The 70,808-nt window shown below is 43.4% G+C and overlaps 4 protein-coding genes across 4 annotated transcripts; 2 read left to right on the top strand and 2 right to left on the bottom strand.

Moving 5' to 3' along the window:
- Positions 1-21,084: 21,084 nt before the first annotated feature.
- Positions 21,085-29,872, bottom strand: cdk13 (cyclin dependent kinase 13). Its single transcript, XM_070985767.1, has 14 exons — positions 27,774-29,872; positions 26,671-27,237; positions 26,429-26,587; positions 26,187-26,326; positions 25,901-26,071; positions 25,604-25,793; positions 25,448-25,504; positions 25,224-25,325; positions 25,050-25,127; positions 24,343-24,459; positions 24,119-24,250; positions 23,832-24,028; positions 22,757-23,257; positions 21,085-22,614 (listed from the first exon to the last, which is right to left on the bottom strand). Exons 1-14 carry the CDS (start codon positions 28,919-28,921, stop codon positions 21,914-21,916), a joined length of 4,260 nt encoding a protein of 1,419 aa, XP_070841868.1. The 5' UTR covers positions 28,922-29,872; the 3' UTR covers positions 21,085-21,913.
- An 889-nt stretch (positions 29,873-30,761) lies between these two features.
- On the bottom strand, positions 30,762-38,184 carry ralaa (v-ral simian leukemia viral oncogene homolog Aa (ras related)). The gene is made up of 5 exons (XM_070985773.1): positions 38,003-38,184; positions 35,872-36,127; positions 35,530-35,738; positions 34,593-34,767; positions 30,762-34,490 (listed from the first exon to the last, which is right to left on the bottom strand). The coding sequence occupies exons 2-5, from the start codon at positions 35,983-35,985 to the stop codon at positions 34,368-34,370; spliced, it is 621 nt and encodes a 206-aa protein (XP_070841874.1). The 5' UTR covers positions 35,986-36,127; positions 38,003-38,184; the 3' UTR covers positions 30,762-34,367.
- med1l (mediator complex subunit 1-like) lies at positions 37,427-43,449 on the top strand. Its single transcript, XM_070985774.1, has 17 exons — positions 37,427-38,453; positions 38,688-38,779; positions 39,808-39,883; positions 39,974-40,028; positions 40,147-40,273; positions 40,346-40,374; positions 40,550-40,621; positions 40,728-40,802; positions 41,133-41,209; positions 41,280-41,342; positions 41,419-41,530; positions 41,642-41,766; positions 41,860-41,981; positions 42,102-42,300; positions 42,396-42,491; positions 42,711-42,813; positions 43,016-43,449. The coding sequence occupies exons 2-17, from the start codon at positions 38,690-38,692 to the stop codon at positions 43,371-43,373; spliced, it is 1,779 nt and encodes a 592-aa protein (XP_070841875.1). The 5' UTR covers positions 37,427-38,453; positions 38,688-38,689; the 3' UTR covers positions 43,374-43,449.
- A 1,846-nt stretch (positions 43,450-45,295) lies between these two features.
- On the top strand, positions 45,296-69,810 carry LOC139346860 (F-box/LRR-repeat protein 7-like). The gene is made up of 4 exons (XM_070986199.1): positions 45,296-45,702; positions 50,738-50,827; positions 66,549-67,166; positions 68,375-69,810. Exons 1-4 carry the CDS (start codon positions 45,666-45,668, stop codon positions 69,109-69,111), a joined length of 1,482 nt encoding a protein of 493 aa, XP_070842300.1. The 5' UTR covers positions 45,296-45,665; the 3' UTR covers positions 69,112-69,810.
- Positions 69,811-70,808: the final 998 nt, after the last annotated feature.

Raw genomic sequence — 70,808 nt, 5'->3', positions numbered from 1 at the left:
TTCAAAAGAGACCAAAACCATGCATGTACTCCAAAGAACAGCTTTTAATTCACTTTGGGGATGCCTTGGACAGGTGTTCTTGCAGGGATGGGAAGTGGTTTTAAAATGCTGTCTCCACCATACTTTTTACTTTTTAATGTTTCCAGCTGACTGATTAAAGCCACAGTCTTGTAAAAGGGCTCTTAAATATGTTTGATGGGTACATACATGATGATGATGAAAGACCTGACCCTGCTCTCTCACCCTACTTTCTCACTAACCATTTAACCCTAATCAAGAAGCAAATATTAGCCAATCAGAGGCAGAGTGGGCAGGTCTTCTTGGAATGTGGCTTGGGGGCGTAACCAAGGAAAACTGTATTTTCAGAGCTCTGGGCCTTCTGAGCAGCGGCTGTTTGTTTTCAGAATAATGGGCCGTTGGACAAATGAGCTCTCGGTCCAATGGGACATTTTTCGTGACTATCGGTGCTAATGATTGCAGCATACAGTTAACTATAGAGACACTAATAAATTCCTGGTGCAGGACACCCCCCTCAAAACTCTTAAAATATTATTTCAGCCTCGTTACAACCCAGCGGCTGCTATCAGAGACTCTGCATCCATGTTTACTGACAGTCACACCGCGTCTTGCAGCAAATGTGCAGCCCACTTTTGGACAACATGTCCAACACGAGCTTGCTGCCTCAGAGGAAACTACCTTGACGGTATCGGACTGTGAGGTTGCCTTGCTCCCAGACTTGTCAATGGCTGATGTGCTCGGCTGCCTGGCTGTCTGAGGACGCGAGTGAGACCATCCTAATGAGAGATAAGAAAGAGCGGAGGCACGCCTGAATGTTCCTGCATGTGTTCGAGTGCAGAAAGCCCACACTGAGAGGCAGAGAGCATCCATGAAATGCACTTTTTATGTACCCAGAAAAGGTATTCTGAAGTCGCATTACATTTAATGCACTTAATCATTGTATGTAAACAGGGTTTTGTTTGTAGCCCATTCAGGGTTTCTCACAGAGTGCACCCAGCCTCAAGAACCACGCTGAATGCTTTCTCTTCCTCATATAACATTTTCAAAGGGTCTTTTTCTGTTTGTTTTTCAAAGGTGCAGAGTGCATGGTTTATATCAGCTTGCAGTGCTCCTCTACTGTTTTATTAGTGCAAGCTGCCTCTCACAGCACATCACCACCCAGCGCTTCCTGCAGAAACGTGTATCATGTTACGAACAATGTGCACACTGTACTTTGTGTATTGAAAGTCCCATTTATTTTATGAACGAGTGAATGAATGAAGGCAGGTCATGTTGATAATGTTGTACATTTTCACGCGTTAAAGAAAAACAATTATATGAAATTATATTCAGATTGAAATTATACATACGTGTATTTCTGGATACTTTTGAAGGCCAGAGCAGTATTCCCCGTTTACTCTTAGTATCAGAGGTGCAGTGCTGTCCCTATACTTTCACTGTATTACTGTTCCTACAGTAGTACATATTTTCACACTCCCTCTATTAAATATTTAAACGGCTAAAGCTTCAAACAGTTGAACAGTTCAGTGGGCAATTAAAGGCCCGAATCTGTAAAAGCCACAACTTCCCCGACTGTGTCACAGAGGTTTTTCTTTGCATTCAGGAGGTGCCAAACATTTCAGTGTGTTTTTTATGGTTTTTGCACTTTGGCATAGTGTATTTACTGAACCTTAAACAAAGAAAAGAGAAAGTGAATTTCAAAAAAATAGGTCAAAGGACGCGGTTTGTTTTTATATCATATATAATCTTCTCATGCAAGCTGTGCCGCTTCCACATGTTCAAACTTTTAAAGAAAGCTGAAAAGTTTCATCTTTAAAAAAAAAAAAGATTCATATCCATTGTCACAACACTGAGCCCAGCTGCTCATGTAGGAACATTTTGGAGACACCATGTTGTAAGAGGAGCACAGTGCATTCAGCGTAATTAGGATTTTGTTTGGCAGTGTCTCCAAAGCTCGTTGCCTCTGTAGATAATCCTAACAGGCTACACAATGTGTTTGTCTGAGCTGTGGGAGAACTGTGAACTCAAGCCTGAGCCTGTAAGCTGCCACAGAAGAAAATGAATGAACACCCACATTCACAACAAAGCAGACTGTAAGAGAGAGAGGCAGGGAGAGAAAAACAGAGGCAGAAAGGTGGCTGTTCAAGTGATGACACATAGCATTGCTCCGTTCTGCAGCAGAGAAATTACCCTGGAGACTGTTTGTGTAAAAAATCTTATGTGTATCAAGTCAGCCCTGCATTTGTCCAGCAGTTGCAGTTTTGAAAAAGTTTCTCTGTGAAGAGTGCAGGAATTCTAGCTTTTGTCCTCTTTCTTCAAGTCTGGGATCTACAGAATCCTTCATTATTTTGGTTGCAGATCATTTGGAAATGGTAAACACTTGTTCTTTGTCTTGCTGAGAGTCAGATGAGAAGATCGATAGCACTCTCATGTCTGTAGGAAAAAACAAAGCTAGCACCAAGCAGCCGGTTAGCCTAGCTTAGCATAAAGGCCGGAGCCAGGTTCTGTCCAAAAGTAACAAAATCTGCCGCTGAAAGCGCATTAATTAACATGTTTATATCTTGTTGTTTAATTTGTTTGAAAATTGAAGTAGGAACATCCTGGACCACTTGCTGAGTTTAGTTTTAGTCCAGATTTAACTAATTATATGGCGTGTGTTAATTTGTGCGTTTCCAGGAGGTGGATTTTGTTCACTTTGAACAGAGCCAGGCTAGCTGTCCCCGTTTCCAGTTTTCATGCTAAGCTAAGCTAAGCTAACGATCGCCTGGCTAACTTTGTATTTAAAGGACAGATTTGAAAGTGGTTTTGATCTTTTCATCTACCTCCCAGCAAAAAAGGGAATAAGCATTTTGGTGAGAAAAAATCCATTAAAATTAGTTTTTAAGGATTGACTTTATATTGATAAACGATAAATATCGATCTCATAAAATGTCTCACCTCTGAAATTTGTTATTCATTGCCCATGTAACAGCTTTGAACTGGTCACAGGTGACTACGCTTTATATAAATCCATTGATTTTCATTAAATTGTTGATGACTTTGTGAGTCTGAGGCTCATTAAAACAACAGCGCGATGCGGATGCATAGCTTAACGCCGTCAAACTTGCATCTATGACCTCCAAGGACCAATGCATTTAACTGGGAGCTGCCTCTCATTACTTATCCTTTATCTGCTGTCTCATTATACCCTTGTTCTGTTTTTTGAATTTTTCTATTACGGTCTTTGCAATGCAAATCTTCTGCTTAAATCAGCAGCTCTGTGTATACAAAGGTAAGGAACAAAATGACTCATCCTATTAGTGTTGAGAAATCTGGGCACTTGGGGAAGCAGTCAGGGTGTAAAAAGGGAAAAGGCTCTGAAGAATATTCCCATCATCCTAAACGCTGCCTTTTTCACTAAAGCATGATTTATATGAGAGAGAAAGACTTCCTATAATCTTTGCAGTGCAGCATCAGGTCTGCAGTAAACTCATGTGTATGTGCCGATATGCCTCCCTGGATGGTGGAATGATAGCTCATGTGTCATGACTGCAGGCCTATCACTCGCTGCGTTCCCCCTGCAGTGTGAGCCAATATGTTCAGTAGACATAGATGTGGGCATTGCCTAATGGAATCCAGTCAGCATGGCTGATATCATCACCAAGTCACACTGCCAAGCCTCGATAACACCAGGCTCTCTCCCTCTTTGGAGCTATGGCAAGTGTCCTGGAGAGCCCTGCAGGATGTTACATATTAATACTTCTCGACATTTGCTGGCTGATAAGCAGTCTGGGTATAAATATTTCTTTTTATGAAACCACTTCAGTGCAGCTTCCTCATAGAAAACAATCTTTGGCTGTTGTCTCTTCGTGAAAACAAATGCTCTGTCCTCAGTAACCTGTACTTCTCAAAGATGCATCACCACCATAGACTATATAAGACAGTGGCTGTAGCCACCACAACATCACCGATTGGTTTGTGGACTAGTGATCTGGCATTTTGGCCATTTTCATTTTCAGAGCCCACAGTGACCATATTTGATTGAGACAGTGGAGCCGCCATGGATACACATTGCTGCATCTCTATGGTAGCAACTAATCAATCGCAAGGTGGCCACATCCAAAAGCATACTCTGCTTTATTGTATATTTTACTTTAAATGGCAGCATAATTTAGAAAATCAACATCAACAACAACAACATTGAGGAAGGCTTGAAACTAGCGACTGAGACCATAAACTCATTAGAAATCTGTTTATTTAGGCAAAGAATCACATGAGAAGTAGAGTAATATTCTCATAATCTTCTGACTTCTTTTAGCAACCAGTGGCCCCCTACTGGCCACTACAATGAATGCAGATTTAAGGCACATCCGCTTTGGCTTCACTTCTCAGATCCAGAAGCTATGTCCATATGTCCATATGATATTATATATGTCATATGTTGTAAATGATCACTGCACAGAAGGATAAATAAATGCATAATGGAGCGTATGGTGAGATGAGGATTCATAACATCCCTATATGGTATTATGCGACATTAAATACACACTTTGGAAAAGTGCCAAGAGTTCAATGAGAAGATCAATGCTGCTCTTACATCTGTATGGTAAACATAAAGCTGCAAGCTAATTAGCTTAGCTTAGCATAAAGTTTGGAAATGGGGAAACAGCAAACCTGTAGAGCTCACTAATTTGCTGTTTACTAGCATTATGTTCTGGATTACTTCTTGGCCAAAGCGGGGGTCAGATAACCAGCACAGCCTCCAGAAAGTTAGCAGTCCAAACAGTCTGGCTATAAAACCCCGTTGAAACTGCATATTGACATTTTTACACTTAAATTTTTGTACGGATTAAACAAACAAGCTTCAGAGGTGTTGGTAGGAGGATTTTCTTACGTTCAGACAACTAGGCTAGCTGTTTCATCCTGTTTCCAGTCTTTATGCTAAGCTAAGCTAACTGGCACCATATACATGTTTAACCTACTTTTACCAAAGCAGCACTGATTTTCTCACCTACCTCCTGGCAAGAAACTGAAAAAGTGCATTTCTTTTAATGGAGAGATAATCATCTTACACAACCATGAAGCACGCAGAACCAAGCTATGAACGTGTGTGTGTGTGTGTGTGTGTGTGTGTGTGTGTGTGTGTGTGTGTGGTGCCCGTGCATGTACCGGTGTGTCTGCACACTACAGTGCCCTGCAATCCAAATGTGAAATGCAGAGTGAAATGAATACAAACCACACGGATCGTCCTCTCCCTCCTCTCTCTGCCGAGTGAAAAATTCATGTTCTATTACCCCATCAAATATGAATTGCAGTTTATAAGATCACATTTGAAATTCCAGGTCACAGCTCATGCATTCCCAAACACTTTTGGTAACATCGTCTGGGTTTATTTCTGGAGCCTAACGTGCCGACTGATAGAGGTAGTTTACAAACGTGTTTCTTTCGCGTCGGAGGAAAGGTAGACTGTGACAAAGAAAAGCTATCGGTTCTAAGTGCTGAAATAATGAAGCCACTGTATATGAAGATATATTTAAATGTGTGCAACAGCCACCACAGCGCTACATGAGTTATGAGATTGCCTGATCACTTGTCATCGGCTGGCATAAGGGAATGAGGCATGTGTCATATCTTGTTTAAGCAGCCTGATACAGTGTGTTTTGGTGGATGCTTCACAGCTACTCCTCAGCCTCTCGTTGCAGCTCGTGTTGCTGAACGGTTCCTCCCCTCCGGCTGTTAACTGACTGGCGAAGTTTCCCGCCGGATACCATGACGGCGGCTGGCATCCGTGCTTTGCACCGCGGCAAATGGAGGTCATCCGAAGAGACAGCACCCTTACCTCTTACCTTCGCCGCTGCTGCTGCCATGGCTACAAGAGCAGGCAGGCTCTCAGCCACCCCAGCATGCAGTTCACCTCTCAGCGGGCTGGAGCTGTGCATTCGCTCCAACGTACATATGCTCATGTAGAGGAATTCAGGTGCCAAGAGACCAGCACAGCATGTGCTTGAATCTCTTACGCATCCAAGTCCGTGGGGCCTCACATTTCCGAGTCGCTGCAGCTCGATGTCGAGATCCTCCAGAAAAAGCTGCTGCAATGAAAGAGTTCTCCTCTTGGCGAGTAACCCACAGCGTGAGATGATCAAAACACATTCATTATTCATCACAAAGTAAAGATTCCATATCTCTGATGTGTGTGCATCAACAGGATATTTTTCTTGTCCTGATCCCCTCAAAAATCCATGAAGGTACTACTTTAGGATTTATCTGTTTGTGTTTTGGTGTTTTTCATCAGATTTTCTCAGGTTAAACAACCGTCTTTCAGCATAACGGTAGAGCTGTGATCACAGGATCTGAGATATGAAACTGGACCAATCTATTCTGCATTAGCTTGAGCCAGGATTACTTGATAACACACCGGTCTTTTCCCTATTACGCGACATCACCTCGGACACATTTTCATGAATGTAAATGATTTATTTCACTACTGAACTGAGCTGCACAAGGCCACAATCTTCTCTTTCTCTTTCTTCTCTTTTTGGTGCCAGTGGTGCTTGACTCAGCTGCTGTATGTCATGAAGTCGTGTAAGTCATGATTTGGCTCTGTGTCTGGTGCTGGGGCCAGTAAATACGTGTGATTGGAGGGCTGTGATGGAAGAAGGAAAAATACAGCATGGCCTCCTGCAGTTATTGAGGACAGTTACAGAGCAAGATGAGCCTGCAGTGGATATACAGCACAGATAAAAGTGGTCAGCTGGGAAATATCAGACATATTCAGGGTCTCTTCTGGCAATCGAAACGAGGATTTAGTGAAATCGGGTTGGTGGCATGTGAAAGATTGTTTCTCTAAGAACATTGATTTCAGCCTGACAGGTAACGGGCACAATGAGTTTATGTTAGGTGAAAGTAATGCAATGTAAAAATACTCTGTTTCTCTGCGCATTTCTTACTTTTAGATTAATCTCTGTGTAAGCAGCGTTTCACTGTTGTAGCTCTTTGAGGTGGTCCTGACCTTTGGAACAGTCTTCCAGTGAAAACCTGATCTCCTGGCGCTGTTTCTGCTTTGAAAACCAGTCTTGAGATGTATTTTTACAGGCTTTCACTTGACAGCTTGTCTATTTTGTTTACGTAACTCAGTAGTTTCACTTGTTCTACCTTTTGGGGGATGTGTGTGCTTGTCTTTTGCTGTGCTTGTATATTTGTGATTGTTGTTTTTCATGCTGTCTGTGGAAAGCACTTTGTGCTCCTAGCTTGTGCTATATAAATAAAAACTATTGTCATATTATTATTCATTCTGAGGGGAGCGTGAACGTCTGAACCAAATTCCTCCAAAATCCATCAAACAGCTGTTGAGACATTTCTCTCAAAACCACCAGGTGAACCTCATGGTGGCGCTAGTGCTAAAATCAGAGGATCACCAAAGTTTTTAGGAGTCGTTCTCTGGGAACCATGAATGTGTGCACACATTTTCATAGCAATCCGTCTGATAGATGTGCTGATATTTCCAGGATAGACGACTGTCTTCTCCTGAGTCACTAACAACAAAATTCTGTACGTACTGTAAATTTCTGTTGATTTTTTTCTCTAATTTTAGCTTTTTTTTCTGTGAAATGTTGGACAAATAAGTCTTTTGTGGAACTGCTAACTACTCACAGACATGCAGTGTGAAATGTGTGAAGGGGCCCTGATTGGACACAGCTTTTTCATAAGGGGTCACAAGTCAAAAGGTCAGGAACCATTTCAGTCCTGAGCAATGCATTGGATTTTACAAGTATGTCATGTGTTTTTGTTTGTTTGTTTGTTTTCGTTAATGTAAAGCCTTAATCTGAAAGATATCCAGTAAGAACACCTGCTATATGAATAGTAAAAAGTGTATTTTTGTCCTCTGACTTTTTATTTATACTTCACTACCTTTCAAAGTCAAATACAGGAAGGAAAACACGAACACAAAAGTGTAAAACTGAAAAATCATGTGCACCATTCAGGAAAAAGCCTGTTCCAGTGAGGACAGCACAAGAAGAACTGACAGTGATGCTGGAGCCAAACGGTATCGCAAAGAGTGGAGAGCATAAATAACAAACTGAATCAAATATTAAATTCATTCAAGAGGAGATAACACTGGCGATGACAGCGTAATCAATCCACATTTCGGCCTGATCTATTATGTAACAGCGCAGACAAAAGAACACAAATGAAGACAGGAGTCGATGCCTCCTCCGCTGTGAAAAAGTCATCTTCCTCTCACTCCTTTCTGTCTCCTTCTTAATGTTCGCTTCCCATTTCTGCTCCTCTTCCTCCAGATCACTCCAAGTCCATTTTCTTGTGCAGCGTCAGTATATTACAGTTTTGTGTGATAGCATGTGGTAGTTTCACATCTCAGAGTTATTTGCGGTGGTTTATATGTGCTACCACCTCAGTGGAGAGACCGCCTGCTCAATTTCTTTCCCTGTGACAGATTTCATCCTCTATGTATCCGTCTTTCTTACCAGCTTGGGCCGCATTGCTTCTGGAATAGGAAGGAAAGGTCACAGCGTTAATGCACAAAGTGACAGCAGATACATCACCTAAATCTATGGCGACTTTTGGCAATAAATTCCACACATGGACACTCAATTTTCATTGTGCCTTCCCAGTTTCCCAATCTCTCTCATCATTCCTGTCGTCTCTTTTTGGCTCCAAAGGGTTTTGCTTTCTAATTGTTTGTAATGGTTTTCAATGAGGAGATAATCAGAGAGACAGCAAGTTATTCTTTTTAATATAACAAATATTAAAAACAAAGTATAGCCTCAATTTATTTGGCATTAAATTAGTCTTAATTTGGCTGATTTAAGAACAGATGGCGACCAGTGCGCTTCGTAATGGGATTATATTTGCATTTTACTTTAACACATTTTTTCCAGTTGTGATTATAGCCATGTCACCAACGACAGTTCATACTGTTCAATTCTGTCCTTGTTTCAGCACATTTCCAGTCGGTGCACCCTCAGATTAATTTGCTTTGTATTAGACCATTTTCCAGCACTTTTATCACACAACATTTCCATCATCTAAATTATACTTTAAACATTTTGAAATAAGACTTTCTTACAGGAAGTAATTTGATTTTATGCCAGCGTGCTTTACTTTACATTTATCCTGCAGAATGCAGCTAATGGAAGCATCTTGCTTTTGATTTGCCGGTTGGCTTCACTGGGTTGAGACTGACAGTTGAGTATTTATCTTGCAGCCAAAAAAAAGGGGGTGGGGGGTGAAATCAGGGAGGCAGAAACTGGAAGTAAGATGCCATTGGCTCTTGCTGTGTTCCCAAATGTGCACATTAATTTGAAAGAGTTTTTCAAAATGTTCAAACGTATACCCTGATTCGGGCTCTCTAATGCAGCTCTGCAAAATGTGATTGATGGCACTTCTTGTTGTTTACTGTGGCATGTTGAAGTCACTGAGAGTGAATGAGCCTGAAAAGCAGCCCTGACTATTATGGCAAAACCGACTATTGGAGGTGTGGGACGGTAAACATCAGCAAAATGAAGGATGAGGGGATGAAAAACGATAGCTATTCGATGTACATAGAACAGTTTAAAGCTGCATTAATCTAAATGTTTAACAGGAGATACGATGGGCAAAATGACTTACACTTAACTGCCCAAACAGCTGGTGAACAAAGCGGAGCACTGAGCAGCTAAAGTGACCGATATTTGTGTCAGGAATCGGTGGAGACCAAAGCAGAGCAAAAAGGAAATTCAATGTTTGACTTTCATCAGGTCAAACGCAGCTCAATAAATGCTAATGTTGGTTCTGTTAGCTATTTGCTAAAATGATAGCCATATCAGCTTCATAAGGCGTCATATATCCAGCTTGTTGCACTGCCCCCAAGTGGCAGAATCAATGAATGCAGGTTTAATACACATGTATACATACGTACAAATGATGGCACTAAGCATGAACATCTGTGTTACTATATTATTGTATTATCATATAAGATGTTAAGAAATGTAATCTGTGTTACTGTGTTGCAAAAAAAAAAAAAAATCAATATGAATTAATATATACATTTTTTTTTTAAAGCCTGCGAGGCTTTCACACTTGTGTCCTTGACTTCATTAGTGGTTTGTGATACAACAACAAACTCTGTCCCCTCATAATTACTGTGAAATGTGGTGGAAAGCTCTGGAAAAACCTTGTACTTCGTTTATTTTATCTTAGCTTTCACACTCAACTATATGAACTGTATGATGAAAGATGAGATAAATTAAAAAAAATGAAAATGTTTGTATGTATGGCTTCTTCTTAGCGATCTGTTAATTGCAAGAAAATAAGACTGAATTGTCCAAGGGCGGATTTCTGAGTTAATTTTACGACAATGTTATTTTTATGATCATTAGGGTGGATTTTTCCTTTACAGACTCGGTTAAATCTGCTGTAGATTACAGGCTGCTGGAGCCATTAGTAAGGCGGCTTTTTTCACACCCTCTGTCTCTCTCTATCACTCTTTGTCCTTGTGGGTGATTAGAATGCACCCTGGTTGTCTGTCTACTTGCTCATTAATCACACAGCGAGAGACTGGGCCGAACACTAAATATACAGTTTGTCCTCATCTCAGCACTCCACACAAAGTGCTATTACAGCAGAAAACCTCACAGGGTCATAAATGACTCATAAGCAGGGCTACACGTCGGCTAGCACTTGTTATAGCAACCCTACCAGTATTTAAGGCCTAGATGATTGCCATTAAAAACAAAATGTTGGATAAGCATTTAGAGGTGCATCACCATTATATTACAGTGTTTTCAAGACATTTTCTCCCAGACCAGCAACAATTCTCACCTGGGCCGACGAACCAACTCCTAAACTTCAAGTGAACATAATATATAGAGCAAAATTTGTCCCTTGAGAAATATCTGGATGCTATCAATCTTCATCCGAGCCTGAAGCCGGGGAATGTTACAGCAACAGACGGCAAATCTCCTGGTGCTGTAAATAAGAATCAAGAGAGTATTTGAGCTGATGACGAGTTGTTTCCAAGAGACATAAACTTTAATAGATGCTTCTTTATTTTGGTGTAACATCTGATTCTGCTTTGGTGTCAAGTTTCTCCCTTAAACATCACCTCAAGACTCGAGGTACAGCTAACAGCTAAGAGCCAAGTTATGGCGTCCAACATTTGCTAGGTGCGGCTCTGTTGCTGGTAGCTTGTTAGCCTGACATGCTAACATGTGCTTCACTGGAGCATATAAACACAGATCCTTGTAATTTGTACCATTTGCAAGATGTTTAAAGCTGTTGCTTTTGTAAAATGCCAAATAATACTGTTAATACAGCCTCATGCGCATGGCTTCAGCAGTGAAATCCTGTGTTTGACAGGCCTGCTGTGGCTGTAGTTGCTAAGATTACTATTCAGGTTATGGAAACAGTCAATTCCCTGTGTGGACTGTGGTGTGGATGGAACATACAGTACATACTCATTTATTTCCTGCCTGAATGAAAACAGCTTGGTGTTTTTCTTCCTTGACTTTCATCCATAGAGAAAACTGGGTTGATACTGGCAGAGTTTCTAATCAAAGTTAAACCATGAGTACCATAAATGTACTTTGTGAACCCACGGGTGACAAAGGATGCAAATGAGGACATTTTGTTTCATGGAAAAAAAACAAAAAAACAGCTTCAGTAATAAGGGCAGACAGCGTTCACCCCTCCAGCCTCACTGGTACCAATAACTTTCGACAGCTTTAAAGATGGAGGAGGATATTTGGGATTCAGAAGAGAACATTCATCAGTCCAACAGACTGCCAACATGCACCAGAACTTCAGATAAATTGGGAATATGCCCGATATACTTAACCACTGAAATGCCAAATCGAATAAGGTCTCTAGTAGTGAAAAGAAACATAGTTTACCAAGAAATACAAAATATCCTGTGACTTTGAGGGTATAATTAAAAAGAACAAGGACACTGTAGGGACGCCTTTTTATATTCTCCTGTCTTTAATTATTCTGCTTGAAGTGGGCCTCCATAATCAAAGACCAACCCAGGGGCAGTCATTTACCTGCAACCTAAACTCATAAGCCTCTGCTGCTGCATGATTCACAAGCAAACATAATGAGGTTGGAGCAGTCACTCCAAAAAAATAACACTTTTTTTAGATTCTGTTTTCTGACTGAAAATTTACCAGCTAAGTGTGTGAATGTGGATCATTTTGCATTTTTAACATCACACGTCTCGACTTTGACAAATCCGAAGGAAATTCAATATGTCAACCAACCAACTCTTAAAGGATAAATATATCTACCATAACAGCTGCATGTGGGAGCCTTAATTAGATAACCAATCTGTCTTTAGGATTCATCCTTGTCTCACAGGGAAAGGGATGAATGCGAGACTCATTTCCACTGGGAAATCTGGGAATCGTGCCCCTAAGGAGCACATGCCAAACTCAATATACTAGTCATATGGAATACTACACTGCGTTAAAACAGCTGTATGATATCCTCTGTCTGTTAATTAAGTGTGAAAAAAATCACTCAAATGACCACAAAGTGTTAACAGAAATCCTGTGTTACAACTGGCACACGGAAGAATGCAGCCTTTCTGTCAGAAAGTCTTTCTGTCAGAAAGCCTTTCTGACAGAAAGCCTTTCTAAGATCTGGTTAATGCGGTGAAAGAGTCTATTTGAATGCAAACATTGATCTTCCCCTCAACCAAACCAATTAGTTTTTTTGCCCAAATCTAACCAAATGTTGACTCATAATATTAATAATAAAAAAGAAGAAAAAAATAACTCAGCGTTAACTTTCTCCTAAGTGACAGTCTTATGTTTAACCCATTCATCCACTGTAACATCTTCCCTATGTGGACTTTGCCAATCTTTGTCTTACGCCACATGATTTCCCAGAGGCTTTCTGGCAGACAGTCTGGAAGACAAACAGTGCTCCAGGTCAGGGTGCGGAGATTGAAAGATGTGGGTGTTTACCAGGCAGTGGGTTGCATTGTGGGAAGTGTAGGATCCATGGCTTTTGGAGCTTTACCAAATTTGGGCCTAGAAGTCCAAATATCTCCACGTCTGCCGCAATGATAGTGAAGACAGTCAAACAGTGTGCTTGATCTATACCTTCCAAAAAATTACACTACATATATACGTCATCCAAAAATGCACTTAAAATCCATGGTGAACCTCAAACAAAATAAATGAATACTTGAAGTTTGAAGCTTTTCGAGACCCTTTTTTTTTTAAATTTATGTGCATTGTCTCGATTTTAGCATGTGCTCACTGAATGATACTGCTGTGTAGTAGATTTCAGAGTTTCTTATCTTATTAACACCAAATATAAATATTGTTGCCTCATCACATAAAATGTTGCTGTTAGCTGTGATACATCAGTTTTATTTTCTTTTAAGTACCACATTGCTTTTTTCTCATGTTTCACTCGTCAAATGTATCTATGTAGAACATCAGCCATTATGTATTTAGATTCCTTGTAAAGGCATGATGGAATATTCCCTAAATGTTGCTTTTGTATTTCATTCTTTCCATAAACAACCAGTTGTTTTACGTCTTCATCCTGATGAGTTCAAGAGTGCGTTGGGTGAGTTTTCCTCTCCAGGTAAATATGGACTTGGAATGTTTTTCTCTGACAGGTTGTTTGCACGGGAAGATGTCAGCATTTCATCTGCACCATACTCACATTGAAATAACACTCAAAACTCAACATGGGAACAGTATGTTTCTGCAGGAGCCAGCGGAGAAGCAAGCTGTAGAACAAGATGTACTGTGCACTTACTGTATAAATATCTGCTACGTCTTCCAGTGCAGTGTCAAGGTTTTACAGTGCGGCAAGCAGAACTGCTGAGCACAGAGTGTGCAGCATTTGGGCAAGGCTTAATCTACAGTGCAGCAATGAATCATAAACAAGATGTCTTATTGACTTATCGACCTTTACGCACGTCAAAGTGGTTGCCTGTTTTGTATCCATCCCCCCACGCTATTTCAATTTTAGTCACAATAATTCTCTGGATTGCAACTCTCACATTTCACGCTTGATTTCATATTTCTCTCCACATTTATGGAAAAGCGGCTGTGTTTGCTTACGCAATTTACATTAATGGCTCCGGAGATTGTTTTTGCTACGGCTCGGACAGCCATAATGTGTGGGAAGTTGCGTTATAAAAACAGTTGTCCCCTTTGTCACAGATCATCTAGCTTTGTTTCACCTTGGAGATATGAGATTTTACATGGCATAAAGCAGGGGATTTACTGGCATGTACGCATACGCTTCACTCTGCAAACATTGTCTACCATAATCCTTTTAAAAACATGCAATTACAAGATGACTAATGAATACACAGACCAGCCACAGCCGCGGTTACTGCTGCCTCGTTTATTAACCCACTGATGACGACTAACAAACATATAACTAAATGATTTGGATGTGAAGAGGATGAGTGGATGACAGAAGTATAGAGAGAAATAAAAGCCACACAGAAAAGAAGTTGACAGAGAACATGATGGAAAAGAATTTCTTATCAAAACGACGACAAAAAACACAAAATAATAATAAACAGGGCAAAACAGCCTTGAAAATCCTGAACAATCGAATGACAGAATAGTCTGTCTCTTTCCTTGAGCTGACAATGAGCAGGGCCGTTCCTTTTTAATCAGAGTTTGAAATGCCACTGTTCCAACACAGATAATTAAAGCCAGAATATGTACAGCATCTTTTGGAAGATTAAACAGCACAATCATACTCTCGTAAGTGAAAAGTTAAAATGCATTGGCAATAAAATGCACCTTTGCTTAATTCAGAACACTGAAGGCTTTTGCTGCTACAGCCTTACTTTGTCTGACATGACCAGTTTCTTATGTTTGTGAGTATTAACCTTCCTTCGGTGTTGTTGTTGTTACATAAATGACATTACTGAGTCAGTTTGCTGACTTTATGAACGCTCTAAAGTTGTGCCAAATACGCTTTCATTCAGATGATGTCATGATGACTCATTAAAGACGTAGAGTCGTAGAGATGTACGACCTTGGTTCCATAAAAGTTGTGACGTTGTGTAAAATGTAAACAAAAACTGAACGAAATCATTTTCAAACAAACTGCGTTTGCTGATAACGGTACAAAGTGTTCCTGAGCTCATGTAGTAACATCCTTCATCCAATCATGTGCTCACAAAGTGGTGAACCTCGCTCCATCCTCGCTTGAGAACGACTGAGCCTTTCCAGGATGCCCCTTTCATATCCAATCATGATACTGTCACCTGTTACCAATGAGCCTGTTTACCTGTGGAATGATCAAAACAGGTGTTTTTGGAGCGTTTCACATCTTTCCCAGTCTTTAGTTGCTCCTGTCCCAACTTATTTGAAATGCATTGCTGCAGCAAATTCAGAATAAGCAGATATTTACAAAAATCACTGAAGCTGATGATGTAAAACATTAAATATAATGTCTTTGTGAAAAAGGATTATTTATTTATTTTTTACACACCATCCCAGCTTTCTTAGAATCGGGGTTTTAGGGAAATTCAATGTGCCATTATCCTGTAATTGTGGCCACAATGGCAGCTGTTTAGTACAAGTTACGTACTCTGGCTTTAAATATTCAGTGTAATGACTTATTCAAACAGAATGTGAACCTCAACACAAAGCATAAATGAACCGACCATTAATTCTGCAGCATACAGTAGTTTAGGATCGTGCTATGTGTGTTGCATTCAAATGCTAATTTTTGTTCACGCAGGGTGCCTCCTTTGTGTTGACCAAAAGCATAGATGTGTGTTTGTGTATGTATAGAAACAGAGGAGTAAAAACATGCGCATAACAGCATCTCGTAGCTCAACAAGAGCATCCTGCTTGTTAATTAACATTCTTTACACTTGTAAAGCACAAACAGCTCTCAGTGCAAACATAAAACAAGTGGGTCCGCGCTGCAGAAGCGTTCGTCTGTTTCAGCTTCGTGCAGTCAGACTTTCTGAATGACTGCTCTCTAACAACTTCAGCTCTGATGTGCCCTTCTAAAACAAGTCTGGGGGTCAGGACGTGTGGTGCAGATTGGCAGGGCCAGATTCACTTCTGTAATGACTTACTCGAGCCTGACCTTACATGTCAAAGGTAAGGTGTGAAGCGAGGCTGAGCATGACATTTATGGGTCATATCTGCTGTAAATGATTGGAGCGCCCTTTGTCTTCATGGTTAGAGTTAATGGGGATGTCAGGGAGAAGGTGAGGCCACGTCTAACAGTGCAAGAGAGGAAACACTGTGATGAACATGCGCATCTGATGAGTAATACGTGTGTGTACGTGTGTGTGTGTGTGTGTATGTAATTTGTGTATAATTTGGCTGATTCTCCTCCTCATAAAAACATTGCAAATAGGAAATCAGCAGTTTCACAGCAAGCATGGCTGCTGACAGTGATGGAGGAAGCATTCAGATCCTGCACTTGAGTAAAAGTACTTTATACAGAAAATAATACTATTCAATAGTAGATCAGGGTATTATTATCGCTCATGCATTCATAAGCAGGATGTTAGTGTTTTACTGCTTCCATTGATCATGAAGGCATCACTATTGTCTTGACTTTGACAAACAATGTTTGTTTTGTTCTAACCAAACCTCAAACTTATTAGAAATAAATGAATATAAATGTAAAATAAGTACAAGGAAAACAAGTGATTCTTCACATTAGTGCAGCTGGAACCATCGAATGTTTCTGCATAAAAAAACGGCTGATAATCACTCATCTCTAATTGCATATATATTTAAGTACAGTGGTTAATTTCTAATAAAACATCATGTATTCTAAGTGCTTTGCATGTTTTTTTAATGCAAAAAATCAATTGCTTTGTAAAGTAACTAGTAACTAAAGCCAAGAGTTGCAGTATAAAGAAGCATGAAAAGAAATTACTGAAGTGCCTCGAATTTGTGCCTGAGTGAATACTTAGATAGCACCATTGGCTATCGATAGCCACGCTGACAGTCATTGAGATCAAACACATGATCTTTCTGTAATGTGGCGGTTTCACTCACCGGAGGCCACGTCCACCACCGAGTGTGACAATAGCACAATAAAGGTCAGTGCAGCGTAACCTTTGTGTCACCCTGCCGCTGAACGCACAGACCTGATATACAGCAGCGGGGTGGAGGAGCTGCCCTTTAACACTCCATCGTGATTGATCGGCTCTGAGGGAGAATATTAGGTAAATCACTATCTCTGAAATTGCACAGTTAATGCTGAATCTTTAAAAAGAAACCGCTCATTAGGAGAGATTAACACCCTGTAATGTAGTGACGCTAATGATCGGTATTCTACCTAAGCTTAAGAAATATGCAGCAGGCGTAATTACTGACACCATGAAAGTTTTGCTGTGCATGCATGTGGAAGACTGCACAACTATTGTTTCACTGCCACTACTTTTAGATTTCACATTTTAATTAACTGCTTTGAACGAAGCCTCGGGAGGAAATCACTCAGAAAGAAAAACCAAAAATTGCAAACAAAATATTATCTAAAAATGTCAGCTGTGTGTCTTGTCTCTTCACTTCCTTAAAACACACACACACACACACACACACACACACACACACACACACACACACACACACACACACACACACACACACAAAGAAAACAAGGTCTGACCAGTGGCCATTAAACAGCCATTAGTTCAGCTGACTCACCTCTTCAAGGAGCAGTATGGCCCAAGGCGCACTAATGCACTGTGGGTCACATTATGGTTCAGTTACTGCAAAATCTCAAAGGTTAATTCAAAGTCAGCACATTAATTCTTCAATAAATCATCCTTAACTCCTAATTATTTTCCCCTCCCCATCCGACTGTCAACTGTTAGCACAGGTAGCGCCTCTTCCTCTCCTCAAGCCACCTTGGAAGCGTAATGAGTTAACAAGCTCAAGTCCAGCTAAATCTCTGATTATCCAAATGTGATAAGCTTGCGGATCATAATGAAACTGGCTGTACTCCACTTGCAACAAGAGCCAGCAGCTAAAGAAGTTAAAAGTCTTCAAGCCTCCGCCGGCTGCCTCGTCCGCTGAAGGCACCGACCAGGAGTGAATTCACTCCGTCAGCTCTGCTCGTCAGGCCTCACTGTTAATGGGCATGTGTCCATATTTACAAGCGTTGGTTCAAGGATGGAAAGTACATCTTGGTCCTAATTTTCAGTTTTGCAAGTTCTGTGAGATTTGATGGATTGAGATGCTTCTCATTTTCATCGTCTGCTTTCCAGTCCTTCAGCGCCACGCTGTGCCTCAGCTGGGAAGTGCAGATTGAAACTGCGTGTGTGTGTGTGTGTGTGTGTGTGTGTGTGTGTCTGGACCCCTTGACGTTAATCATTAAATTTCAGAGGGAAGATTTGGGTTAAGTCTCCAGCAGATGAATGGAAGTCTATGTAATGTCCTCACAAGTGATGGAAACAAAGGGTGCGTTTGTGTGTGTGTGTGTGTGTGTGTGTGTGTGTGTGTGTGTGTGTGTGTGTGTGTGTGTGTGTGTGGCATTTTGCTGACCCTCACACTTTTCAGAGGCTGAGGGTTTAGTTAATGAATGAGTGCAGACAATCTGAGGCCTTCATAAGTCCAGTAACACAAATTGGTGTGTGTGTTTGTGAGAGGCAGACTGAGAGGAAGTACCAGGACTTAGCAAACACTGTCATGCAGCAGGAAAGTGGGATCACACTGTGACCAATTATGTGATGAGACATTTTTGCATCGCCTTTTTTTTTTTTTTCCTTTATTGCCAATTTTCCTGTCAGTGTGGTTGTTGTGTGCCCCTCTCTGAAACCACATTCACCATGAAAATATTCATCCCATCTGCATTTGTTATTTTTGTCTGACATTTCTGAAGTAGCTTTTAAAGAAGCAGAAAAAAACACACCGAGCTGAAACATTGCCACTGGCCTTTTTCCCACTCCAGGTGGAGTTTCTTCATCTTAAATGTGAGGTAACCTCTTAAGCTCAAACTTACGGAAGTCTATTTGAAACACGAGCGGTTTGGGGAAATTTGGTGGAAATGTGCCTGAAATTATGCATAAATCGAATATTTCCAATTACTTGAATGCCGCAGCCATGAAAATAACATCATATGGCTTCAATTAAAGGAATAATTTGGGAAAATATGCTTATTTGCTTTCTCGCTGAAGAGAAGATTGATACCACTAGCTACAACTAGCGCTAGCAGCCGGTTAGCTTAGCTTGGTACAAAAACTGGAAAAGGAGGAACAGCTAGCCTGGCTTTGTCCAAACTTTTTACTCTTATATTTTTGTATGGATATAACAAACAAGATATAACACGTTAATTTAGCAAATTTTATCCTCTACGGACTGTTTCCCCTGTTTTTATTCTGAGCTAAGTTAGCCGGCTGCTCATCATCGTGTGAGAGTTTAAAAGCCTAATGTTGGTTGTATTCTGGGTGATTATGGGTAGACAGTGAGTGGTTTTTCAACTGGTAATGGCAAAAACAAGCATTATATTCTATTTCTGCCCTATTCTGCCAAATATGCCTAAATCTCACACACTGGACTTTCAAGTTAAACATGACCTGAAAGGCCAAATCACGTCCACGGGTAGGCTAAGTGCCATGTTTTTTTTCCTCAGTGTGACACTATTAGAAACTTTCTAATAGAAAGTAGTTTTTTTTCTTTTAAAAGCTTGATTAAAGCCCTACTTAAATATAGATTTACCAAAATGTGAAGAGTGCTGTGGTTACCTTTCCTGTCTCCTCCTCATCTTCCCTTTAAATTGTACTTGTTTCACTCGCTCGCACAAAAAAACATATGATGCCACCGGCCTCACTGAGGCTACCGTAAATTTTCAGCAATCCATCATCCACGCCATATTAATCACAGACTAGCTGCCATCCACGTTCTGAATTAGCTTTGCAGAACGGAACCCCTCTGAGATAATCACTTTTTCATCACCAGCGATGTGACGTGGGGTAAATTCAGATGTGGATACGATGGGTAAGACAAACGACAGACGTGTGTCTCTTTGTTCAGCTGCATGCAGAATTTCTTCAATGGACGACGCCTCCGCCATTGGTGCCTCCAGTATGGTTTGTGCGTCAGGTTTGTTATAAATCCACTGCCCTATGTAGTGTGTTATAGCATTTAAGGTCAGTTAAGCAGCCTTAAATGTCTGTTTAAATGGAAATCCCTGGCATTTGAATATTTAGAGTACAAGTCCTTGCCCTTGGATCCTACTGAATGTGGCATAATTAAGTGTCTTGAGGATGTGGAGCTTTTAAAAAGGGATTCAACTGAAACTGATGGGAAAGGAGTTGAATTTCCACCTTTGAAATAATGTTTTACCTGTATCTGGGTATGTGTTGGTGTAGCTTACAAGCTGTTCTTACGGATAAACTTATAAAACAGGCAGCGTTTCTTCAGCACTGGAAAATTTCATGTGAACTTGATGTGCAAAAAGGTCCACTGCCATCCAGAGACATTCATATCAAAGCTGGCATTATGAGGGAGCATTGAAGGGGACTGGTCTGTGATCTCTGAAAAACTGTTTTCCATTAAGTTCAAAGCGTGGGTTCAAGTGCTTGAAGATGGAGCCCACCGGGAGCTGTCAGCTACTGGAACATTCGCTTTCTTTCCTGACAGTCGCGCTGCTCCGTATCGCTGTTCGAGGTTGTCTTAGTTGTCTGAAACGTGACGTGCGCCGCTATCTCCTTTGCCAGGTCAGCATTGCTGAGGCTTTCAAGGGAGACACAGCAGCATCTTTTTTATCTCAAGATAAAGGTTTTCGTGCCACAAATACAACCAAAATGTCCATTTACGTTATACTGGCTTTCTCAAGGAGTTTGTCACCTTATGAATGGCGTGCATGTTGGCGGTAATCATGGCTGCTAAGGTCGGGTGGGACTGTCAAGCGAGTACATTTGCCTACAGTCGCAGCACTGAATGTCAGTGTGCATCACAGAAACCATACTCATGTGCTGGAATGACAGCACACTGCAGGCCAGCGAGAGTGTGGTGAAGCTTGACGTGACACTGCCATCCAGTGGTGTGTGAAGTCAGCACATCCACCAGTAAGAGTAAAACAAACGTAGCTGAGAACAATCCTTGCAGTAATTAAGCAGACGATGATGCGTTGTTGGCATTTCTTTAATAAACATTTGCCAAAGGAGAAGGAAGGGGGACAAAATCATTTTAGTACAAAAAAAAAGACATTGTTTCCTTTCTGAACTGAACTTCTGGGTTATGTGTTTTTGTTTTGCTCGTGGTTTTACAACACCTATTGGCAAAAAGGCATGTGGAATTTAAAGTGAAAACAGCCTTTCTGCATGATGTCCCATCAGATTTGCTGCAGTCGTCCAAGTGCTACCAGTCTCTCTGGAACTAACAGTCCTTTTCCTCAAATAGCTCCCTGTGCTGATACCTAAGCCATCAACCCATTCAACTGAGCCATCATTGTTTCAACATAATCATGGCCATAAAAAAGAGGACACTACATTACTGGTCATATTCCTAATTGTGCAGACAAAGCACATCATCCATTTCCTTTCATAGCTAAAATAGTTTCCGCCTACTTCAGTCAGTAGTGCAAAACATTAATACTACTTTGCCCTGGAGCAATTACAGAAAGGCTAAGGTAGAGGTTTAAAATTTACCCAGCCTGATAAATGTACACTCAAAAAAGGTAAAAGTTTAATTTAAAAGACAGCAGAATAGATTACAAAAAAATATGAAAATGGTATGAGCAAGAAAAGCTCCTCCGGTGTTATTCAGCTGTCCTTCTGCAACATACTCCACATTCCAGATTGAGGAGGAATACAATGCCTTACACAGATTTAAGTTATTACAAACTGAGTGTGCATCTCCAGATCCGTCTGATCTGGCCTGAGAGGCTTCAGGCTCAAAACTGAGTCTGCGAGCCTTTTTGTCCACCGTCACAAAAACTTTGCATTTCCAGTCTTTCAGAAAGGCAGGCCCCGTCCTCTGATTGTTGCTGTCGAGTTCACATGTGGGACAAAGCCGAGGGGTAGTGGTGGAGCCCCGACTTGGGAGGGGGAGCCCCAGGGTTGTCCTGGTGCTGGGATGGGTGGGGGAGGAGGTACGCCATCCTTTCTCGCCATGGCGTGGTTGTACAGGTGGATAGCACTGGGGTTAGGCTGTCCCTCCACAGGTAAGGGGCTGTGATTGTACTTAAAACGGTGGTCCTTGTCCCCAGTGAACACCATGCTGCTGGGCCCAGTGGCCCCAGCACCAGGAGGGAAGGGGTCTGGGTGGGCCGGGGCCAGAACGCCCGCAGTAGACGAGGAGCCAGCAGCCTGGCCTGGTCCACTAAACACTTCTCTCAGAGCGTGAGGTGGCAGGCCTCCACCCAACATGTGACCCATGTAGCCGTCCCCAAACCCTGCAGGAGTGAAGGGCGGAGGGGGTGGATGGCTGTAGTCTCCCCCATATCCAGACCCCTCTGCAGTGGGGAGAGGTGGGTAGTCTGGCTCCGGGGGTCTCCCTCCATCGCTTCCACCTGCAGAGGCAATTGGGGGAGCGTGGCCAGTCTTGGGTTCAGGCGGGGGCTGGCGGTAGTCCAGGTCAGCATGTGGAGGAGGCTCTGGAGGCTCAGGTGGTCTCTGGTCTGGGGGCAGGATGGACACTCCACCAACTTCAGACACTGAAAGACAGAAATTACAGCGTTGTATTAGGTATTGAATTTATCTCTTATTGTTTTATTTACACAGTTATAAACTGAAAAACATTTCTTCGCTTGCATTTCCTCAGCTGTCTCACTGAAGAGATTAACAAACGAAGGTTACCTGGCGAGACGGGGCTGGGCTCTGGAGGCTGTTTGGCCTCTGGAGGTGGAGGCTGCCCCCCTGGCGCTCCTCCTGCAGGGACGGTACTCTCTGCTCCTTCTCCACCGTCACTCGGTTCCTGCCTCTGACCCTGCTGAGCCTGGAGGAGCTGAGCCAGCAGCATCGTCATGGCTGTCTGTGTGGCCGCTGCTGCTTCTCCTTCTGGAATACCCGGCGGCGCAGACATGGGCGGCGAGGGAGGCTTGGGCATTGGGGGTGTACGGGGCACTCCTGCAGGAGCGGCGGGCTGGGGGGGCTTGGTGGGTGCAGGCTGAGGAGGAGGCTCAGCTGGGTCAGTGGGAGCTAGGGCTTTGGAGAGCTGCTGCAGTGTTTCCTGATTGACCTTCGAGCTCATGGACTGGACAAACTGGGCCGTGTTGACGGCACTCGTGGGCTGACCGAGGAAGTTCAAGAGGACCGCCAGCTGCTCCTGGGTTAACTGAGAGTTTGGACCCTTTGGGTCTGTAAAAAGACAGAAAACCAACCAGAGCATGGAGGTTTCATTCTTCAGCTTGGGAACACATTTCTGGGGTGACATATTTGCAAGTTAAGGTTAATTTCCTGGCTTCTTCTGGAGCTTTCACAGACTGGGAATGTCCAGTTAAAAACATTTTATCACGGAAAAAGGTCCTGCATGTCACAACGAGCTATAACATTCACTATCACGTGAAATGGACGTAAAAATGAAAACACGTTCGACAAGTCAAAGATGATTCATCGCGAGAACAAGGTCAAACAGAGTTCAGTGTGGTCGAGTGTGCAGTCTATGCACACGTCTTCTCATAACCTTCAGAGGATATGGGAGGAATAGATTGACTGTAAGAGTTAGAGGGTTACAGATATGCTTCAACCTGCAACATACACACAGTTAACCATTTCTCATGTACACCAGTTGTACGTATTTTGGATATTTGCATCCTACTCAAATCATGATGCGCAGTACCTCTCATACAGGTACCTACAATTCAAAGTCTGTCACCAGTGACTGACAGTCTAATAACTACACAGCACAAATACAAATAGTAGTTAAACTCACCCAGTAGTACAGAAGCTGCTGCATTCTGGGCTTTGATACCCCCAGGAGCAGGGAACCCCTGGGGAGTGTTGCTGCGACTGTCGTCAAGGCCCAGCTCTTTACGTGGCGCCTTGGGGGCCGCCAGCTCCTCTGGTATCTGCTTCTGTCGCCGACGTTTCTTACTCCACAGCTCATGACAGTCCTGCCACAGAGGGAGACTGGAGAGATGGAGAGGGTTAAACATGGCGAGGAAACATGAGGAATGTTGTAATCCTGGTGATAAGCATGTCGCATGATGCAAAACGTACTCTGGTGGGGGCATCTTGTCTGGGTCCACATCCTTGAGGAACTCGCTGCCTAACGCTTGTTCAGCTGTGCAGCGTTTGCTGGGGTCCAAGTTTAACATGTGGTCAAACAGGTCCAGGGCAGACGGAGGGATGCTGAACAGCAGAAACACAAGATTTCAGTATAATGCATGGCTCGGGAGGCCAATCCTTAAATATTCAATTAGAAATCATACATATTAACTTACAAAGCAAACTCCTCTCTTAGCCGTCTCCTGTACTGTTTCTTTGGTTTCATGGTGTTGAAGAAGGGAAGTTTTATGACATCTGGCCAGACAGCAGGGCACGGGCTGCCACATATTCGGCTAAAAGACAGAAATTTATTTGTTTAGGCAGAGCGCAGCAATGTATGGACATATCAATCAATGGCGGTGAACTCTATGAACCACAATGGCTTCTGACAACACCCAGAGAACAGGCCTAACTCGTTTCGTTAAAGGCCGTCACATCTGCCTTCACTAGAGCCTATTTTCTCTCCTCCCTCTCCCACCAAAACTGTAAGCGATTAAATAAAGTGAGGAAACGAGAGTAAATGACAGCGTGAGAAGATGCAGTTGTGTTTTTTTTCCATCTTATTCCACAGCACAGAAAGATTCAGAGTTTTTCACAGCAGAGGCGGACTGCCTCCACAGAATTAATCACCACCTTCGCATTTCCTCTAACAAAGGCAGCCATGACAGAAGAAGTGAGGCCTGTTAATCAAAACACATCTTATAGCTGCGTAGCCTATAGTCAACAGAGACGACTGAACGCTTTCTCTTCCTGTTTCAGAGAGCGGAAACCCATTCTTGGTATATGTTTCTGGCTGACACGGGTGCACCACTGTGTGGGAATCAGTCAGGTTCAGGACTAAATCTAAATTTTCAACATTTTTGAAAGTTTTGCCAAAGCTTACCTGATAAGCTCTAACTGGGCAAGCTCCTGATTAGCTTGAAAAATTGGTTTCTTTGTGAACAGTTCTCCAAGAATGCATCTGTGACGGACAAACCAAGAAACAATTCATCATAACATTGACGAAAAAAAATATTAACTGGATTGATAATCAAGTAAACCTCAGGCGTGCTCTTACCCACAGCTCCACACATCAATAGCTGGCGTGTACCTCTCTTCTCCCAGAAGTAACTCTGGGGGACGGTACCACAGTGTAATCACTTTATTGGTGTACGGACGACTGAAGGTGAGAACAGAAGAGAAGAGGGCATGTTGTGTCTTATTATCACACACAAAACAGTGAGTGTAATTATGAAAATTAACGGGTGTGGTTTATATCTGCAAAGAACATCGGCAGCTCACCTCTCTTCAGAGTTATACAGCCGAGCAAGACCAAAGTCTGCGAGCTTTATTTGACCTCTGATTAGGAGGGAAACAACAGATTACATGAAGTTGGGGGAAAAAGGGTGCGACTACATAAACATAAAAACTGTTCATCCTGTGATAGTGAGGACTCACTTGTTATTGAGCAGAATATTCGAGCACTTGATGTCTCTGTGCAGAAAGTTCTTCTTGTGGCAGTAATCGAGGCCCTCCAGCAACTGTCGCATGAAAGACTTGATGTGGCTCTCGTTGAAATGGACCAGGCCAGACTCGAGCAAACCCATCAGGTCATGGTCCATGTATTCGAATACAAGATAGAAAGCACCTGAGATGAAAGAATGAAGGTTTAGTCACCGTAAAAGATCGCTGATTAAATAAATCAATGTTGTGTGGCGGGATCATGGAGCCAGTGCAACCAAAAACGTAACGTACCTTTATCGTTCTTGAAATCTAGAGCGTCTTCCTTGTCTGTGACGATCTCCTTCATGTTTATGATGCTCTTGTGGTTCAATTGTCGCAAAATCTTAATCTCTCTGATGGCTGTGATTGGGAAGCCCTCCTTTTCGTTGTCCAGTCGAACCTTCTTCAGTGCCACCATTTCAGCTGTGAGACACAAGAAGAGTGTTAAAACAGGAGATTATCACCACCACCTCTCTTATTTCACCTGTAAAGAACACTGTTGATGAGGGTTTATGAATAAACACTTCGAAATACTCACCAGTGTCTTTGTCTTTAGCCTTGTACACCTGACCATAGGTGCCTTCTCCCGTGATTCCAATGATCTCAAACTTGTCCACGCAGCGTTTGCCCCAATCTATCTCAGTTTCCTTAATCTCACCGTATCTTGGGCCACAGATTCTAGGAATAAAAAGAAATTATTTCAATGGAAGCAAAGTGAATATACAGCAAACTAAGGCAGAAGAAAAGACAACGTGGCCCTCTAAATACATGGTAACATACTTAGGTCTTCGGCGAAGCGTTTGTGACTTTTTATCTTCAGGCGGGCTGTGCGGGGAGGATGTGCCACCAAGAAGTTCAGGGGGCAGAGGCAGGTCGGTAAGAAGCTGACGTGCCTTTCTCTCTGACTTCTTCTTCCCTGAGAGCGAGCTGTCCTTCAAGCTGTGTAGGAAAATGTAGGAAATAAGCAGAAGTGTAACGGTGCATAAAAATTATGCTCAATCAGCACAGGAACACACCCATACCTTTCTCCTTTCTCCGTGTGCTCAATAAGTGTTTGGGGCAATGGTAGGGATGACGGAGCTGAGTTGAGTGGACCAGCGGCTCGCTCCTTGTCTTTGCTCTGTCCGGATGCTGGTGCTTTCCTTTTATCCCGATGCACAGAGTCATCTTTCCCCTTTCCCTCTCTGTCCCTGCTGGTCTGGTGGTCAGTGGTCCTCTTGGATGACTTGTCGGAGGGGGACTGAGGCTGGCTTGATGTGGGGGTTCTAGGGCCTTTCTCCGGTTGTGGAGGGGAGGGAGGGCGACCCTTTCTGGATGAGTGATTGGACTTGGGGCTGGGCTGGTGAGCAGATGAGGAACCCTTGGTTGGAGTAGATGTGTTGCTGGAGTTCTTGGCCTTGGCAGCTGCTTCTGCAGCTTTAGCCTTTTTCTGCTTACTGAGTTCAGCAGCAAGACTGGTTTTGAAGGTGAGCGTGCTCGGTGAGAGGCTAGAGGGGCGACTGCGGGAGCGAGAGTGGCGGTGACGGCTGCGAGAACGTGAATGCCTTGAGGATGAATACGGACTTCTGCTACGTGACCTAGCAGATCGCCTGGAAGGAAAGCAACGTGGAGACCTTCTTAGATAATGCTTTTACATTATATTACAAACTTTGTGTACAGTTGTATTGACTTGCATGAGATAAAAAAAACTAGAGGATGTGTAAATTTGAGGAAAGCCGCGCCATGAACAGAAACGTAAAAGCAAAGAAAGCGAGTTGTGAAAGTGTTTCTACAAATTACACAATGTCACATGCTGGACCTTTGGGAAAGAAAGGCAGCAAATATTGAAAGAAAACGTGAGGCCTTCATAAATACAACCGTTAAAACTTTGCCCTCTTGGTTGCACAATTATTTCAAAGTGTGAAAACTTAAAACCAATGTTACAGACAATCAATGCCCAACTTTTTTGTTTATTGAATTTGGTAATAAATATTTTATCAAGATAAAAATTTCCAACATAAACCTACACTATCAGACATGAAGCAGCTTGCCTATTATAAACCATCTTATTAATCCACCACACAACTACCATACAGCCGACAATTGAAACACACATCATCCTGGTGGTAGCTTTAGAAGAACTCACCTGACATCTGGACTTGGGCTCAGAGACTTTCTGTATGGACTCCGTGATCTCCTGCGGTTTCCATAAGGACTTGAACCAAACTCTCCTTGTTCATATGGACTGTGTCGACCATAACTTGGGGACCTGCGCCAGTTCGCTGGGCTCACGGGGGACCGCTTCCTTTTGTTGCTGGAGTATGAACTGGGTGACTTTGGCATGCCATACGCCCCATACACATCTACATCCCGACTGTAATATGTGGAACTGGGAGAGAGTCTTTTACTCCCGTACGTTGGACTTCTTCTCGATATTAGCTGGGTATAACCACCAGGAGACTGGTAGCTATATGAATATGATGTCCCATAGGGACTTTCTGCTTTGAAACCAGGACTTCTCCTGTATGCCCTGAGGTCTTCACGGTCATCTCTGTAAGATTGTGGAGCATCTCTGTATGCAGATGGGGGCTCTTTATCAGATCTTGTTTTACTTCTGTGTCTTTTTGAATCCCTCTTTTCCGCAGATTGCGAGGACTGAGATGTAGATGTCTTTTTACCATTTCTGTCACTGCTCCTTGTAGTGTCTCTGTGATTTTTAGAGCCACTGAGACTACCTCCACTCCTAGCCTTTGAGGAGTCTCTCTCACGGCTCTGGCGGTCCTTTTTCCTGCCTAGCTCCTTCTCCTGCTTGCTCCTCTCTGATGGTCCTCTTGTTTGTTCATCCTTGCCAATGCATACTCCTTCCCTGTCTCTCGGATGGCTTCTGTTTGGGGATACTGGTCCGTTATAGTCACCAAAGTCAACATCACTGAGTCGGTCTACTGAGAGCCTGTCAGCACGGGGGTCAAGTTTAGGAGAGGGGCTCCCAGAAAATCGCTCTGATTGGGAGCTCACGTCATCATACTCTACCAATGTCCGAAGTTCAGCCTCTTTTTCAAAAGTGCTTTTTCGGTCATTGTCGGGATCTCCTGTTGTACCGGTATGCCATAAGTCTCTTTCCTTGGCCTGCCTGCGTTTCTTTCTCCTAGAAACCGATGATCGCCTCTTCTCACGGTGTCTGTCTCGTTGAGCAGCACCGCTGCCTGGTTTACTACGCCTGTCCTGCCTGTTAGCATTTCTCTGTGCAGAGGGGCTCCGTCCCCGACCCTCGCGAAGCACCTCTGAATTAGGCATTTATCTCCAAAATAAATGCTATAGCCACGTTGAGAATTATCTTTATAATATATACTTAACCTACTCTATGTTCCTTGTTGTGTCGTGGAACACAACATTGGGCTAGCTTTGTAACAGGCTAGTTAGCTAACGTAACAGCAAATTCACAATTAGACTGCCAGCCAGCTAGCTAGCTAAATCACAAGCTTAACATTAGCATTACAAAGCTAGTTCGTTTGAGGTTCCAGAAAAAGTGAGTTACCCCAGACGATTCATGACACTTGGTGCCTGTAGATTCCGTTACATAAAATCCACAATATGGTGTTTAGTTATAGAGCCAGTCTGTACTCAACCATTGTGCTCCAGGACGGACATCTCCCAGATTTGCAAGCTAATGGTAGTCGGTTTTAGCCAGCTAACGTTAGCCTTCAGCAGCTAACTGTGTCCAGCTAGACATTCCATTTCATGGTCAAAGCACAGGCCCAAAGCGCTCCTAAATTTAAAATCCAGTTCTTCGGAAATGTTGCACTTCGTGCAAGCATGTACATCCATCGACCAGACGGTGTTAAAGTGGAAGTAAAAAACTCCGTCTCCCTCTCACAAACTTCTTCTCGCCTTCCATCACAGTTCAGTGTGCAACAAGGAAGTGAATAGCACGCGAGTTGCCTGAATAGCCGCCGCTACCTAGCTAGCTAGCTAGCTAGCCGCTAGCACCTTAGCCAACTAGCTTTCTTTTCTCCTTGCGTGGAGTTCAATGCAACTCAGTCAAGATGCAATAAAACAATGCTATCAAAAACACGTCTGCTCCCACGTATCCTGCCGGGTAGTCGCCCCCTCCTACCGCCGCATGGTCCAAAACAAGCAAACGTATTCCCGGGCAAGTTGGCTCTGCAATTCCTTGAATTTATTTCAAAATATTGTAACTTTGTTCGCAATGTGGCTACTCGCCTGGGCCCAGACAGCTTTCAAACTACAGGCCTTGTGCGTCGGTGTCAACCAATGATACCCGTATGCGTAATCCCGATCAGTGGTTACGTCACCGCCAAGGGAAACCCCTACCTTCAAAATACAACACCAAACAAACATTTAGACAAAAAGTTGTCTTTTCTTTTTAATGATCCACATAGTCGGCAGTGTGAAAACTGGCTTCCTAGACATTAATTCAGGAATTATCTGATTTAATTCTCTCAAACACAAAACGCATAAAACACTGCTGCTGTGCTTCTGCTACACTATAAACTGCAGAGAAAGACATTCAGTATTTTAGGAAAATTGCATTTGTATATTGTGAGAAATACCTACAATGATCAAATCTAAGTTTCCTCCCCCACCTCCTCTTTCAGTTTGTCTTTTACATCTATTTTTAAAAACCCACCTCACATGATGTGGATTATCATAAAATGAGTTTATATTAAAGCTGTGCGCATGTTGTCAATTACATACTGACTTCCCCAATCAAACAGCGTTGCCAGTAGCCTAAATTTGGGTGATAAATGCCATGTTTTCAACACTGAAGTACCACGGTTATGAAACAACATACAGCAACTGCAGTAGATCCACGTCTGTACTATGGTAAATCAATACTTGCTGTTGTCCTCCTCCAACATATTGGCATAACCACGCAGTAGGAGGACCATATATGCAGCACACAGAAACAGTGTGACTGCAAACTCAGAGACAGGCTGCCTGTGCTTGGACTCACTGCTGCAACAGTGTAAATAACGGTAAACTATTCTTTAAATTCACGGTTCCTGCGGCGTTCAAAATCAAAATCAGGTGGGTCTGCAGGTGGGATATGAGACAACAATGCAGGCCAAGACATCAACCTTCCCGCAAAGAACATCTGGATACATTTGGAAAATATTATTAGTAATATCCACTTTATTTGCCATTTCCAAATAACTCACAAAAAATGAATTGAAATGTAAGCGTCACCTCTTGCATTCACAAACAGATAGGCTACATTAGTGGTTATGTTCAAAATAAGTAAACATGAAGGAAACATTTAACTGATGGCATACATACAACCATCCAATCAAAGACATAGATACCTTTTTTTTTTATTCCAAGGGTATTTATATAAAAGGCAAAACAGGTTATTTGAATACCCAGTAGGACAGTCTGCTCATAGCTTTCACACAAATATCTGTTTTAGTATCACCCCTTCAATCCCGCTGAAAACGTCTGGCCAATCAAGTCGATTAAATTATACGTGAAGACAAAGAGAAAAAGTAGAATAATTGAGTATGCTTCCGAAAAGCACTGAAACAAGAATTACACGGTGTTAAGCCAATGTTAAGAGTAAGCAAGCACGATGGTGGTCACTTTATAGTAGCTTCTGCAATCCTCCACGACGAAGACACAGCAGCTAATGTAATGGCTAGAAGCTGAGGAAGGGATGCCTTCACAGACTGTGATTCACACTGTGTCAGTTTCTGTGCCCGTCGCTTCAACTTTCAGGGGTGCTTCAGTCGTGGTACGGTGTACTGGAGGTTAGCCCTTAGAACATATTGACCCAAACCACTTCCCAAACATTCTGATGCCATGGCGCGCTAACGCTTCAGGTGCAAATTCACCTCAGAGATTCCATCTCACCCTCCCATCTTTAAAGTCTCTCTACTGTGTGCTTTTCAGTTCGGAAGAAATATCACAGCATTCGTTTGCATCACTGTCTTTTTGTACAACGGAGACACTGAAATATAGGACAAAAGAGAAAAGAAGCTTGTAATCAAAGCCAGGGATTCTTTAGTGTTCGAGGGAATCAACGAGACAACATGAAAGGCCCAGTGTGCAGGACTTAGTGGCATCTAGTGGTGAGGTTGCAGGTTGCAACCAGCTGAAACCCCCCACCTTCCCGTCCAAGCGTCTAAGGCAGGGGTGGGCAAACTGTTCCACAAAGGGCCGCTGTTGCTGCAGGTCTTCTTTCCAACCAAGCAGCAGCACACCAGACTTGACTCATTCAATCAACTGATCTCACTCTTCAGACAGCTGATTGGTCAAACTGTGAGCTCTTGATTGGTTGGAAAGAAAACCTGCAGCCACAGCGGCCCTTTGTGGAACAGTTTGCCCACCCCTGGTCTAAGGAAAACACACTGGATGCTCAATACGCAAAAGGCTCTCTCTTGAACCAGTGTTTGATTTGTCCCTTCTGGGCTATAGTAGAAACATGGCGGACTCCGCAGAAGAGGACCTGCTCCCAGAGCTCATTCTAAGCTAATGAGAACAACAATTCTTATCTTCAGGCGATTATACACTAATGAAAACATGCCTGTTAAATTTCTGCCCATAGATCCCCTAAAAATCCTGCACACTGGCCCTTTAAGTATTTCTGAAATACAAAACGATTCACAATCTTTGACTGATGTTGGGTTTTCTGAGCTGTGGTCAGACCTCTGAACAGCTTAAATGCTTCTACCTCTCAGTCTTAACACTGACAATGTTTTGAATAGTTTCCAAGTCTCGTGTTCTCTTCCTCTTTGCAATTCCAACAATCATTTTTGCATAGACTCCAGCGTTGGGCTTCCTATTGGCTGAGGAGCTCCTTCAGTGTAAGTGTGTGAGCAGCTGCTGCTCACACACTTTTACTCTCCTGCTGAATGACTTAAACTGGATCAGAGTGAAATGTGGCAACAACGTCCGGACGGTTGTCTTTAAAAACTCAAAATAATAAATTATCTTAAATAAGTTATAAGCTTTGTGGTTAGAAAATTGAGTGGCTCAGTCATAAAGGGAAACTAAGAGAATGGAGGGTCAGATTTCACAGTGTGTTTTGGTCTATAATCATGTATAGCTTTCACATTTTGCCAATTTTTTTTTTTTTTTTTTTTTTTACACTGCTTCAATCTTCAATTGCCAGTGAAAGTATCACTAGATCAGATGAACAGATGAGGGAATTCATTAAGATTTAACTACAGCTGTAAAACACCGGGTAGCCTGACACAAAGGTAAACAAAGCAGAATGTCAATGACCTCTAAAGCCTGCACATCGTCGGCAGCCTACGGTTACAGGCGAACGGGAAGGGTTCAGGGGTTCTTCACATTCACAATGGACAGAGGCAACAGTGATGCACTGTACATCAATTATTAAATCTCTCATAACCCTGCGTTTCTTTCCCAGGCCATTCAGACTGAAACTGTTTAAGCTCCCCTTTAGCTTCGCCACAAACACTGCAGTGCTTACTTTTCATGCTCACTATAGCAAGTTGTCATTTCCAGTAATAAGTGGGCACTTGTTTGTACTAGCTAGCATTTTTCTTTGGTGACTGACAGCAACCTTTTTGGACCGGTACCACCTTATTTCTGTCATGCCTGCATTAATTGTTTCATATTTTATGCCCTAAAATGAATCTACCCTTCAATTTATTCCCACTTAAATTAATATTAAGAAATACATTTAAGTAGAAAAAAGAGGGGAAAACAAGGTTGGTGATTAAAAGTCTGAGCCAGAAAAAAGTAAAATTGGCAAAAGAAATCTTTACATGACTGGAAGCTATTTATTTTACCAACTTTAAGATGCGTTCAAGACAGCATGTAAAGGATGTAGTGTCACGGAATCGCCTTTTATCAGAGCACCAGGGATTCCTTTGAAACAAAAAACAAAGCAAAGGCAATGAACGTCATTAGCCGAGCGAGGTAAAATTTCTGAAATGTTAGATTTGAAAAAAGTTCAAGTGTACAATCCCTCACAGATTTAAGGGCAATGATCAATGTCGTTTGTGCATTTGAGAGGACTCAACAAAGTGACGCGAAGGGGAAAGAAACTGGAAACGTTAGTGCGCTCATCTTACGCCGCTCGATATGATTCGAGGAGAAAAGAAAAGTCCGACTTCACAGATAAAAATAAGTGTTCAAAACCACGTAGTAAAAGTGAGGCGTAAAACGACAAATGGGAATGGCATCAAATTTCAGCTCTGACTTAGTTAACGCGACAATCTTTCAATTAAAATATTTCGTAGATTCACCAGTGCAATGTACACTTCTCGGTGGCACTTGATGAATTCTGGGTTGACACTACGCTGCCCGCTTCCATCTCCGACCCAAACTCCAGTTACATCTTCCCCGTTCAAACCTCGGCTCTGACACCTTCCTTTTCATCTTTTCCGTTGAACTGCACAGTTGTCTGAATATATTATACACACCAAACTTTACAATGAAAGGTTTTGTAACGTTTCACGGCTCAGCCTCTTTGTCAAGCTTAGGCCTAAATTAAAACACCATCCATTTATTACACTCTGTAATGTGGTCAGAGTGAGAGAGAGAGAGAGAGAGAGAGAGAGAGTACATAAATTATTTGGAGTGTCAGCACATAAAAAGTTAGAGCTATAAATGGTGTATGGAGTGCCACCTTACTACTCCCTGACGCACGGTCAGATGTCCCGTTAGCCATGGTCAGGTACGGGCACAAAATAAATGCAAAAGTCTGAGAAATGTATATGTACAGAAGCAGCTATCCTGCTCTCTCTTACCACTATAAAATACAGCATCTCTCTCTAATTCTCTTGGCCAAACTTTTGCTTTTCTTCTTCCCGTTCTTCTCTTTGCTGTCCTCCATTTTCCTTGCCCGGATCTCTCTCATCAGGTCGAAGAACACCTGTTGAAACACAGCAAAAAGAGCGCGGGGGGTCACGTTTCTCTGTTTGCTCAATATCAAGAACGTAGACGTATTCAGCCCGGGATGCCTGTCTTTGCCTACCTTGTCGACATTGGCACGGGTTTTGGCAGAGGTCTCCACGTAGCACACGCCCCACTGCTCGGCGCGTGCCTTCGCCTCGTCTGCGCTGACCTGCCGTCGGTCGTCCAAGTCCGACTTGTTCCCGACCAAGAGAAAGGGCACGTTCTCGTCCTCCTTCACTCGCAGAATCTGCTCTCTGTGAGACAGGAAACGTCACTCAGCCATGAATTATACAAACAGACAGATTACTGCTTGCTAAAAGTTGTTTCAAGTATGTCAGTGAGGTACAACGGCCTTTAATGATGTTCCAAAACGTCAGACATTTTTCACACATTTTAACAGGAGGAAAAGACCTGAAGCCTGAGATATTGCTTTTAAATTTGCGTTCACATGATGGCTGGCTCTTGTAACCTGCGTCCGTTTGTTGCACACATCCTCAGATGGTAACAAGATGCAATATGCACATGAACAGCAGGGGGAGTGTGGGGGAGTACAGGGGTGTGACAGGGTCAGGGGTCAGAAGACATGTCTGCAGTGACAACAATGGTGGAAAGTTTTGAAGACAAGCTGACACACCAGGTCCACAACTGTCCTCATCTGTACGATGTGTCACTGACAAATATGCTTGTCCAAACGGCTGGAGACAAATCAGTACAATTTTATAGGTTGACGTGGGAAACTGCAAAAAAAAAAAAAAGTAGAGACAAGGCGGAAAACGTTGGAAAAACAGAGCGAGGACGGTGCTGATGTCACGTTTTGACCACCTGTCATCAGACACCTGAGCTGGTTCCCTCACTTGGAAACCTCCAGTGACGCACAAAGTACGTGGACAAGTACATGAACAACTCTGCTCACAACGCCGTCGACATGAACGCGTGGTTAAAAAGCAAGCACATCTCCAGCCTAACAGATACTTTCATTTAAATTCTTATGATGGGGAAATGAAAAGTTTATGGACCTGAAGTCTACTGTTGCTGCAAATGATTCCAGTTCTGTGATGGAAAACACACAGAGGAAACCCTCGCCACTACGGAAGTAGTTATCCCGGATGGCTGCGTAGTCCTCCTGTCCAGCCGTGTCAAGGATGTCAATCTGGACCTCCTCGCCGTCCAGCACCACTTTCTTCCTGTAGCTGTCTGCTTTGGTGGGTTCGTAGTCTTCCACAAACTACGAGGAGACAAAAATGAAGTTTGCCTTAACAACTGAGGTCGACTTGGTTGCCCATGACGCCACAAAGAGAAACGTTCCTACCTCAACAACTTGTGAATTTTACTTGACTGCTGTGCTCTAAGTTGCTCACCTCATCATACATGAACTGGAGGGTGAGCGCTGACTTCCCCACTCCTCCGCTGCCCACCATAATCACTTTGTGAAGGGCTAGAGAGTTCTGCCCTTTTGGCTTAGCAGCTGCCATGGCTCTGTGCGCTGAGGGATCCGAGTGTAAAAGGGAGGAAGTTCAACGTGGAGCCGGAGGTGGAGGGAGACGGTTGCGAAATGAAAAACCGCAAGAGTCAGTCTGAGGATTCCAGCTGCAGCAAAGTGCAGAATGATAATTCCTGGGGAGAAAAAGAGAGATCGTAAGATGTTTCATCATCGTTTCCGACGCTCTAGATTCCATTTCTGGAGCCAGACTGCGAAGCCATTGTGTCTCATCGCAATAAAAAGAAGCCAGGAGAAACTGCCATTACTACAGATGTAGTACAGAGGATTGTTCTCTGAGCCTAGTTAAGACTACGGCAATATGAATGTGGTAATGACCACCGGCACTAGATTGATGCATTAGAAACTGCTTTATAATGAGTATTTTCATTATCGCTCCACCCTGCAGCTATGTGAGCACAGAAAGATGAAATTTCCCTGAATAAAGCCATTTGAGCACTGCTTCTTTTTTCTTTGTAATGACAAAAAAAGACAGAAAATAGATTTAATTACTGGAAAAATTAGACCCACTTCAGCGTTTCTTCACACACTACGCAGAAATTATTTGGGTCATTGAAACAAAAACATTATTTTGTACTTCTTTGTTGAGAAATTCTTCCTTTCAGACATCTGCATGGATAAGAGAGTTTTGAGAGAAGAGAAGGTCTGCCAGAAATATGAATAATGTCAAATCGAGAGCTACCTTGTCAATGCAATGCTATTCTGCAGCCAGATTTCACATGCCGGATGGTAAACACATTTGCAACCTGCAGGAAAATATCACTCGTGGCAAGATCGGTGACATACGGGTGAGCAAAGCGCGCCGTGACAAACAGTAGGCAAATTCCACTAACCCAAGAGGAACCTGGGGAAACAATTTAGCAAAGAAATATAACTTTTTAAAAGCTTCTGGGTAACATCTGGCAGTATTTTCCAAACTCTGACAGGAGTGGATAAAATTCGACACATGCCGAAGCGATTTAGCGGTCAGTTTCCCAGACTGAACTGTCCAAGAAGACTATGGGAACACCAGCATGTCCTGAGGTGTGTGCTAATGCTCTTTCCTACTGCAGGCCCACACACACCTCTGGGGATGAGGGATACAGATGGGAACGCTGCCAATAGGTCATTATACAAATTAACAAGAGGGGTCCATGCACTGCAAGTCCATATTAAGATTTAGTATTGAAGGAAATGTCTTCTTACCTTCACAATTTAAACCTCATAGTAAAATAATAGACATCTCCTCACAAAGTCAGTAAAGATTATGCTCATATATATCCATATGTATACTTTTAGTAATTTTAGGCTTCTTAAAAGTCCTTAAGAAACGTTTATAACACAACAACACGCGGGAATAGAGACGCAGTAATAAGTATTAGGGTTTAAATGATGACCTCAAAATCAGGTGTGCCTGTCATTACGTGTCATCATACGGGCTTAACAAACGCACATCATGAAATTGGCTTCTCCAAAACGTTACTAACACTGGCACGTCAAGAATATAATAGATGGTCTATACTCTTAGATGAGCAAGTGACAATTTCGCCCTTTAGTTACGACACCAGACGGCTGAAATCGTAAAATAACGATGCGCAATACTGTAATAATCACATTAACTTAATAACAAGTTAGCTGGTGACATGTCAACTGCAGGTAAACTAGCTAGCAGGTTGACTACAGTGGGCGATGTGGCTAACAAGCTAACTAACCTACCAAGCAGATTAACGTCGCCTGGACGTTAAATTAACGTTTAAGGGAGTTCAAAATGAAGGCAGCGGCTCACATAACGCATAAAAGACGAATCTTCAAAATCGGATACCCAGCAACAGATGTTCGGTCGATCCTTTCAAACTCAGCTGCTTCCTCGCTAGCCAGCTAGGGTGACCACACAGGCAAAGGGCTAGCAAGCGATAACAAGCAGCTAATCACAGATGCAGCGTAAAAAGAGGGCAAACGCGACCGGCAGCAACAGTTACAGCAGCGGCATGTGTGTGAATAACATCACCTACCGGTAGTTTAAAGGGTGTTCACCTCGGCAAGACGTTTGGCGAATGGTGAATTATGGTGGCAAAATGGAAAGGCTCAGCTAGCTGCTTGTTAGCTCATGGCTAGCTCCCCAGCTAACTCCAGAGACTCGGCTGGTAGCTGTTGGCAGCAGACTGACTGCACGTCCTGTGGGCTTGGCTCCGTCTGACAACGCCCGCCCGCCTGGGAGAGCCAGACAACATTGTTTTACTTTTTATGTGACTGTGACATTCATTTCGCACAAATAACAATACCTGCGGTTATAAATCCTAATTTCTGAGTTATGTTAGTCATTCGCTTCCTGGTTGAACGTAAAATACAGATTAAGTTCATGACAGGTAATTGATTAATTGGCTCATCTGTTTAAACGTTGACACGTTTGTTCAGGAGGACATTGACAAGTCAGCAAGAGACAAGTAGACCTTCCAGAGTCAGGTAATGTTAGTTTAAATGTTTTTTTTATGTAAAATATTTAAAAATACACAACTGACTGAATACATTTTTGTCATGTGATGCAAACACACTGTTTCAGTAACTGTTTATAATTTAAAAAAAATGCTTGTTTACTGCAATGATATACTTTAAAGTTGCCTAAAATGGAAGAAAAGGCTACAACAAATACATTTAAGTTTTAATACTTTGACATTTCCCCCCTTTTTTATGCTTTAGAGATGAAGTCGAAGTCCATCATCTCTGACCTGCATTTGAAATTTGCAGAGAAGACATGGAACGAAACATTTCAGCTCGTTCGAAGATGCATGGTAAGACAAATCCCTGTTCAACGTGTGCAACCTTATTAGTTATGTGCAGAGAAAAGTGATGATTGCTTTCAGAAAAGTTATTAAGCTTGTTCTCGGGGAGGCTTCTCCAATATGATGATGTGCTGCAAATCAGGAACTGGTGTGGTGATGCACTGAGAATGAGATCATCCATCCTGCAACACACAGGTCTTTGTTGTCGGATCAGCAGTCTGTGCATTGATGGTGGCTTGGTTTCACTTCACTTCAAGTTGCTTGATTGTCTTTTGGGTTGCCCTGTGGCTGCGGCTTTGTTTCTGCTTAACACCTCTCCTGTTTGGCAAGGCGATCAGTCTTTTGGCCTCAGGCATTTGCTTTTGCAAATGATTGACCTCATGTGCTCAGTTCTTTGTAAGCTGCTCCGTATGCTCGAGTTGGCGACATGTTTAGTGGTCCAAATGTGCAAAGCTTCATCGATTCAGATGTCTTCACTCGACAAAAAAAGCTGCAAAGTGCTCTTAAGTGTGTTTAGCACTGCTGTGCTGACTTGTATGCCGAGGCTATGAGAGGGTGTGTTAGTTTTCTCTGCATTTGTCATGGGTGGAGCAGCAGGGTGGATAATACTTCTGGATTAATACAAAGTGGAGCTTGGCAGTGGTCAGTCTCTGGAGTCTGGTAAACTTGATTACATGGTGGTCTGAGGTGATGTGTGGTCCAAAAGGGATGAGGCAGCTGGGGCCAGTCGTTGGGTTTCCTGCCAGCAGTGATGCTGAAGAGGACTTTTGCAGGATTAGACTTCCCCAGAAAAAGAAGTTCTGAGATTAATGTGTTTTCACACACTCAGGTGCAACAGCGTCGCAGCCTCCCTGCTTTTTAAAGTCTAATCTTCCCAAAAGTGCGACACAGAAATGTCAACACTTCCCTTTGCAATGGTGTCATGCAGTTTGTGTGTTATGGGATGGGCCGAGAGGACCAAGGACGCTTTACACAAGGATGACATAGCCACACAACTACTCCTTTGTTTTCTTTTTCTTCCCTTTGTCCCCCAATAGGACAAATCCAGAGATGAATCCAAACCCTGTGAGCTGCTGGTTAGATCCCTGGAAAGGCTCCAGCAAGTGTTTCATGGTAAACAAACAACATACCAATAGTTCTGTATGTATTTTGGTGCATGTCTTTCACTTCGCCTGTGAGTAAGTGAGTGTCTGCTTGTTTCAGTGTCCTCCATGAACACCATGAAGTCTCGTCTGGAATTGATAGCTAAACAACAAGGGTAGAGTTTTTCTTTCTTTGACATTGTTGCCTTGTGATGTTGCCCCTTTAATTTTCTTTATATATGTGTGAGTGTAATGCACCGGCACAAACCTCCTTCCTTATCCCATCCTGCCTAGAATGGGCTTTCACATCACTGAGGCCACATGCTACCTGACGGCAGATCTGTTCTACCTGGAGGTGGTGTTGCTGCCGTGCGGCGGGGTGGAGGACGTGAAGGTGGCCCCACATGGAGGATCCCCCGCTGTAAGTGGACTGCGCTGCTCACGTTACTCCTCCTTTTACTGTGAGCGATAATGAAATGAAATTGTCTTGCAGCCCAGCGAGTCCCTTCTCCAGCTGCTGAGGTAAGCGATGGTAAATTTCTACGTTGACATTGAGCCTGCAACCAGCAGGGCAGTTAATCCCCTAAACTACAGAGATGAAGTATCAGTGCTTTTTAAATGATTACCTTAAGATACATAGTTTCAGATGCTGATTGTGCTGTTTTCTTTGGATTTTTTTTTTTTTTGGTTTGCACAGGTCAAAAAATTTTGCTGAGTTCTCCGTGAAGCTGGCAGGCCTCTCCACCCGCTATAACATCCCTGGAGACAAGTGCCTACTCTTAAAATACTTTTTAACCTTTTAAAATTTTGGGCCTCCTGCAGTCATTTTGTTATTTTTGTCTTTTTTTCTTTTTTTTGGATTTGTTTTGTTTCAGTGAAGTCAAATTAAAATTGCTCACATCGCTGCAATGCCTCTGGAAAGACTTGCAGCAAATATCACATTTACAGAGGTAAGTGACATGAAAACAAGGATGTCCAGAAACGTCTTCTACAGTTAAGAGCTGTGACGATTAGGAGACGAATTAATTTGTCAGAATTAATCGGCTTCTGCTCATTTCAGTCATTTTTCAAGCAAAGAAGCCAAATATTTTCTGGGTCCTGCTTCTCAAACATGAGGACTTGCTGCCTGTTTTATAGCAAACAAAATTTGGATAAAATAGCAAATTTGGGGAGATCCCTTTAAGTTCTTGGATTCATTGGCATTCAGAAGATTAATTGATAATGAAAATTGATTGTTGCATCCCAAAAACAAACAGAATCAGCAGCTTTTCTGCTTTCAGGGAGCCGAAGGACTCTGACCCCAAAGTGGACTTGATTAACAATGGCAGGGTTGGGTGTCTGATTGCTGGAAAAGAAGGTACCAAGAGGCCAAAACTCAAGTTATGCGTACATCTTTTCTTCAGCTGATATTTAATTTATCATTTCAGATTGCCCTCTGACTATCCAGTTCTATATCAGCCCGACTAATGAAATGAACACCTCAGATTCACGTAAGCTTCACTAATAGACCTGTTAATGCATAAAGGGCCTTAACGACTTCCTGAGAAGCTCTTGTTTTTGATGAAGTGACAGGCGCGGTCGTCCAGGCGGCCCAGGTGACTGTAGGCGTCAGTGACGTGACTCACAACCTTCAGATGGCGTCGGTGATCCCACAGCCTCCACAGCTGGATCCACAGGGGTAACGTGTTGCTGTTTAATGTCTCACTCAACGGGATAATCTATTTTACATCCCGCAGTGAATGTCAGCGCCGGCGGTGTTTCAGCACAGTGAAATTCCGTCCTGTGGCAGCTGTCCTGCGTTCCTGCCGCTGAGTCAGGCGCCGCACGAGATGCTGCCGGCCTGCTTCCTCCTCAGACTGCAGCCAGCAGTCCCAGTGACGGTGTCTTTTGTGGACAAGCTCAGACAGATTACAGGTCAGGCAGCTTTATGCCAGAAATAGTGTGAAATGTGTTCAAAAATTCTCTCTGTCGCATGCTCTCTCCTGCTCTCCCTCTGATATTTCATAGATGCGATCATACCAGATGTTGACCTGCAGTGGGCACCCTTACCCAAGCTTCTGATGAGCCGCTCACAAAGTGCAAGCAGCCGCGAGGAGTCCATGGATGAGCAGGATGCTGTTTTTACACTGGTATGCACATTCAACACCATTGTTTTAAGCTCAATGCTGAAGGTAATTCCAAGCTTTATTATTCTGCAAGCCTAGGATGACGTGCACCACGTAAAGTGATTGAACGCCTGCTCTGTGCAGCCTCTTCCTGGTGGTGTGAGGCACAGTTATATTCTCCCTGGAGCTGCATGGGAGGTGCCTGCCCAGAGAAGCACTGTAGTGGACAGGATTCCCTTCACCCTCCCTGCCCATGTCCCGGCCCTGCTGGAGCTGCTTCGTCATCAGTGTGCCTTTAACACTCTGCTGGGGAGCTGTTTCGCTTCACAGCGTGACAGGACGAGTAGGGGAGTTTTAACATCACTGTTAAAACTGGACATGCATGCAAAGCTGGCACATATTTCATTAATCGGGTGTCTGGTGCTTTATTGACGTCAGGTTCGGCTTGTGACCTCCACTTCGAAGTCCTTCCGGAGTCTGAGACCAGCTTTTCCGTGACCTTCCACCGACCTGACGCTGACTCCCTCGCCGTTTGTGAGCTTTTACAATGTGTTTCCTGAGGTAGAAGTGTTAGTTCAGACAGAGCTGAGAGCCTGGACACATGAGAAATGTCAGCTTTTCACAGTCAGCGACAATAGCCTTTATTTACCCGAATGGTTTGGATCTTTTTAGACAGCGGGGTGTATAATTTTAAGATAATGACATAGAAACTTGAATGACTAATTGGTGCTTTTTTCTTTTTTTTTGCCACAGTGCTGGTGAACGTACGTGATTCTCGTCAGATTAGCTGCACTTTGTTCGGAGAGGGAATAGAGGATCCTTCTTTGGCTGAATACATTTCCACTGTCATGATGAGGTACGGCCTCATCACGCATGTCTGCCACTTCTTTCTTTACAGCCAAGAGGATTGTGGCTCTGGGCCTCACTCCTTTCTGTAGGATCAACATCTTGGATCGTGATTGAGATAGTTTTGATATGCAGTTGTATAAAATGGATCGACTTTAACATAAAATCAGCAGTTTAAGGATTTATGTCTTTTTTTTAATACTGTGTCTCAGGTGCATGTCCGTTCCTGTGACCTTGAGGACGTTACACATCAAGCTAGCGGACATCACCTCTGCCCCACTTTCTCCCCGCCGTCCAGCCACCACAGAGGCTGAAAATGACCACTCTGCTCCCTCGAGCACCACCGTGACCGACACCAGCAGCGCCCTGACCACGTTCCCCCAGAGCGCATCTGTGCCAGAGGACGACTTCAGCGTTCCTGGTTCGGCCTGCCATGCCGTGTCTGTAGCCAAATCTGAGCTCCTTCCTGAAATAAACACAAGTCCTGCTGTCACCCTTTACCCAGTCATCCCTGCGGGTGTGTGTCCACACTGGATGACCAGGAACGGTCATCTGTCAGAGCTGATCTGAAGCCGTATGAGCGTTACATGCGATGATTTAAGCCTTTTAAAATGTGCCTTTTTTAGATTTGAATAAACATTTCAGCAAAGCAGCTGTTTCATTCACACACAACACCAGACGTGCAGTGAAGCATGTCGTGTGTAGCTCATATTTGAGTTTATTTTTGAGTTAGTTCATAGCGCATGATCACATCCACCTCCTCCATCCTCCGCAGAAAGCCGGAGCGTTGCTTACTATGCATTCCAGTGTGGCAGAGATTGCCGGCTGTAAAGGTTTGAGGTTTGGCATTTGACCTCTCTCAAACAGCCAAGAGCCCGGTTGATTGGTACCATGTGAGCCAATCGAACATTGTTAAAGTACATGATGCATTCTTGATGGCTTGTAAGAGCGAAGTAGAGATCAACACACACTGCACATTAAAATAAGAAACGACTCAGCTGGATGCATAAATAATATGAAGGGCAGGGCTCGACTGTGTGAGAATGTGGCCGATGCGTCGTGACTTTCCTCTTTAAAACGCAGTGATTGACCAATAAGGAAATGGTGTGAAAGTGGAGGAGTTAAACACCTCTGGGGAATGGAAACTCCCAGCACCATCAGAGAGGCAGAACATGGCGTCATAAAGCAGCCTTATGCTAAATTAGCTGCATGTTGAAAGAAAAGTCACCTTTGACCTGCTTTGAATAGTAGATTTGAGATAAAAGGAGATTGATTAATCCATGGCTCTGATTCAAGGATGCAAGTCAGTGTAAACAAAACACCACGTTATCTGCAGTAGCTCTATAGTCTGTGTGCATTTAGAAACATGCATCTAGAATATAAGTCAACTGTCAACAGCAAACAACTGGTTTTGTCCACTGGCTTTACTGGTAAGTATCCGATGACCTGTATGGCCGCTATTCATAGAAACGTTCCGACATGTGCGGTCAAACTATTCTCTTCTTTCAGTGGGTCTATATCCTCTGAATATTTAAGAGATTATGTGTCCTCAGTGTGTGATTGGTTCAGCGTGAATCTGTGGAAGTCACACCTGTGACGACGCAATACTTAAATATGAATGAGATATAAGATGGAATATGACTTCATGGCTTCAGTTCTGTCACTGTAGGGCCGTGGTGGAAGAGGCGCTCAGACGTTTTAAGTAAAAGTAGCAATGCCACAGTGAAAATACCCTGTTAGTAAAGTAAAAGTACAGAAGTATTAGCATCAAGATATACGTAAAGTGCCAAACAAAAATATCAAAGAAGTCATTTCATGGTTCCAGTTTCACAAATGTGAGGATAACTATTAATTATCATTGGTTTTAAACCATTTTTCATACTATAACAGTCACAGGAGACAGTACTTTTAATACTTGAAGTACATTTTCCTGACACTTCAATGCAGGAATACTGAAGTAAAGGGTCTGATTGCTTCCTCCACCACTGCTGGTTTATAATTAATGATGCATTAATTTTCCTGGCCTGGGATCAATAGTTATATCTTAATGCTGCAGCTGGTAAAGGTGGAGCTAATTAAAACTACTTTGCTGGGTGGCCTAATCCACGATAATAATAACAACAACAATAATAATAATAATAATAATAATAATAATAATAATAATAGTTGTTGTTGTTGTTGTTTATGTTTTGCAGCTATAAAAAGTATACATTGCCATAAACTTTACTTCATCGTGGAGAGTAAACATAGTTTGAGCTGCAGACTGTTTCACTCGGTAACAGAGCGTTTACTTCTGCACCAGTGCGTCTCCTTTTCGAGGCATTTGCATAATGAAGTCCGCTGTGATTCCACAGTATCTGAGTCACAGTCTCGGCTTCTCTTTGACTTCTCTTTTTTTACGCATGCACAGCTCCTCTCCGGTCTGCGGTCTCTTTAAATCCAGATCCAGTGGACGGGAGCTGCGCGTCCTCTCAAACTTGTCTGGCCGCTGTGATTGCCCGCACTCAGCCTGATAAACAGCTGCTTACCATTTAGGGCACTTCACAAAACTTTGCTCCAAACTCCTCGAATCGGATTTTTTTTTTTTTTTTTTTTTGCGTGTGTGTGTTTGTGTGTGTGTTTGTGGATGTTCAGATATAGAAAGTCTGCACCGCTGGAAGCTCGAGTCCGGATTCTAGGTTTTTGCGTAATGCTGAGGCGTCCTCTGCTCAACATCTGGATTAACTATTTGGAGTCAGAGCTAGCGGCCCTGCACAAAACTCTGCCTGTCTGGCCTATCTTTGTGGAAAGTCTGCCCCTTTCTCTGGAATTTAACTGCTTTTGATAAACCGAGGTTTGCGCATAGATTATGTATTCTTTAAAATGGGTGCGAACAATGGAAAACAGTATGGAAGCGAGGGTAAGTGCTGGAATTATGACTTTAAAACACGTTTTATTGGAATTCCACATAGAAGGAAGTCTCTCTCTCTCTCTTTTTTAATCAAACTGGACTCCACAAAGGCTGCTGTGGTAGCGTTAATTGTTCTCATTGTTGTCCAACTCAGCTGAAAACAGAAAACAATGCAGCAGTTTGTGAAGCTTCCATTGATTTCTGACTGAATTTAAGGGAGCGACTCAAAACTGCCATTATCCCCTTCATATGTTTCATCTTCTCACACTCACTGTTGTCTCTGTGTTGGACTAATTTAATAATCTGCAGATTGTGAGGGCGTGTGAATGATTCGGAGCTGAGAGCAACGTTTCACTATTTGACCGCTTTTTATACTTTTTTAAAGATGTGCAACGTTTCTTTTCTTCATTTAAAACAGAGAGTGACATCTGGTGGTGGCATTTTAAACACTTTTAAAGGTGAAGTTTCTGACAGGACAGCATAACTTTTGAAGCTGAGACAAAAGGGAGTTCAGCTGCTTTCTTTCCAGCCTCTTCTCTCGAGCTTTAAGCCTCAATTTCCCCAGAAAATGTACTTTTATTGTCTTTTAAGCTTCGTCTCGTGCATTTCACATCATGCTATAATAAAACCGAGGGAGCAATATGTCCTATAACTTGCATTATATGAGCTGATATGCAAGTATGAGCCTCCTGACTTCAAGGTGATGCTTTAAAGCAGTAAGAGATCCAGTTTCAATCAAAAATCAGCTCAGCTGACTCGGCAGGGCAGCGAGATCATCACCAAACGGTCTGATTTATGGCAGCTTTTTGAATGTGGACTCCTGCAGGTTTGGCAGAGGTGGGTCAGAGGACACGAGTGTTTGGGCATGTGAGCACTTAAGTCATTCTTATCTTGATAAGAGCCAATTCCAGATTTCTGTCCGCAGCCCCTCAACCTGTTGTTGTTTGATTTGGCAGCCATTTTGTGCATATTGGTCAAAGCCATATGATCCTCATGTAAACAAAACTATGGAGTGGACACGCTGAAAAGACACTAAATAGCTATGCTGGTGAAAAGATGCCATGCTGACAAGAAAACAGCTGCTCCTCAGGCGGTTCCTTACGCTGGATTCACCTAAAAATGATTTATTCTGCAAAGTTAGCAGCAATCTTTGAGTTCAGCGTGTATTTTTGACTTTTCTTCAGCTGACTGTTGTCTTTGGGTGGAGTCAAAGAACCAGAGTTTCTTGGAGGACAAGTTAACTAAATGATGAACTTGACTTTGTCTCACAAAGCAGAGATTCTGATCATAAGGAAAATACACAGACTATTGCAAAGGCACAGATATTTATTAGAGAAAATAATCAACGATAAGAAATACTGAAAGCAGTCTTTTTGGCTCGTTACCTCAGTATCAATAATGGGACAGCCTTTGTCTCTGAGGCTGAAAAACTGGTGGCCACACAGACATTCACTGTCCATCTCACAGCTATCAGATATATTCAGAAAGTTCAGTTTCACCTGGAATGCAGCTTAAATCCATGGAAAAGAACATATTTGTGCTATTATAAAAACCTGAACCCGTATCTGAAGACTCACATTCCACAAGTTTGATAAAATCTCCAACCATGGCATTAATTAGCCCGGACAATCTCACCTCCGCCGCTGTAGTCACGGCTACACCTCGATCAGTTAGTGCAGAATATCAGCCCTCATATTAGCCTCTAAGTTCTCACCCTCAACATTGCTTATTCAGACTGTGTTCGACTGTGGTCCGACCCGACCAAAGACATTGCTTCTGCCTCCAGAGCAGAAATGTTTGTATAAATAACATTCCAGTGTGCTCTCTTCCTAAGTCAATAGCTGCAGAGAAAAGATTGGAGCTCATGACGTTAGAAATAACAAAGTGGGCCAGCTCCACCTCAGAATCCAGCCTGTTAAGGTGCATGAAGAGATTCTATCGCAGATCTGAGTCCTCCAGCAGATGGATTTGCAACATGCCAACCTTTTTATATATATATAACTCTCAGGTTAACAGTCATGAGGGAGAAAAATATGATGCAGGCTATGCAGATTGTAATCTAGTGAGTTCACAAAGCATTCATCTTCATCTGTTGGTTAGCGCTTGGCAACATGGCACCTCTTTGGTGAACAACATGAAACGCAGACATTAAACTCCAAGCTCAGTTTAACTTCTGGTGCAAACATGAGCTTTGATGTCTTACTTCCCCAATTAAAACCGAGTTTGCGTGCTCATGAGGACTGATGCTGAAAACATCCCTTATATGATTTACCACTGATGAAGCTTCAGTTTCTGGTTTCAGTGCAGGGATACATGGAAACACTTCAAACATAAGCCATATTGGTCATCAGATGAGGGTTTTTTCAGGGGTTTCAAAGTTGTCAGTGCACATTTTCTGAGACGGTTTACTTCTGTTGAAAAAAAGCGCTGTATCTTAGAGTTATAGTCCTTAAGATTTCAGTCCTCATTGATCTGGTGGCACCAACAGGTACTAGTGGCTATTTGAAGCTACTCTCTCAGAAATACTCCACATGAGTAACTGTTTGCTGTTTATAGTGCAGCCAAGCAAACTCACGTTGTTTTTTGAGCTGCAACTCATTATTATTATCAATATCATTATAACCCTAACCCTAACCCTAACCCTAACCCCTACTATCCATGAAGTGGAGTATACTCTAGATTTATGCACAAATTTATTTCTCTAACCCCAACTGCACTGATGCAGCATCGCAAGTTTGTCTGAACTTGAAAGCACATTTTTTGTTTGAGTAGTTTGCATCAGCTCTTTTATTAATTTCATTAATTAAGTATTCCAAAGGCCTTATTTATTTTGCCTTATTATTTGAGGTAAACCCACAGGGAAAGCAGGCCACAGGAGATCGTTTTTCCCAGGGTGGTGAAGGCATGACCTGCCCTACTCCGCCTCTGATTAGCTTGATATTCTTACCCCAACACTCCTCATTCCTAAACCTAACCAACACAACCCATTAAGGCAATGACTACTAGCCAGAGGCATGTAGGGCGGGCCATGCCTTCGCCATCCTAAGGAAATAAAGCACACACAGCACCCTAATGAAGGGTTTGCATCAGAGGGGGTTTAAAAATTCGTATACACAATGTTGACTGACTAAAGAGGTCAGCAAATATTGACACTGGAGTAGCAGGACCTCAAGAATATTTGCATTTTTTGATAAATAATCAAAATAGTCACAAATGAATTTTCTGTAGACTGATCAATGGACTTGTCATCGCAGGTTTAGTTGTTTTAATGAAGAAACTAGTCAGCACTTTTCCAAATGTAATCTGATTTCACGCTGCACGCGGGCCAATAGTTTCTGTTGAATCCCTCATGCAAAGACGGGGAGTATGAACATAGTTGGCAATGGCGGACTCCGCCACTAACAGTGAAAACTAGTACACTGTGAGGTAATCGCATAATGTAAATACACTGAAGTGCTGTTGACATATCAAATCTTAAGGTAGCTTTAATATTCTCAGTTTTTGAATTTGTTTAAAGTGTCTTCTTCTTTCACAAAGGAAAGCACGGCTGTTTGTGGTATCATCATCTTGGTGGAGTCTAAGACCAGTATCTTAGTTAGAAGTGCAGAATTCTGCAGTCGGTCTATCCACATCTGTTTTCAAGTGTGACTCCACAATTAATTACACACTGGTCACAGCTATGCAGCAACACATTATATAAGCATAAGACAGGAAGCAGGAGCTTTTCTGAAAGTTGTTTTTCCACCAAAGACAGAAAACAATCCGCCTTGCACAGATCCACATATGCGTCCAACCAAGAGCCCTGCAGAGTCCCTCACGCTGAGGAGAAGAATGCTGTAACCAGCTAAATATTAAAGTGTATTTGCTGGTGTTTACCCAGCCTCATGCTTCCTGCTCTGCTTAGATATTAGGAAAGCAGTCTCAGGTTGACATCTGCGAGCTCCTGATGAAATTCTGAGTCATTTCTGGGGACTGGAGGAGCCACAGCAGATGTGCCGGCTCAGTGATGTCACCACTAAATGTCATGCATGCTCATACCATATGAGCTGCATTGGTTTAAAATACTTTTATATGTTGTTGTGTGATCACGTGTCTTTTGCACAGCTGAGTTTGGAGTCATAGTTTGTGTTTTTCTTCCCTACGCAAGCCTTCATATTCAGGACTTATTTTGGGACTGTCTTGTCTGTTTAGGTGGCTGCACTATGTGCATGTGGCTGTGACTGTTTGGGAACACCTCTTCGGCCTGTCGTGCTGCGTGAAAGGCGAATACTTAGTCTCAGGAAAGCCACAAAGCTGCATTTATGATCTGACAGAGGAATGAAATGCCATAAACAACTACTCCACAGGCAGCCTGCAGTCACCACGGCAGTCAAGCCTGCCGTGCTCTGGCAACGGAGGCTCACATTCAAAGAATATCTCTTCGAAATTTAGCTCTCCTGTGTTCCTGTGCAGATATCCAAATCCTAAATCTAATAATACAAGGATAGCTCATAAAGTAAGAGTTGTAAATTCACTTGAACTTAATAAAAAAGCACTTTCATGTGGCAGTTGTGCAGACTGCACAGCCTAAGAAGTATGCGGCTGATGCTGCGTTTAATTGAAATCATTTGTTAAAGACAGTGATTGCTCGCATGTCGCGCAGGAGTGTTTCCTCTCTCGTCCTCCGTCGAAGGGAAGGCTGAATGGGAGTTCAGGAAACTTTAGTCTTCTTCCAAATAGCAAAAAAATGGACACTTACTCAAACAAACCAGCAGAGACTTTGTGCATGGGCCAAGGCTAACCCTTCATCCAAAACTGAGGAACATAAAAGTCATGAAAGCAGAGAGTGATGGGTTTTACATTTCCTTACACTTAATACCTCCTTACCATATTTAATACATCATCAAAGTGCAATTCCAACTTATCTGTGACAGACAGATTTAAGCATAAAGACAGTTTTCTCCCAAATGAAACGGCTAAAACCGGTACGTCACGGCTGCAGTTTATCATCTCAAAGTTTCTATACTGTGGCCCAGCAGTTGTTTTTCTTCTCCTTCCCCTGCAGGTAAAGGGAGCTCAAGCATCTCTTCTGACATAAGTTCGAGCACAGATCATACACCAACTAAAGCTCCAAAGAATGTGGCTACCACCGAAGGTAAGGCATCTGGTGCTCATTAACCAAACTCCCCTCCCTTCTCCTTTCCCTCCTCTTCTTCTTCTTCTCCTCCCACCCCTCTCTTTCCTCCCCATCCACTTTCTGTAGTGCCTATTTTTGGAGAGAAACCTGCGTGTTCCTGGGATAACCCTAAATTGAAAACAAACTCACAGCTCCCATCAGAACCCAGAAACCAAAGGCATTTCGAGGGCTTTGTTTGAGAAGAAGAAGAAGAAGAAGAAGAAAAAAAACACTTCTGGCTTCTCATTGTGGAAGAATGCTTATCTAAACTGTGGTCGTATCAGGCTCAAAGCGCTGCCAGGGAGGGAGGGAGGGAGGTACGTGAGCTCCGCAGAGGAGGGCGAGAGGGATTTTGCTGGAGAAGGTGTGGGGAGTGAAAATGGGGAAAGGGAGCTTCACCTCGTGCACAGACGCTGTTGTTGCTCCTCTCGCCTCCCCAGCCTCCTGCCCGCCCAGGCAATCTTTCAACCCTGCAGGGAGCTACTCCTCTTTATCAGGAGTATGTGTGTGACGACTGTAAACTGCATGCTCGCTGTAATGGTTCAAAAATACTTTGCAGCAGACAGATGCCTTTTGAAGCCTCCTGTCAGCAGATATCTTAAATGCAGATCTGTCTGATACAGTTTCAACAATCTGTCAAAGCACAGGTTTCTTTTATTTTGAAAGAACAGGACAGAATATCTCAACGTCATGGCTTAAAAGTACTCCAATATCTCTGCTGACTCGTAAAACCTTGAATTTGAGCTCGGGCTCTCTAGGAAATAGTTTGTTGTTTTAACTAAAATAAAAATTGTACCCACACCTTGACCACTAGTGGTGCTATGGAGCAATGTTTTTACAGGTCAGCCCCTTTAAACAGAAAAGAAAAAGATAAGAAGGCGTCATGGCAGTCTTCATATTTATTTGAAACAGATGTAAATCTGTAGAAAGTATGAAAAAACAATTCTGAGGTTACAAACATTTGTACCTTATTGTAGGATGTATTTAAGTATATATTCTACATTTAAACCTGCATTAGCATAATTTTGGCCACTGGGGGGCAGCACATCAAGCTCAGAAACACAGCATGGACATATTATGATCTTATAAAGTTGTTTAGTTTCATATCCACCAGACACAGAGCAACATCACCACATACATCTTTCAAAATGCAGTCCAATATTCACTCTTCTCTTAGCTCTTTTGGTTTCCACCAGCTCCTGAGAGGAAATGTCTGCCTCTTTAGCTGCTAAGTGCTCCCCTTTGTTCACCAGCTAGTCGTTAACTTTCTCTGCCTGCTGTTTGGTGCGGGGTCAGTAGTGTACAGTGGATTTTTGGTGCTTTATCACTGAAAACACATGCCTGCTGCTGGAAACGAGGCTGACGAGGCGTGAGAGTGAATCACAAAACTGAAGCTGAGCTGAAAGATGCTAAAGTGCTACATAGAGCTGCGCAGCTGGATGCTAACTCTCTGTGGATTTGCTACAAGTGACTCCTTTCACATCACACGTAATAATTAGATTTATTATTAATGTAAAAATATTGATCACTGCCGCTTTAAGGATTTCTGTGTAGCAGACTCATTTTCATTAGCTTTATAGCATCTTTTAGATATGCTTTAGCTAATAAATAGCAATATATAGCATCCTACAGCTCATTTACTGCATGTCTCACAGGGTTTTACAAGTTTTGGAACAGTGTTTTGCGCAGAAAATGTTGAAATAGTATGAGTCAGGCAGTAAAAATGAAAGCTCTGAACCCGGTGGAAGTCATTGCTGACTCAGTGATTTTCATCAAAAACGTTATCACAGCCTCCCTCAGCGTGTGATGTGGTCTCTGTGTCTTTCTCCGAGCTGACCGGTGACTCACCGGCTGTTTTGCATGCATGTACACATATATACTCAGCCCGTTCCTCTCATGCATTGTCATCACCAATCTTAAATTTGCTCTGGCATGATGAATGTAGTATTCTTGTGGCTTGCAGCTGCCCACAAGAAAACAAATACCAGCCCCAGCCTGTGTTTAGAACTGTCAGTCAGCCGAAGATTTCAAGGTGTTTCTCAGAGAGAGAAGAAAAGGAGCAGAGAGAACAAAGCGCCTGGCGAACTCCTCACGAGACATCAGATGTGCCTTTGGTTTCACGCAAGATGTGTGTCAATTAGTTGGTTTTATGCGAGGTTAATTCACTGATTAGCCTCACTAAATATAGCCTGGGATGCACCGTCCTCCTGTGACGGTGCATTCAGACGAGGGAGATTACCGTTACTCATTCGCCTTTGCTGGAAATGCTGACTCACTTGGTTCCTTCCATTGAGGAGCTGCTGGAAGTGCACCCAGAGTATTTTGGGGAAATTGATAATTGTCCTGAATGTGTCTGCTTGGAGAACAACCTGTGCAGATAGAAATATATAGCATAGACCATGGCCAGTGGCTTCCCGACCATAATTTCCCTCCTGTGTTATGACTGAAATTGTTATTTTTTTCTCCATGCTAAGTGGGAGTAATTACATGGTCTGGAACCACCACGGCCACAGGCAAATCCCCCCTCCTTAAAAAGACACACACGCATGCATACACACACAAATACACACACATGCATAGCTGCGTTCACATACTCACACACAGTGGCAGATCACACAGCCGTTGCCCACCTCGTCCTGTGGTCCACTAAACTAATCAGGAAGCAGTCTGGGCTGTTTCCCCACCACACACTGGGAGTATTCATGTTAGGGTCTTACGCAGTGTCCTCACGCTGCAGCACAGTCACTGCTGCATTAATACGGTTATTTAGATACATCGTTCACCGCTCTATCAAACATCAAAATATAACAAGACATTTTCAGGAAAGCCCTTGCATCATATGCTGTATATGTATACACTGAGGTAACATGTATTTATGCACAGTTTCAAAGAAACCGTTCACCAAACAGCAGAAGAAAGAAAATGAAGGACTTTTCCCATCACACGTCAGCCAACTTTGTTCCTGTTTTATCTTATGAAGCAACATATTGTGATTCCCAGTGAAAAGGACAAAAGAAAAAGTAATTTCCTCGATCGTCGACCGCATTTACATACACACTAATTTTCCGCTATTGTTCCAAAGACAATGTTCACATTTGATATGGGTCATGTAAACAGCATGTTCTGTTTGGATATTCCTTATTCGGTCTTATTCTGAGTGGACGCAGCGTTCTGTGGACATGTGTACAGCACATTTAGAATATGCATCCCAGTCGGGGTTTTTACTGCAGCTTGTTTACCGTCAGTTTAAGATTAGGAAACACTTGGATATCAACAGGTTTTTAGACAAATGTCGCAAACACCGACCTTTTCACGAAGGTGGTTGAATGAATGAAAGTGGATGGCTGGTCTCGCTCGGTTGAACAAATGCAAAGAAGATTTGTTTTGATGCAAAGAAGCAAAATGATTCGTCTCCAGCCGTCCCACGTTTCCGTATTCTGACGTGATGACCGACATTATAGAGCATCGACCCATGTCAAACACAGCCAAGAATGCCGTCATACCAGACCAAGTAAGGTCGTGTCTGCAAAACCCTGCAGTGCACTGAATTGAAAAATAGTGTGCTTTAATGCTTATGGATTCAACTTTTCATTTGTAAGAGAAAGATTGTTATTTCCTCTTTCAAAAGATACAAAATCTCCCTTTAAAGCTCCGCGTGTAAGATCCAAACCAGAGCCGCTGAGAATGAATGGCTGCAGCAGTCCCAACCAGAACTGTTTCATTTTTCTTCAAATCAAAATTTATTCCCCCAGAAGAATCTGAAAGATGCTATAATCATCTCAAAACACATAGAGGCTTTAAAGTGCGTAAATCATAATATTGAAATATGGCCCAGCCCTAATATCAGCGTACAGATGGAAAGTAGGCCATTGCCTGTCTCCCTTCACCGGTCCAACATGTATTCCCACAAAATCAACATTAGAGAGTTTCACTCATTCTCCTCCTGAAAACAAACCCAGCCGGGCAGTCAACTGGCAAGTTTTTGCAACGTGTCTCTGTTTTCATTTATTATTTAGACGGGCTTGTGGTGGCCTGACCCAGTTGAGTTGCTTATTAGCTGCAGACAGAAAGGCACAGTCCCGGACAGTAAATCCTTCCTGTGGGATGAAACTGAGTATCTCCCAGCAGGGGTTACGCTGCGACCCTGTCTGGGCCTCAAGGGTTTGCTTTGGCACAGCCGAACTCAGGGTACGTTAGGAATGTGGCTCAGACATGGCAGGAGCTCAACCGACAACACCCAGAGATGTTTGGCCTGTGTGACTCTTCAAAGCTGGTTTGATCGTCCTGTATCAGCTGGAGCCTTTGCCAAACTTTAGCCGCTGATGTAACGCAGACTCACAGGGGCATCCATCATGTCAAAGCAGCCATGCTTCAGGGTCAGCTCCTTCACCCATTTATAAAGGCACCAGGAAGGTAGCTGGGAAACAGGGAATGGTGGGAACAATGAACATGCTGACTTCCTTTCTGACGGACCGAAGAAACAGTGATAACAGCGAGGAGGAAAGTCTTACTCTGTCTGTCCACGCCAGAAAACACTGGAGAGAGCTGTAAAGATTACACTGTAAACATGATTTACATGCAGTTCTCCATCTGTTCATCAAAAGTACAACATTCTGGTCTTTACAGATCTTTGTTTTCTGCATTAAGTCGTTACAGCCTCACTGTACAAGAAGCCAAGATTAGACCACACAATTATGGTATGGCCCAATCATGGGACATCAGGCACGTCAATTAGTTCCATCATAATGGAAGACAACTCATTCTGCATGTCGGATGATTTACAAGCCCCTGACTTAAAGATTAGCATGTTAGAAATTTGAACGTTTTAAAATGTCCTGCAGAAAAGTAAACATGGGGATCCGCCCGTTCAGCTTTGCATGTCAAACAAGTTGTCATTTTAACTAAATTCTGATGTTTCCCTAAACCTAGCTAAGTCATATTTGTGCCTAACCAAAGCATTCTTGCATCATAAGACAAGGATTCATCTTTCAGCAGTGATTTGTAACCTGGACAATGTGTGGGTCTTTCACACCTAAATGAACATCCAGTTTATTCAAAGCTTTGTCAAATAAGGTGTCTGTGGTAATGTTCCTGCCCTGGTGATGCGTTTTACATGAGCAACAACGATTGGTTTGTTAGAGCTGAAGGGTGGAGCCACCGTAGTGACGGAGTAGGCTACAGCAGCTAGGAGCATGGCGATGTATGGCGTCATAAGCATAAGTCAACAGTGTGTGGTTACTTTTACCACCAGCAGGCTGAGACAGAAGTTCTTCACTAACTTAAGACTGACTTAACAGGCTGAAAAGCAATGTTTCACCACCCTCTGTGGCTTAAAAGCCTGTTTCACCTTTTGGGTGGGGTCAGACTTGTGCTCTGTCGCATGGGTAACTACACCCAGTAGTCATGTCAGTGCACCTGTGCATCACTGCAGCGAAGTGAGAAGGTCAAACGACCGGAGGGTGGGTGTAAAGTTACTCTTTAAGAGGACGGAGAAATCTGGACTCATACATGACAATAAACAGTCAGTCAAAAAAGTCTAAATCACCAAATTTGTGGTCTTCACTGCAGAGTGGCCCCATGTTAATAATATTTCCTTCTTCTACTTACATTATACATTTCAGAAGGAAATACTTTACTTTTTGCTGCACGACATTAATCTCACAGTTGTAGTTACCAGTCTCTTTGCTGTCGAAATGCTCCGTACAGCCGCACAGGCACTTTCAGTTTCTCTCCTACTACTAAAAACCTAATGTTTTTTCATTTGGCTGGAGAAGACAATGATGGAATCACAGTCATTAATGTAATCACATTATAGCGACACACTCTACCAGTATTGATCAGTCTTAATTCACAGTAATCCCACTTAGCTGTTGCGAAGGCAGCGTCAGGGTCAGCTGTGCAGTCTAAACAGCCCCTCCGCAAAGCTCCTGTCTCCAGCGTGTTCATATTTCTGCCCTCCCAAAGGCAGCAGATCCCTCACACTCCATCTGTAAACGAAGCTCGGCGCTGATGACCCATTTACTTGTGTTTACTCAAGCAGATGTATAGTGTTTCACTGTTGATTTTTGCCGTGCCAAATACGAAAGAGGCTGCAGGGAGGTGTTTGTGTGTGTCGCTGGGACATTTTCACTGGAGAGGAAGATTTAAGTAGTTGCCCCCCACTTTCGTTCATCGTGCAACAGTATTCATTACCGCAGTACATCTTTTAAGGCATACAAATTGATCTTTTTGAAGACTTGAGGCTGCTTCATTTGTTGTGCTGCTCTACAACTCTGAAATTCTCACCTTGGCGGAGATGATGATGATGAAGCATCTGTTTTTGGAGGGGAATGTTTGGCAGGTGATTGACTATCTTATGGAGGACTTAGAGGAAATAGTGGTGTAGATTGTTATCAGATTTGTAAAAGAAGGCAGTGCTTTTCACCATTTCGACTTAGGACACAAAGCAGCAGCCCGCAATTATTTCAAGAGTCTTTCAACAAGCCTATAGCAACTGCAAAGAGAAATATCAACGCTTTACTTCTAATCCTCGTTGGAAATTGTCTACGTGAAGCGAGAACACAGAGAGGCAAAGAATGCCAAAGCTAGTTTCCCCAGATTTTCTCCATCAGCTGTCCTCGCTCCTCCCCCTTCCTCCCTACCGCTCCTAGAGCAGGGAAATCTGAGCGAAAAAGCACAGAACAAGGCGGCGAAAAGAAAAAAGAAAACAAGTGAAAGCAGTTTAGCAAAGGAGGAGGAGGAGGAGGGGAAGCGAAGTGAAGGCAGTTCAGCGAGCTCCATCTCATAACTCTTCTCTGATTACTGCTCTGTCTTCTCATTCTCCGTCTCGGGCAGGAAGCGCCGGCCCTGTTGTTTTGAATGCTTTTGCCATTTTCTTCAACAGGGTCGCATTTTTCTGCTCTACTACAGCAGCGTGTTTGACAGGAGTTGGGAAAGACGCCACCTGGCCGACAGGCACGCTTGCTTCCTGTAAGATTTTGGCTCGAGAATGATGTTTTTACTGTGATACACCTGGGTCTTTGTGCTTTTATGTGGCAACATGACTACAGTTGTGAACCAGCTGAACTGACACATTGGACTTCCCCTCCCCTGGTTTCATTCTGTGGGCTCTTTCATTACGTAAGCAGGGAAGTGTCAGTTGTGGCTGAAGCTGCAATGGCACAAAAATGAGGGGAAAATCTAAAGCGTTCTCGAAGAGGTCTTGGTTGGATAAATTGAACCATGAACAACTAAATGAATTTGTGGTTGCAAATAGGCTAAGACCTGGCTCTTTCATATGCAGGAGAAAGATCGCTCGTCAAAACTTCTGCCATTTTCATGACTCAGGTTCCATTTCAGGCCTGATCCAGGAACATCATACGTGTCAGGTCACAGATAGCCATCATGGTACTGGGACACTCTAGTGGCTCAGCCGTTAATAAAATTTGTTACGGGGAGAAATTTGAAAATACAAACTCACTGGATGGTGGGCAACCTTGTTGCGAGACTCTTGAAACTGGCCTAGCAAAACTAAGCTGCGTGTCAGTGGTGAAGTATTGTAGCTGGTAGGCTAACTGCTAACACGCTAGCCCGCCAAGAACATGCTAGCAAGTGTTACAGTGGCTTTCTGAGCTGTAGTTTCCCGTGACATTTTGTTCTCAGGACAGTTATTTAAGTTGGCCAATGTCTGGTAGGTACAGGTAGCAGCTTGTTAGCCTAGCATCAAGACTAGATGTAGAGAAACAGCTAGCCTAATTAGATGTTTGTAAGCACCTGTATGCTAAAGCCATGTATGAACTGATATTTTAAAATGACACATTGTGGTTTTACAAGGTGTTTTTTAATGTTGGACAGAGCCAGATGAGCAGTTTCGACCTTTGCTTCCAGTCTGCTAACATCAGATTATCACTTGCTAACTGTAGCTTTCGCATGCTGACATGAGAGTGGTACCACTTCTCCATTAACTCTCAACAAGAAAGCTCAAACTTCAAATTATTCTTTTCAAGTCTTTACAAACCACAAAAAAATAGAAGATTTCTGCGCAAGAATTTTGGCATGTTTTTGTCTTTGTACTCAAAAAACCTTGTTGAAGAGTGTTTCTCCCCCTCTAAAGGCTCGTCCACCATTTGAGATGAAATAGCCTCTTTCTGGAGTTCAAGCAAACCCTTTCCCTGTCAGGAGTTTATAACCGCAAAAGTTCCAGCACTTCCCTTGTTCTGTTGCTTCAACCACATGAGATCATTACATTTGCTCCTCATCACGACCAAATCAACCGTTCAGGCCAGCGCTCGCTTTTCCATTCCTGTCTGATGTGCACTTCTTCTGGGCGCTGCGTGGAGCCAGCGTTACCCTCCTCAGTCATTTAACACGACTGTCGCTCCACACTGCGACCCTCCTCTCACACCGCTGCCATAAAGGATCAAACTCTGCAGAAAGGCGTTTCATGCACATGACTCTCATACTCTGACTCTGACATCCTGATTTAACAACCTGCAAAAAAATGACATCATCTTCAGTGTCAGTGATTTGCCAAGGACCGGATCAGTTTTGCATGAAGCCAAATTGCTTTTGGATCTGAGCTGTCATCTCTGTTCTGGAAAAAATTGTGCTGTGATGAATAGACACACACACAAATGCTCATTTTTGAAGGAGTGCCTTCGATCACGCCTTTCAAATTTGGCTTTAAGGTATCGGAGCGTCTGCTGTCCTCCTCAGCGGAGGATTTAGAAAGTAACCAGGGCAGAGTCGTTTGTGTCTTTCTAACTGGCAGAAGGGCTTTAAGAGGCAGGAAACCCCCTTGAGGAAATTAGTCGTGTATAGTTTCTGGCGTACGTATGTCCAAATCTGTCGCTGCACGAGTTTCAAAACTGAATATCAAGACTGAGTGAGTGTGAGAATAGCTGCAGTCCAGGAGTAGTGGACTTATGGGGGTTGTGTGGTGCTAAGGAGTCTGTTTCCTGTCCGAGTGTGCACATTGTAAAGGAACCAGCAGGCCCTATTGTCTTTCAGGTTGTCCAGTGACGTAAGACCTTCCTGTAGTGAAGGCTTTGCTGATAGCCCAGCCGCCACACTGTACGGTAATATCAACTTCCATGTATTCAATAAAACCCAAGACAGACAGATGTTTTTTATCCCAGGAGTTCTGCCTCTCCGTCGGATGCTTCCCTTTAAAAAACTTGAGCACGTAACAGTTTAGTGCTGATAAATCAATTGTGCTTTTGATTCTCTTTCAGTCCCTGCTGCCTGGTTGTTTTTTTTATTAGCTGATGCCTTTTTTCCCCCCTGCACGCTGAACCATGGGATTCGATTTCCGGACTTATTAGCAGAAAACGAGCATCTCCGATCCCCTCACATGCACAACACCACCCTGTCACGGTCTTGGCAGGGAAGAGCACAGCGAAGCTTGCAGAGCAGGAACATGTCACAGGGCTAATGGCATTGAGGTAATGGATTGGTCTGTTCTGCCAGATGCAGCAGTAATAATCCTGCGAGCTCCAGACAGGGTCTTAGCAGAGCTTCACAGCGCTGCAAGATCCTGAAAAGAATCCCTGTAGCTTTAGTTTATGACCAGACTGCGTCAAAGTCTGGATTGACCCTGCCTGTGCACTTGTCTCTGTCTCTGGTAAAGTCTGCAGACTCTTTTGCCAATTTATCTTCCCTCTTTCTTTTCCTCTTGCCCCTATTTTCTTTGAGAGGCCCTCGAATGACTCCCGACAATCTGTTTTTGTGCGTAGCTTTTTTTGAAAGTTCATCAGGTTTTTGCCATTAAGGCGACATCACTCCGAACATCCAGCTGCGGCTCTTCGTCTTGTCTTTTCAGTGATCACTTCGATTGATTTACATTAAACTTCTGGTTTCAAAGCACGATCCAGATGTGTCTCAGAAGTAAGGCTAAGTTGATGTTAATGGGATCCTGCTGCAGCACTGCTGCGGATCAGCATAGATTTGGGTATTAGTGGCAAATGATTTCAGCCAAGTATGCCTTGCTGTGGCTATATGCACATTCAAAATGCATGAGTTTCTCTTTCATTTCACCACTGTTCCGTTGTTCTTTGTCCAGGCTAAAGACCAGATGTTCCACTGTTTCTCCTTTGATTTCCGAAACTAAACTGAATCCTCCACCATCTGCGCTTACACTGCCTGCAAGAGCAGTTTAACAGCTGCACGGCATTTGTACTGTTAATGATAGGTTTGCACTGATACAGATATAAAACACGACACCGCTGGTTGACTTATACAGATTTCAGTGGGAACTGAGAGCTACAAGACAGTTTATTGTTTCGTGCTCAGAGTTTGGAGCTGCAGGTATGCTTACGCTGCACACTCCTAACTCAAGGTACACTCACCACCTTATTTGATCGTATCAGACGCTCCTTGTTAGCAGATAGAGTTTGCAGTCGTCGTGCAGCTCAGTAGCTGTTATGATTTCATCCATAGCATGTCTATGGCTTCTCATGTATGTTGGCTTGTAATTTAAGCATGAAGTTTATTCTTGTCCTTGGAAATTGTAGTAGTCTTCTCAACTCAAGGGCCACTTACATGCGATACAGTTGCAAGATGGAAATAGCTATTACAGAACCAGTAAGAGGGCTTTTTTTATCTGCTACTACTGCTTCCAAGATTCAGAGTGAACTTTTCTGCTGACACAGTGTGTCACTGTATTAGTATTCATACTAGAAGTAAGAAAGAGAGTTAAATCTAATAGGTGTGTATGCACCTCAGAGTAAAATGTGTTTCCAGCTTTGAGGATTTCACCTTCAGCTTTCTGTGCCTTGAATTGTTTGTTCCTTACTTGGGTGCAGTCATATGCTTCATCTGGATTTTTTTTGTTTTGTTTTTGCTATGCTTGGCAAACTTAATGCTTTCATACTTTCTATGTCTTAACTCTACAGCTCTTTATTTAGACAGAGCCTGCATGGCTGGCTTTGAAACATTGTGTTTGCCTCGCTATAGAGATGGGCCTCTGTGTCTAATTGCTAAGATTGTATGTCTTTGCAAACGTCTGTTGTTTGAGAATATGGGAAAATGAAGATTACAAATGCATCAGAGAAGAAAAGGAAAAACAAGTAGAGGTTCTTTAGATGCAGGAAGGAAAAATGTATTTCATATCCAGAAGTGACAAAGTGTGAAAAATGTTAAATAAAAGTGAATATTTTGGTCATAAGATCATTGTCAGCAGCTTTAGCTGTGCTTCTTGTGTGTGCAGCATCAATCGTCAGTGGTGATCAGGTAAACAGATAGATGACACCTGGATGTCCTTAAAGAGACCCAGGTGCTATCTATCAAAAATCCACCAAGAAATTGCAAAGCTGTCTTCATTTAACTTCGCCCACCAGCTGCGTGGAGGTGCGACCCTGAGAGAGGGGACGGGGGCGGACGTGGTCTAATTAGCAGCACTGTGTTTCTCTGGCCTTGGAGCGCTCTGATCAATGACACATGTAATTACACAATTTGGAAGTTGCTCCTTAGCCAGTGGCAGATGAGGTTGTCTCCTGCGTGCAGAATCCTTCACAAAAGTTTGGATTTGGACGATAAAGAAATGCCTCATTCATCCATCAAAACTAATGACTCAAGAAATGTGTCTGTGTGGTGGCTGCACACAGCGCCGTGGAAAATCTGATCTTCTGCTGGATGTTGTGATTGTTGCATTGCAAGAACTCTTTTTGTTGTGATGTCACAGGATTGATACTTGAATTCAGATTTTTCTGCATCGATTTGCGACCTTATGTCATTAATCTTCTTGTTATTTAGTGAAAAACTTGCATGGAACATTTGGCAAAAATGCACTGATTTCCACTTGTTTGCGCAGCTCTGTGTTGCATGGTGTGTGGTTCCAGTCCATGTTGGATAAATCCACAATCACTAGGTATTAACTCAGGAATCTTGCAATATTTGCAGTGTACTTGAATAAACATAAAAAGCCCCGCACCACTGTTGTCATGACATATTTGGACAGGTGTGTGAAATTTGAAATAGATGAGGTGTTTATAATGACCTCAGACCATTAAATCCTTTGTATTAAGCTAAAGAACCAAGGCCAAGACAAGCTAGATGACCTCAAGGTAATAATCCTACACATTTAAAGGTTAACTAATCACAGGCAGACCACCCACAAGAACGTGATGCATGAAACCCAAACTGAGGTCAGCCGTATCACACAAGTATGATTAAGTCCCAGCGTCCTCCGGTGAGCTGACTGAAATGAGTTTGATTAACACGCAGCGCTTTTTGGACAGCAGGACTCCTCGTTCTGCTCGAATTTGGACTCGAGTGAGAATTTTAAGGCACACGAGAGGGAGTTTTAAAGTAGCCGTGAATCGGTGGACATGTTCCCGAGAGGACGAAGTCTGCGGATGTCATCAGAGGCGGACCGAGCCAAAGTCTGGAATTCAGATCGGCCGGACAGTCGCAAGGACGGTGTCACTGCCCAGCTGTCTGTCCCTGCACACAAATCCACATGACAGGCAGGATGCTGTGAACTTGTAAAGAGCATGCAGACATACACTGTGTAGAACCAGCTGACTGTCAGGCCTGAAGCATCCATTAACCAACATGTGACTGGAACTGTAGGTGCTAACATGTGCAATTATATCAGTGTGCAGCACAGTTTAAGGGGAATGGCAGGTAGCAGTGCAATTACATGTAATGTAATCAAATACAACACTGCAAACTATGTCCTCAGAGCTGACTCAACGCTTTCTGACGGTTTCAACACAAAACAGACCTTGTACGCTTAATTTTGGCAATATTTTTGACCAGAATATTTTCCTCCAGGAAATAAAGAGCCCAGCAACTCAACTCAAAAACAAGTAACAAAAGTCACTTTCAGCCCACACCTGTTTGCATTTCCACAGCATCTGAAACACCAGGATTAGACAAATTAGAGCCATAGAGGATTAAAAAGTGACGGCTTTGTTTCAGCTGCAGTTTTGGCACACAATGAGGCGACACTGGAGTAATCACAGCCTCTCTGCAAAGTATCAAGGTTCTGCTGAGTGACTTTTTCCGTTGGTTCCTACGTAACCACATTGAGACAATTAGCAAATTAAGCTGAGCTACTCTCACTAATCTTCTCTCTTTATCTTGCTGTTATTTAAGGCTTGTTGGGAATTTAGGTCCAGAATTTTGTTTAAACCTCAAAAACATTACAAGAAATTAAAACCCGAGGTCCATCTGTTGCAGTCAAAAGTTAAAGTTATTGAGCGCCTAAAAAGGCCCCTACAAGGGCCAATTTGATGTTGTTTCTACTACTTTTTAATTCTAACAATATGAATTATATCTTTTGACCTAAACTGATACTTATTTATTTCCCTCTGGAACAATGTGCAATTTCTCTTAAAGATTTTGCAGAGTAAAAGGTGTACAATTAAGTTAAAGTACAAGCATATTCGAAATTATGTCTTCATTAGTGCACGATCACCTGAAAATCAGAAGAAAGGGAGGGTGAGATGAGGGGTGTTCAGCTGGTTGCAGTCTGCAGTTTCACCACTAGGTGCCACTAAATCTAACACACTGGTCCTTTAAGTACATAAGTAAAACCCTTTGGACAAATGTATTTATTATTCATCTTGGAATAATAGTCTCATCTCGAGAACAAATGAACCTTATCACCACGATTAGTCTCAAACATACAAAATGATCTTTGTTTTGAAAAATAACACCTTGTATTTTGACCACAAAGCCTGCAGACTCGTGGTTGGACAGCTGTACGTGACATCATACTCGTGACTACTTGAAATGCTTTTAGTGATGACTATCAGTCCAATTGAACTCCTCGAGATCGGACAAGACGAATTGGAGGAGGTGAAGAGGAGACAGAGATAGCATCAGAGAAGAGCACTCAGTGTCCCAGTGTGATGGGTCGACCCCGGGAATCAGATCCGACGCCGGGGCTTATGAGGCAGGGGCCTCCGCCGTCTCACGCCACGGTGATGGGATCCAGCCAGCGCTTCTCACAGCTGCGTCTTCAGACGTCGCGGCAATCAGCGCACATCTGTCCGGAGGGCCTCAGTGTTTACACAGGCCTAAAAGTACATTGTCAGCCCCAGCACCAAACTCCTCAGCTGGTCGCTTTGAAGCTGCAGAGTTCATCAGAAGTGGAGGCCCCGTGACTGCTGCCCAAATGCCGGCAAGATAAACGTGACGCGTTTTTTCCCCGACATCAGAAAACATGATAACGACATCCACGGAAAGTCCTCTTCATTGATGATAAAAGCTGGTGTGGCTATGGCACCGTCATGTTGAAGCCTGCACCTTTTGACCCGCTTTCTTGGCTTTTTCCAAGAAAAAGCTGCGAAGCTGCCAAATATAACATGACGTTATGTCATTTCCAGCCATGAAGATTAATGGAATAACAGCAACGCTAAAGATGGTTTTGTGTCTGTCCTTCAGAATGAAACACAACTCTGAAGAGTCACAGCAAGAAATGAATCACAGTGTCCAGAATGCAATGCAGCAGCAGCATATGTGGTGTTTTAAAGGGGCGTTCCACCATTCTAACACATCGACATCGGTTTACGGGTTAAAGGGGATCTCCACCGATTTTACACATCAAAGTCTGTTTACAGTTCTTTGGGAGCACAACTGCATATGAGGGGGAAGAAGTTGTATAAAGCCTGTTGCACAGCCCGCTCCTCATCTCTGCTTGAGGCCAGCTGCTCAAGGATAGCCACTATTGGCACACACACCCAGATCTCACTGAACTGCATGGTGGGTGGTGTAGGCGCCAGGTTTCACAAGGAAAAAGATCTCTCTGGTCCTGCTGCATCTGTGCTAGGCCGAATCGGTGGCGTTCTCTTTTAAGGGGAGTTTTACTCAGCCCGTGAAAACAGCTGTGTCATGTCTTCTGTGGCTCTGAAAGGAGCTTTGACGAGTATTGAGAAAATAACCCGAGGGTTATCTCAGCTTGGGCTTGGAGAGCTTTTTCACAGAAAGCTGCATTACAAACTGGGGGCATGGAGTTCAAAAGATTTGCCGGGCAGGGAGGGTCTAATGAAAGGACAGTCGGTTGCATTATGGGAAGTGTAGGCTCCGATGGTTTCGAGATATGGCTCTACTATTTAGTATAATCTCATGCCACTTGTTGCTTAATGCACTTTAATGCAAAGCACATTGAGTTCCCCTGTGATGAAATGTGCTGTTAAAGTAAACTTTCCCCTAAAAGTCCGCATATCTCAGTTTCTGCTGCTGCAATTTTGACCACAATTCTTTCAATCTGTCTCATGTGAGTCCCCTGACTTTATGAAAGTTCAACACTCTTTCCTTCGGGGTAACTTACTAACAGGATGACCATGTGCTGCTCCCTCTGCAGATGGCAATACAGTCATTGAGGGCATGTTTTTTTTACATGTAAGAAGCCATTCTGGGAAATGTAATTAAAAGTGTGAGTCACATTTAAGGAAAGTACAGCAAAAAGCTAAATCACACTTTTCATCACAAAGTTACCGCATTCCTGGAAAGCGCTGAACATCATTGATTACAAAAACAAATGTTTCGTGAGGATTTTTCCTTGAATAGAAGCTGGAACAGTCGGCTCCACGTTCATGGATGGTGCTGATGTTGGCTTCCCATGCTAAAAAGTTCAGGGCCCATTCTCAGCTTTTGCACGACTTGCAGATGTGTACCGACTGATGTGTTGCAAGATGATTAACACGACTGGAGGCACTAATTCTGTCCCTCTCTTCTGTCTTTGGACACATCTACCTTATCTCCTTTTATTCAGGTTTAGACTCCAGCACACGGACTCTCAGCACCCCCAGTCCTGGTCTTATCCTGCCATCCAAGTCCTCCTCTCTCTCCTCGCCTGCCCTCTCCAGTAACGGCCATGAGACCAACTCCTCTTCCTCCTCCTCCGCCCCCGCCGAGACCGTCGCCGTCGTTCACCCTCAACCCGGCACTCACACGCGGTCCCGCCAGTCCAAGAGCCACCACCACGCCCCCATTGACCTCCTCCCCGATCACTCCCTTCTGCAGATCTTCTCCCACCTCCCCACCAATCAGCTGTGCCGCTGCGCACGCGTATGCCGCCGCTGGTACAACCTGGCGTGGGACCCGAGGCTGTGGGGCACCGTCCGGCTGACTGGAGAGCTGCTTCACGTCGACCGTGCCATCAGGGTCCTGACCCACCGGCTGTGCCAGGACACGCCGAACGTGTGTTTGACCCTGGAGACGGTGATGGTGAACGGCTGCAAAAGGCTCACCGACCGGGGGCTGCACGTGGTGGCTCAGTGCTGCCCGGAGCTACGTCGCCTGGAGGTTGCCGGCTGTTACAACATCTCCAACGAGGCTGTGTTTGAGGTGGTGTCCCGCTGCCCCAACCTGGAACACCTGAACCTCTCAGGTAAAAAGAAATATGCTTGTCATCTTCTGTAGCAAGAAAAAGTCATTTTACCTTGATTGGCGGCTAATGGTCACTCAGTTTTATGAAGGAGTGTCTGCGACCCTACATCACACACATGTGTGGCTTTACCTCAAAGAATTCCTCATTTCAGTCCCTCTCAGTCATTTCTGCTCAAGCTGGTAAAATCATTAGAGGAGCAAGACAAGCGCTGCCAGCCTTAAGCTCCCATGTGGGAGAAGAAAGACTTTCTTTAGCTGAAAGCAGAACTTACCTCAATGTGAGTAAGGAGAGCGGTCTGCTGCTTTCATTAAGGAAGTGACACAAATAACATTGACTTGGACAGGAGTCCGGTGGCAGAGCAACGTCTGCACCATTAGCACCAGGAAGCAAGCCCTTTGTTGTAAAAATAACCTTTAAAGAGCTTGTGGCTTTTATTCAAAAGGCAAAAATAATGAAATCAAGTCTTCTTTTTTTTAACTGCTCAGGACATCTGCCTTTGATTTTTTTTTCCCATGAAAATTGACTTCAATTTTGGTTTTCATGGAGTTGTTGCACTCAAACTTTTGCATGCCTCTCACTGCATGCATGGAGTCAAACACAGCTGCTTTCACTCTGGCGCCCTCAAGTGGCTTCTACTCATAATGGGGTTTAGCCCTCAAGTGAAATTGTCTTAAAGGATAGGTTCACATTTTTCCAAGTCCATCTTAAAACAATGCTCACATGCTCATATGGACAATGATGCTGTCCACCAAGAGTTTCCTTCCTAATGTGATATTATGGAAATGACAGATGAGACAAAGTACACCGCCCATTTCACTGAAAAATGTCTCTTACATGAAGCAAATCTCAGGCCTCAGTGGTCTGAATTAGAGAAATCAAGTGGGCTACACTCTTTTTAGTTAGAAATTAACTCAAAAATGAAGAGTCCAATCTCAGTTTTTTTGCTTTTTTCAAACCACATCAGGTTTGTGAAGCCTTTATTCTCTTCACGAAAACCAAAAAAAGTGTGATTTCACTGCATTTTCTCTAACCGGATCACATTAAACCAGGTCCATCTCAAAACCACTGCAATCACATGTAATTCAATAAAGGAATTTTGGACTAAAAGAAATAAAGCCTCGCTTGGTTTAGTTAACTCAGGCTTGGTTAGCTTCAGCTCAGGAATAATTCATTTTTGAGCTGACAGACTCTGCTTCTTCCTCCTCCAGGCTGCTCCAAGGTGACTTGCATCAGCCTCACCCAAGAGGCCTCACTCCAGCTGTCCCCCCTCCATGGCCAGCAGATCTCCATTCACTACCTGGACATGACCGACTGTTTTTCCCTTGAGGACGAGGGCTTGCGAACTATCGCCTCCCACTGCCCCCGCCTGACACATCTGTATTTGCGCCGCTGTACCAGACTGACGGATGAAGCCTTGCGCCACCTGTCTCTCCACTGCCCTTCAATAAGGGAGCTGAGTCTCAGTGACTGCCGCTTGGTAGGAGATTTCGGCCTGCGTGAAGTCGCCCGCCTGGAGGGCTGCCTGCGTTACCTGAGCGTGGCCCACTGCACCCGCATAACTGACGTGGGCATGCGCTACGTGGCTCGCTACTGCCCGAGACTGCGCTATTTGAACGCGAGGGGTTGCGAGGGGCTGACAGACCACGGCCTGAGCCACTTGGCCAGGAGCTGCCCCAAACTCAAGTCCCTGGATGTGGGCAAGTGCCCGCTTGTGTCGGACAGCGGGCTGGAGCAGCTGGCGATGTACTGCCAAGGCCTGAGGCGAGTGAGTCTCAGAGCCTGCGAGAGCGTAACGGGCAGAGGACTCAAAGCTCTGGCGGCCAACTGCTGCGAGCTGCAGCTGCTCAACGTGCAGGACTGCGAGGTGTCGCCAGAGGCTCTGCGGTTTGTCAGACGCCACTGCCGGCGCTGCGTCATCGAGCACACAAACCCCGCTTTCTACTGAGGCAGGGAGTCCTGGGACTGGTCCTCTGACAAGTGGATGTTCTAATATTCCTGCAATGGCAGAGCTCAGCGGCCGACGTGTTAGAACTGGTTAAAAACTGGTGTGCAATACTGGCCAGAATTTGTCTCTTTGAATCCGCTTGGTGGCTGTTAAAGAAAATACTTCCATAGAATGTATTTAACGTATTTATCTGTAAAAAAGGCAGAGAAGTGCAGTATGTCAGTATATTACTTCTTTCAACATCACAGTGTAACAACATGCTACAACACTGAGCACTGGGTACAGTTACCATTTAAAAGCATTGTAATATATTTTTATTGCAAAGGTCATCACCTTAAGGCCCTGAAACATAACCATTATCATGCATTAGTTCATCTATTTATAAACAGCAAGTATCTTCAGACTAAACCACTAAGAATGTAGCTACAGAGCAGCAACTGAAGCAGATTTGGTGATTCGAGATATTCCTGGTTCACTTTCTTTATGTTGTGTGCATATGCACTTTATGGAACTGTGCAGACAATCACTTCAGCTGAGCTCAAAGCGTCATCAGTTCGTCGACCGATTTGCCGTAAATGAACTATTAGCCCGAGACTTTTTACTGCTAAGTAGAAAAAAACTGTTATGGGATCATCGTTGAAAATAAACAAGAACACATTGCTGCTATAACTGTGCCAATAAACTTCTTCAAAATCCGCCTCCACGACTGTGTTTTCCTCAACCCCTCATTACAGCCATCACTGCGCGTTTATGAGTCAGTATGGTAAATGAGGAATATCCAGGATGTATGGGTTTGTAAAGTGTTGTTGTGGGTTCAAAGGACAGTGTGGGTGGAAAAGGTGCTTCCTGCTTTCAGGCTATTGGCTGAATGCAGGTTTGGGAAAGAGTTGCATTTTCCGGTTCTGTATAAAAATATAGCTACTGGTGAATGTCAGCTGGGTTCATCTTTATTAAAGAGTGCTGGAGAGACCAGAATCAGGAAACCTTCACCTTCACCTCCACCTGTTCTTCATTTTTGTGCTCCTGCAGCGTTCCTTGGCTCCAGCAGACAAAGCAAAACAAGAATATCTCCAAACCCATCTGAACTGCTCGGGACTGAATTTAGAGCTTGAACTTCGTTTGTAGGAGGCCGAATGTGCAGGAGCAAAAACATTCTGTGCTGCTGTGACTCTGAAGGCGAGGTGTGGGGACGTTATACAACAGTGAAAGGTGAGGAGCAGCAGGAGGAAGACTATTAAAGCATCCTGTTTGCTCATCCACCTTTGGGACCTCTTTGGAGCCCTGGGTGATGGGTGATCAAGGTGCCTAGAATGTGAGCACACACTGATTCCTGTAGATGTTTCCTGCAGAGCTTCTTCGGTGTAAATCAGCTGCTTTATTGGGTTCATTTAGAAATGGGCTGAACTTGTTCAGACTAACAGGTGTTTTCATGTTTGGTATAAGATGCAGGGTTAAACAAACATGCATAGATACGGTGCTGTTAATAATGGTGAAAAATATGTATAATATCCATGAAACGTCCAGGATGTATGAACTCGTGCAACTGCAATCACATGATCAGCACTCAACCAATCATAGCAGTGCAAATCATGGTTTAAACTCTCTGCTCACTTTGCCTTTATTTCAAAATAAAAGCACACTGTTATTCAAGATAACCTCATGCAGGTTTAACATGTTAATCTGCAAACTGTGCTCAA

The sequence above is a fragment of the Chaetodon trifascialis genome, chromosome 18 (assembly GCF_039877785.1).
Source record: "Chaetodon trifascialis isolate fChaTrf1 chromosome 18, fChaTrf1.hap1, whole genome shotgun sequence".
Lineage (NCBI taxonomy): Eukaryota > Metazoa > Chordata > Actinopteri > Chaetodontiformes > Chaetodontidae > Chaetodon > Chaetodon trifascialis.
The sequence above is the reverse complement of the archived record's forward strand: the minus strand, read 5'-3'. Positions and strand labels throughout refer to the sequence as shown.

Coding starts and splice junctions, on each gene's coding strand:
- cdk13 (XM_070985767.1), bottom strand. CDS start 28,921: ATGCCTAATTCAGAGGTGCTTCGCGAGGGTCGGGGACGGAGCCCCTCT. Junction 26,327..26,428: donor ACGCTTCGCCGAAGACCTAA/GTATGTTACCAT, acceptor TTTTATTCCTAG/AATCTGTGGCCCAAGATACG. Junction 25,505..25,603: donor AATATTCTGCTCAATAACAA/GTGAGTCCTCAC, acceptor CCTCCTAATCAG/AGGTCAAATAAAGCTCGCAG.
- LOC139346860 (XM_070986199.1), top strand. CDS start 45,666: ATGGGTGCGAACAATGGAAAACAGTATGGAAGCGAGG. Junction 45,703..50,737: donor AAAACAGTATGGAAGCGAGG/GTAAGTGCTGGA, acceptor CTTCCCCTGCAG/GTAAAGGGAGCTCAAGCATC. Junction 50,828..66,548: donor GAATGTGGCTACCACCGAAG/GTAAGGCATCTG, acceptor CCTTTTATTCAG/GTTTAGACTCCAGCACACGG.
- ralaa (XM_070985773.1), bottom strand. CDS start 35,985: ATGGCAGCTGCTAAGCCAAAAGGGCAGAACTCTCTAGCCCTTCACAAA. Junction 35,739..35,871: donor TCCAGTTCATGTATGATGAG/GTGAGCAACTTA, acceptor GTCTCCTCGTAG/TTTGTGGAAGACTACGAACC. Junction 34,491..34,592: donor CCCGTGCCAATGTCGACAAG/GTAGGCAAAGAC, acceptor GTGTTTCAACAG/GTGTTCTTCGACCTGATGAG.
- med1l (XM_070985774.1), top strand. CDS start 38,690: ATGAAGTCGAAGTCCATCATCTCTGACCTGCATTTGAAATTTGCAGAG. Junction 40,274..40,345: donor CACATGGAGGATCCCCCGCT/GTAAGTGGACTG, acceptor ATTGTCTTGCAG/CCCAGCGAGTCCCTTCTCCA. Junction 41,982..42,101: donor AGGATGCTGTTTTTACACTG/GTATGCACATTC, acceptor TGCTCTGTGCAG/CCTCTTCCTGGTGGTGTGAG.